Source organism: Hemicordylus capensis, chromosome 3, assembly GCF_027244095.1.
Source record: "Hemicordylus capensis ecotype Gifberg chromosome 3, rHemCap1.1.pri, whole genome shotgun sequence".
Lineage (NCBI taxonomy): Eukaryota > Metazoa > Chordata > Lepidosauria > Squamata > Cordylidae > Hemicordylus > Hemicordylus capensis.
Window position 1 is genome coordinate 311,012,226 of NC_069659.1, and position 72,089 is coordinate 311,084,314.

General features: G+C 44.2%; 2 long non-coding RNA genes across 2 annotated transcripts; both read left to right on the forward strand.

Moving 5' to 3' along the window:
* Window positions 1–9,806: 9,806 nt before the first annotated feature.
* Window positions 9,807–25,762, forward strand: LOC128348781 (uncharacterized). Its single transcript, XR_008318328.1, has 3 exons — window positions 9,807–10,548; window positions 15,667–15,828; window positions 25,303–25,762. It is a non-coding gene; the product is annotated as an uncharacterized LOC128348781 (long non-coding RNA).
* Window positions 25,763–29,605: 3,843 nt separating this feature from the next.
* On the forward strand, window positions 29,606–57,546 carry LOC128348780 (uncharacterized). The gene is made up of 4 exons (XR_008318327.1): window positions 29,606–29,765; window positions 30,853–31,568; window positions 42,040–42,608; window positions 55,712–57,546. It is a non-coding gene; the product is annotated as an uncharacterized LOC128348780 (long non-coding RNA).
* The last annotated feature ends 14,543 nt before the right edge of the window (window positions 57,547–72,089 follow it).

Below are 72,089 nucleotides of genomic sequence, written 5' to 3' on the forward strand. Positions count from 1 at the left end.
GGGCTCCATATTGTCTCTGATGTTGTTTAACATCTACGTGAAGCCACTGAGAAAGATCATCAGGAGATTTGGTGCTTCTGAATCCAAACCTCTTCCTGGTGTCCCAGGTTTAGGTGGTAGCCAGAGGTACTTTGTGCCCAGACCCAAGGAGACACGGATACATGGTACTTTTAGTGAAATTGGCCACTTTTGTGAGATTTAATTCATGCTGTGCACGCAAGGCACTTGGCTGTGATTGGTGCTCCACCCACAACAGTGTGATCTGTCAAGCCTCAAGGAATCTGCCCCAACTCCTTGAAGCCAAAAGCTTACCTAAGATGCTGCACCGATTTAAACTGTACCTGCCAGACCCGTGACCAGAGTGACCATAAAATTACCACACTAGCTAATAGGAGAACAGATATAGCCTGAGGCAGGCGAAAAAAGGTACAAATCAGCTGCCAATTAGGTGTGGACCCAAAAAATTTCTGCCTGCCCCAATAGGTAATCAGCCAAGCCCAGTCTATATCTGAGGGATGGGAGGGAGGGTGCTCTGTCGAGAGACGGACTGAGCTGGCACAGGTGTGCTGCCAGCTTGCCTGCCCCGGCCCCACCCATGAGTCACACAGCACCCAATGGGAACTGGCTCCCGGTGTCACGTGCACTTCCTAGGTGGGGGCTGGAACAAACATGCTGTGCCACCTAGAAGGGTGGCGAGTGACTAGCTTGTGCTCAGACCCAAGGAGACACGGACACATGATACTTTTGGTGAAATTGGCCACTTTTATTGAGATTAAATTCGTGCTGTGCGCGCAAGGCACTCAGCTGTGATTGGTGCTCCACCCACAACAGTGCAGTCCCTAGCAAGTCGGCCAGGACCATGGCTGCCCCAGCCTACATGCCCGTGGCACTAGCACTTTGGTTCCAGGAGGCTCCACCGCTATAAAGTGGAGGCACCCTTCTTCACCAACCAAAGGTCAGGTCTCTGGCATCAACGCCACCTCTCCAATGCTGTCCATTCTGGAAGGATGTCATTTGCAGAGAGGTAGGAGTTGAGCCACATCCCCGATCTGTCAAGCCTCAAGTGATCTGTCCCTCCTCCTTGAAGCCAAAAGCTTACTTAAGGTGCTGCACCAATTTCCAGCTGTTTACTGCTACACTGTACCTGCCATGGTGGGCATTAGCCTAGCTTAACGCCCCACACATCCCACAAGCCCTGCAAAACCACCACCAATCCCAGTCACAAGTCATAGATAAACAGTCTCATGCCCATGGCCAACAAGTGTACTCCGTCACCTCGGTAGTGGGTGGACTGAGAAAACATGGTCATCGTGCAGTATACAACTGCCTCCCCTAGTGGCCAAGAAGTGTGCCATTGCCACATTAACCTCCTGTCTAGCCCTGTCAACTTTGTTCTGCCTGGGTGCTCCCCTCCACACCCTGCGTTGTGTGAAGTTGGACCAGATTATGATCACCCCAGGGCACCAGGATAGAAAAACCTCCAGATCCTGCATGGTCTGCTGTGAAAGTGAAATGCCCGACTGGCTAACTAGGTCGTTCCCCTCAAAATGTAGTAATAGGATATCTGGTGCCGGATTCTCCTCCAGGAATTCCCGCAGCATCAAAAACAGCTGGGCCCTTTTGGCCACCACTATGGGGAACAGCTTGAAGAACGTGAGATCCCTCGTGACTCCCCTCTCAGCCCAATCGTGTGGCCAGTGCTCAGTGCACCACTGTCCCCTTGGGTACAGACCGAAGCCAAGACCCCCAGCCGCATCCGACTGTACTTGGAAATTGGCTTCTAGCAGCTGCAGGGAGCGCCAGAATGAGACCCCATTGAATGAGCCCAGGAAGCTCTGCCAGAGCCTCATGTCCTCCTCCATGGCTGCAATTACCCTGATTAAAAAATGTGGTTGCCTGCACCTGACTGTGGCGTCGCAGAGACACTTCAGGAAGGGGCAGCCTGGGGCCACCGTCCAACAGGTGAAGTTGAGATGGCCAATCAAGGACTGCAGCTGGCGCAGGGAAATCTTCCTGGCCCATTCGCAAACCCTCAAGAGTTCCCTCAGGGCTTGGAGCTTGTTGGCAGGAAGGTGTGAGAGCTGGCCCTATGTGTCCAGCTCTATGCCCAAGAAAGTGAGCCTGGTGGACGGCCCCTCAGTCTTGTCCTTTGCCAAGGGCACTCCCCAGCTCATGACAGAGAGCCACAAATGTGTACAGCAGTCGAGCACACTGGGTAGAGCCCGCTTTTCTTCTGAAAAGAATGTCATCCAGGAAATGAGCTGTGGAGCCAAGATGCTCCTTGTGGCACAGCACCCATTCTAGCATTGTGCTGAAGGACTAGCAGGCTGCACAGGAGACAGAGCATCCCACTGGTAAGGCCCTATCGATGTAATAGTTCCCCTTAAATGTGAAGCCTAACAGGTCAAAGACATCCGGGTGCACAGGCATTAGCCGAAAAGCAGACTCGATGTCGCATTTGGCCAGGAGGGCCCCAGGCAGGCGCGTAACAATGATAGGGCAAGGGGAGACAGTTGTCTGGGGGCCCCACTGCCTGGAGGGGCACCCCAGAGGCACCTCATGTGACTCCCCATTGCCCCCTGCCCAGCCCCATAGCCTCTCAGCCACTTGCCCTCTTCGCCGTCTCTCCAGCTTGTTCTCCTGGCCCGCAATAGAAGCAGCAGGCAAGCTGCAAAGAGCTCCTTTTCTCCCGCCTCTCAGCTGATCGGTGGGTGGGCGGGGCTTCCACGGAGGCCTCCGTGTAGGCCGCAGTGAAGCCTGAACTCGAGTAGGGCCCAAGCCAGCCAGGAAGGAGGAGGCAGCCAGAGTGTTCTCTGCAGCAGAAGACCCCCTGCTGCACTGCTTAACCCAGACCAGCATTTGCCAGGTAGAGTGTGAACTCCTTTTTGTGGTTACCTTTCCCGCCCCCCCCCCCCCATATATAGGGATCTGCTTGCCATAGGGCTTGGATAGGGGGGGGGGAGGGACTGAGAAGTCTCTGAATATTTATTTTGAAACAGCTTGGAAAATTTGCTGACTTAAAAAAAACTATCTAAAAAGTCCTGTAAGTGGCTTGTTTCATGGCAGAAAATTGCAAAAACTTCTGGAACAGTATTTTATTAATTTTATTTATTCATTCATTCATTTATAAATGCACTTATGTTCAAGTTGTTTTGCAACCCAGAAGGTCTGAGTGAGAACTGTGAAGCATGTCTTGTGCTTTTATTTTATTTTATTTTTCTTGTGTGTGAACTGCTCCCCAATAACTTGCAGGGACTTCAGGGTCAATCTGGCCAACATGTGAATGCAGCACCTCCATTCCAGAGGAGATGTGTCTTAAAGGGCTTTAAAAGCCTCCTGTGAAAAACCTCCTGCAATCAAACTTGACTGAATTTGTTCAGAATTCTGAGAAAACAAACATAGGTTCACCCTGCATGGTTGAAAGTCTCCTTTGCTAATCTGCAGCGAGGGGCCCATTTTAATAATTCATCTTTCTAGTGTGTTCTAGGCATTAAAAGTAATACAAATGTATAGTACTCAATGTATATCACTATATATTGTGACGTGTGTGTGTGTATTCAGTGAAATGTATTTGCAGGCAGCATACTTATTTTGGAATATCAGACTTAAATCCTTGGGGGCCTGGGGTGTGCGGAGGCCCTGGACTTTGGGGGGGGGGGGCGGGCCCATTTTAAAATCTTGTCTCTGGGCCCACTCCAACCTTGCTATGCCCCTGGCCCCAGGTCCACACACACGGACCATAGCTACTGCCTCGTCAAAGGAGGTATAAAGGACCGAGCAAAGTTTGGCCAGTATGCCATCTTTTATGGAGCTGCCCTTAGGGTATGATAGATGGTGCATGAACCTGTACTCCCCTGACACCTTCTTGGGTACCACACCTAAAAGGGAAGACCCTCAAAGCCGGCAGGGGGAGCTCGGCAAATGGCCCAAGCACCCGACCCAACACTACATCTTCTGTGATTTTCTTGGCTACTATGTGCTCCAACCCCTCGACTGATTTTAGATTGCGTGCAAAGCTATGTGTACATGGAAACTGGCATGGTATCCTAAAACCCTCCGAAAAACCAGTCTCCAGGTACCGTGCATGCTCCCTATCCAAGTAATCGTACAGCAGCAACTGGAGTGGGCTGGGGCCCTTTTCCCTCACCACCTCTATAGGTGTTCGTGGGCCCCTCCCCCCCTCGAGGGTGTTGGTGGCCACCTCCCCCTCTAAAACCTTTCATCAAGGGGCAGTTGAAGCCAGCGTGCCGGTCTCCACAAAAGCCACAATCGTGCCTCTATTTGCATGGGAAATGTGTGCACTTTCTGCTCCTATTGAACTCCCAGCAAACCAGGGGACCTTGAACGCCCTGGGCAAATGCAGCTGAGGCCACCGACGCTGCTGGTGTCTTGGAGATTAAGTGGCCACTGTCTGCGCGCTCCCCCACGATGGGCCTCAACAGTGTCATGATCTGGAGCCAGAGCTCCTGATGCTGCTTCTCTCATGACAGAGCTGTGTTATTTGCAGCCCATTCTCGGAAGGCCTTGTCATACTGCTCCCAGGCATTGCCCGCAAAATCCATGAAGGCCCTGTGTATGATGTCAAAATATTTAATGAGCACATTGCCCTTTTTTGGGTACTTTTGGGTGACCATTCCCATGTAGACAGTGAACTCGGAAACCCAGTTGGCCCAGTTATGCTCAATGGGCTTCCTCTTGGTTCTTTCCTCTTCCTTCTCCTGCACCCCTTCCTTGTCCACAGGCTAAGGCTCTTTGAAGATCATCTGAAAGATGTATATGTATTCACCCTTCCAAATGTGATCTTTTATCGCTGGCAACAGATGGTGCCCTAGCGGGATGGACTCATTGTCCACGCTGCTACTGGAGCTTGCCTGTGCAGCCGGCTTGGGTGGTGGTGGTGTTTGCTCCCATCCAGCCCCCCCTTGCCATACCTGATTACAGGTGGCATGTGGTGATGCCCAGTTCATCGGGCCTGGATACCACCCACAAGGCCCGAAAGGAGGGCTGTAAGGTAAACCCCATAGCCACACGCCCTGGGAAGACTCACCTGTGCCCAACCCATCACCGCTGGATTCCTCGCCATAGCCTCCCGGCACGAGTTCCGGTCACAGCACCTCGCTGCCTCCTGGACTAGGGGCTGGTGCCCTGGCCACTTCGAGTGCTGTTAAGCCATCAGCAAAACCTTGCATCAATTCAACCTTCTTTGCTGCCCTGGTCAGTCTCTGGGGGTGTGCTGGAACCCCAGATGGGCTGCCCCCCGCCCCATCCCCCTTAGGGGCCGTACGTTGCTTTTCCAGGGCCTCTAGGCACATGGGCCCAACTCAATGTTCCTCTCATTTTCTGATGAAGAGTCCACGGGGATGAGCACCTGGGGGGCTGGACTGGCTTCCCTCCCTTTTTAATCAGTGCCTTCTTGGAGCCCATGATCAAATGCTTTCCAGGAAAAAAGGTGGGGTATGTTGGGTCTAATTCCCTGCCTTCCCATGGGCACCCACCTGGGTAGGGGAGAGTGTGAGGGAGCCGAATCCCAGTTCCCCCTCTTGATGCCAAGGACTGGGCCGTCCTGCAGTCTGTAAAGGCTTTGCACCACCTATAGCCCTGTCCCCTCTTGCCTGCTCATTCCCCTCCTTCCCATGCTGCTAAGGCCCCCCTGCCCCAGCCCCCCCCCACCTTCTGAACTCCAAACCTGTGGCCAGGTTAACCCCCAACCTGTGCTCCACGGAGAAGATTCCCGGTGGATGCCAGCGCTGTAACCACATGGATGGATCCCCCCCATTCCTGGAGAGGGTGGTAGGCCTCATGGTCCTATCTCCATGCAGCTGCCACAATAAGAGGGGGGGCAGCAGGCTGAGCATAAATGCTCAGCTGCCTTGAAGCCTCCCTGGCAGGTGGGCTGAACAGCCTGGAGCCCACTCCTACAGCCCCTGGCGGAGCCCTATGCTTGAAGGCCCCGCTACAGGCCTATTGCTGAGTGGCCACAGCAGCCCAAAACAGTGGCCATCGCCACAACCACGGGGGAGGGGTGCCATGGGCCAAGCTTAAAGCTCACCTGCCTGCCGCCTGACTGGCCCGGAGGCCTCCTTGGCGGGTGGGCTTAAGAGCCCGGATCTCGCCCCTACAGCCCCCAGTGTTTTGCAGGCCCCGCTGCAGGCCTATCGCTGTGCAGCGGCCTAAATTGGCAGCTGCGGCTGCAACAAAGGAGGGAGGGGTGCCACGGGCCAAGCTTAAAAGTTCACCCACCTGCCGCCTGATCGGCCTCCTCAGCGGGTGGGCTTAAGAGCCCACAGCCCGCCACTACAGGCCCCAGTGCAGCCTGCTCCAATAGGCCCTAGCCACATGCCTAGGATCTTGCTGGCACATCCGCTCTCTGCTCTTTCAAGAGATGGACTGAGCCAGCGCAGGCTGCTGGCTCGCCTGCCCCGGCCCCACCCAGGAGGCACGCGGCTGCCAATGGGAGCTGGATCCCATTGTCACGTGTTCCTCCTAGGTGGGGGCTGGAGCAAATGAGCTGTGCTGCCTAGAACGGCGGTGAGCGGCTAGCTTCTATCATTTGTATTTGGCCGATATACCAGCCGTGTCTGTTTCTTGAGATGAACGACCTCAGAACGGTGGTACATCTGTTGGTAAGCTCCAGGCTGGACTTCTGCAATGTACTTTATGTGGGGCTGCCTTTGTACATAGTCCGGAAAATCCAGTTGGTACAGAATGTGGCGGCCAGGTTGGTCTCTGGGTCATCTTGGAGAGACCATATTACTCCTGTGTTGAAAGACTTACACTGGCTGCCAGTATGTTTCTGGAGAAAATACAAGATGCTGGCCATTAGTTACAAAGCCCTAACCAGCTTAGGCCCTAGGTTTTTAAGAGATCATCTTCTTCGCCATGAGATCCATCGCCCACTGAGATCTTCTGGAGAGGTATGTCTATGGTTGCCTCCAGTAGCATGTCTGGGGGCTACTCAAAGACGGGCCTCATCCGTTGCTGCCCCTGGGCTTTGAAATGTGTTCCCTGTAGAAATAAGAACCTCCCCATCTCTGGCAACTTTTTAAAAGGCACTGAAGACATATTTGTTCACCCAGGCTTTTAATTAGATTTATAGTTTTAATATTTTTAATATCGGGTTTTAAATGATTTTAATGTTTATATGATTTTAATTGTAAACCACCCAGAGACACACGTTTTGGGCAGTATAGCAATATGTTGAATGAATGAATGAATGAATAAATAAATAAATCAGCAAGCTACAACAGAAGCCATTTAGAACTATATATTCAGTAACCTTTTAAACCCTGCAGAGTGCTCTCATTTCAAAACAGCCTCCCCAAGGAAAATAACTTGAGGTAGCCAAGCTGGTTGAGTTTTTGTTCTGAACTACTTGTGTTGACTTGCTCACTGGCACACTGACATTGCCAGGGTGGCCTAGCCATGAAGCGGGCCATTTCAGGCAGCAAACTATGGGCCAGTTCTCAAGGGTGACACAATTGTCCATTCAGCACTTCTCCCCATGGATGGCCTGCAGAGGAAGAAGGGTGAAACGGCACCACACTGCTTTTCCTCTTCCCTTTCTAACTGAAAAAGGAAGGAAGAAGGAAGGAATAGTGGGTGGGATTTAAATAGACCAAAAAAGGAGGGGAGAGGAAGGGGAGTGAAGATGGGGTGGCATTTGGTTTTCTGCTTGAGGCAACAATATGTCATGCATTATTGCTAGCACTGAAATTCTCAATAGTTTGCTCAATATACAGTTATTGTACTTTGTGCTGTTATTGTGAACCATCACAATAGCCCATTTTAATAAGCACTAGCATAAAACCAACCTCCATATAACACAGTCTCTAGGAACAGTTTGATCCTATCTGTAGGTGGCTATGGAGATGCATTTCACTGCAACATTTGACACACTGGAACCATGCTGGAGAAAAATAAGCACTTGTGAAGCCACTCTAGCAATTATAGCACTAGGTGCTAAGTTAGCTCTATTGTAGCATGCCAAATGCTACTGAAAATATAGCTGTGTGTAATGTATGGAAAGTTCTGATAATAACTGTTGAGTATATGGACAACCATGGATTAGGAGGACTTGGGTCTGCTGAAAATCTGTTCCAGTGCCAACACAGGAACCTGGAACCAGCATTTTCTCAGGTCCATCTAAAAAAGAAGGATAAAGTGGTAAGATACTATGTGTATGTGGCATCTTAATTCTATATACTTTACTTTGCGATGTGCCATTGAAATAAAAGAGATTCACTTCCCTCCATTTCGGATTTGGAGATATAATAACAGTTTTAGCAGACATCAGCAGCAAAGGGGGTGGGAGAGGAACAGAATCTTAGCTACAGTCTAGAAACCAGCATGCTATGTGTTTCGCTTTTTACCCAGACTCCCCCCCCCCCGCCACCCCCAAAGTACTCCCTTATTCTGTTTACTGTCAATGTAATCTGACTTTGATTGGTTTGGGGGGGAAACCATCCATCTTAGCTGGCTGTTTGTCAGATAGACAGAATAATCAAGGCAGCTCTTAACCTTCCCCACTACATCACACACACACACACACACACACACACACACACACACACACACACACTGGCTATGAAGAGGGAGGAATAATAAATGTAAGAAAGAGATCAAGGAAATTCATCTCACAAAATTATTAACTAGATTGCTCTGTAGCAAAGTAATTGAGTAAACTGATAATCTATAATAGGTTTAACACATATTAAATCACTAATAAGTTAATGCTGTAATATGGATACAGTCTACGCCTACAGAACCTGGGACTGAAGGTTGACTCAGTAGCACAATCTCTAACCGAAGCGTGTAACAGCATAACCAAGACTGACTCCTGGTAAACAGCAACACATAATACAAGAATGTGCTGTAACTTACTACAAGCATCCATTCATGTTCTCAAATTCAAGAAAAGGGTGTTCCCCAAACTGTAATATGTTGCTGCACTACTGGCTACTACTACGAATATTTATATACTGCTTTTCAAGAAAAGTTCCCAAAGCAGTTTACATGGAGAGAAAAATACGCATTCCTTTGTTGGGATAATAGCCCCAAATGTTTGACTGAAGAGAGGTAATATGTTAGTAGATAGCTAGGGATCTCTCTGTTGGAATGAGATACTCTTCAGAGCATGGAGAGGGGAACACTATTCCAGCTGGGGAGAGGAAGGGCAGGGGTGTGTGTGTGTGGAGAGAGACAGAGGGAGAGAATGCCATTTTATAAAAACAGTAAATGTAAGATCAAAAGTTGACCATTGCCTGAAGGCCAACAGGGATGGAGGCTGACTCTCTGGGTCTCTACTATGGGGTAAAAGATCTGCTGCTTTGTAGCACTGGCTCTCTGCCTCAACTTATATTTTCCCTAAAATAGTTGTAAGCAAAGTAAATATTACAGAAGCACCTTGTCTCCAACACTTTGTCATCCAAAGGAAACCAGACTTGGGTAGAATGGTCTCTGGAAGCTCTCACCATTCGGGAAGTGGGGGGGGGGTGTGTGCAACAATATTATCTGAACTGGATTTCTAAACATACACAAAGGATCTCCTGCAATTCTACCTCCTCCTTGCTGCTTCTATTTCTTTGCCTTGACCCCTTAGCCTTCTGTACTGAATATTTCAGCATATGGAAAGAATATTTCATATGTTGAGGAATGACTCCAAAGAGTAGCTAGTGGGTGTTCCCCCCAAAATACTTTCTGCTCTCCCTTTTGCTCCCCCATCTACCATACTGGAACTTTACAGCAACATGTCAGTCAATACAGTCACAGTATATTATGGTCCTACAGCTTGAATTAATTATTTTAAAAGGCCTTCGTTGTTTAAAGAAGCCTCATTCACTCACTCTGCTACCCCAGAAGAAGCAGCAGAAATCAGAGCAGCCAAGTAGGTAGAAGACTCCTCCAGCCTCCTAGGAGCCTTAGCTTCCTTCCTGGCCAGGAACTGGGCTGGATAAGATAATGTGTGCAGAGGGACGCAGAGTCCTCTCCCCTGCAGATTTCAGCTGGTCTGGTACTGAGATCTTTGCCCAGGCCAGTCTTTCCTGCCACATGATCTTAGACAGGGGGGAAAAAACTAGCCTGGAAAGCAGACTGGAAGGTTTGGTCTCATCCAAAAAGACAGTGAGGCGCTTCACATGATAAGAGTGAAGCACCAGATGGGGTTTGTGCAGCTGCTTGTTGCTGGGTGGCCGCATCAGCCATCCAGATGACTGGCTGCTCTGGTAGGGTGCTCCTGCGCCAGGCCGCAACTCTGTTTGTTGCTCCGGGGGAAGGTTTGCACTGCCTCATGGGGCCAGAGCCCCCCAAACTCCAGGAAGGCACCATGCAAGTATGCGGTGCCTTCCTGGGGTCCTCCTCCCCTCTCCTCTCTCCCCCCAACCTCAAGTGTGTCAGCTGCAGCTACAAGCAGATACTCCAGCATTCAACAAGACTTGCCCTCCATTGGCTGCCATTGGTATTGAAAAATGTTGTCAGAGTATCCTGATCTGAAGAAAGTTGTAGACGGATTTGCTTCTTGTTGCAACAGTTGTATTCAGTTTCATTAATCAGGTAAATAAACTAACAGTATTAATTACCTTAATTCTATAACTATTGAATGTATAGCAAAATCCTTGCTCCCCTAACCATGTTCTTTGCATGCCACCATCATGCAATACTCCCAAGCAGATCTGAGGCTCCTGGCATCTCTGAATCCTGAAAACACAATTTTGGATTCATGAAAGAGGCCCCTTTTTAAGATTGGCTGACATATCTCATTAACCACTTCTGAAATTTTCAAATAGGTGAACAGACCTTTTCTCTTGTCCACTAGATTCTGAGCTTCTTTTAACGATCTGTGAGAAGGGCTTGCCGGCGGGTGGTGGGGAAAATGGGTCTAACCTACCTTCCCCGCAGACAATCTCCTCCTTTCCCCTGGGCAGGCAGATCTCCTGCCCAGACAAGCAGCAGCTCTCTCTGCAGCTCTAGGAGTCAGGGTGCCGGGACGTGCTGCCCCCCACCCCCCGGCAGAGCTCCGATAATGCACCGTGCGAGTGTGCAGTGCATTATGGGAATCCCCCCCACCCCGAGTATGGCAGCCACGAGCACAAAAAATGAGATTAAGGGAGAGAGATTGACCTCATTTTGAAGGGTGGCTAAACAGGCTGGTTTGCCACCAAGTAGCCACCGGGATCAACCCAATCCCAGCAGTTTACACACATGTGCAGAACCGGGCTGGGTTCCCTTAGCCTGGTTTGGTATGCACATGTGAATAGCCTCATTTTCTATACCAGTTCATACCAGACCTTTTGAACATGACTGATCTGAACACAGATATGCCCTCTTCAGACATTGTTTTAGCCGCGCTCACAACACCAAAAGTGAGTAGGCAGTCCTGTCCTATCACTCATCCCCTTTAGCTAGCCAGTCATGGTTACAGCACCAGTTGTGTGAAGAGGGAAGTGCTGACACTTTTGTGAGCAGCAGCCTGGATCACCCAAGACTGCCGATTACATAAGTGTCAGTCATTACAGTTATGGCACCTCCCTCTTCACACAAATGGTGCTGTAACCATGAGTGGCCAGCTAGAGGGGATGAGTGATAATGCCAGGGCTGGACTTCCTACCCACTTTTGGAACTGTAAGCATGAGCGCTGCTAGAACAAATAATGTCTGAAGAAGGTTATTTCTTCAATAAATGTCTCCTGCATTTATTGAAAATCTTCTAATTACAGTAGCAATAAAGTGTGCACTAATCTCTGGTTTATTTTTAAATTTTTAAATTGTTTTAAGTCTTTGTATATGTTCTTAACTTGTTTAATGCTATTGTTAATTGCCCAGAGATGAAAGTTTGGGGTAGTGTACAAATTGAATGAATGAATGAATGAATGAATGAATGAATGAATAAAATAATACGGCAGCAATTTGCTTCAAGTTAAAAGAAAAGGCATTAAATCATATCTTCTTTTTTTAATCATTCTTGAGTTATGTAAAGGTCAGGGAGTAAAAGAAAAATTCCATATGGACTGAAAATATAAATAAAAGAAACTCCAAATGCCAAGTGAAATTTAAAAGGAACAATAGAGAAAAGAGAAACTAGGAAGGGGAGGGGTTTAGGAAGGTTGAACCAATTATCAATTAGGGAATAAATTCTTGAGTCATGTTACAAATCTGCTTGTCCTACCAAATCCAAGCAGGAATGTCTGTGCCAATTAGTGGTGCAATCTTTCCTGTGCTGGACATTCTTTTAGACCCACAATACTTGTGGAAGATGTTATAGGAAGTGGGCTATGGGCCTAAGAGCTGTAAATAAAGGATCAATTTTAGGAGCACATGTTCAGAGTTGTCCATGCCAGATTCGATTCACATTTCCAGTGACAAGTGAAAGAACAGTTGTCATCTGGAAGGGTAATTTTGCCAGCCTTTCAGCTTGGCATGTGTAATAAACAGACGCCGTGTAACCCTGCTGATGTGTGTGTGAGACATTCATAGACAAGAACCAGCAAAAGAGCAGATTCCTGTGAAATCCTCAGGAAGGCAGTTAAACATTTCACAGAGTATTTTGGGTTTTATTAAGGTTCATATTCCAGAGATGCACAAGAAAGAAGAAAATAGGATGTGGTTGGATATGAGATTTCTGAGAAACACGCCCCCCAAAAAACAACCCCCTAATTAAGCATGCATGCTCTTTGCCTAGCATCTAATTTGGTATGTGTGTGTGGGTGGGGGGAGCCATTGAAGAAAGATTAAGTTCTTCCCTTGATTTAGCTGTTTTGGCTTGCATGAAGCTCTTGAAGTATGATTTTTTTAGTACTGTGAATAAATATCCTTGTAATCTATGAGAATGTTGATACTGAATACATCTGTGCATTATAGACTCATATAACCTAGACGAAATCTTCCCAAGGTAGGTGTGTGTGCGTGTGTGTGTGTGTTAGGGATGTGCAAATCGATTTGGGTACAAAATGATTGTTACCTGAATCTAGCTGTTTCAGGAGATCTGTAAACAATACAAATCTCCCTGGTGCTCAAATGTCCAGATCTGGCTACAAAACAAATCACCCAGATTCAGCCCCCGCAAAATTCGGAGATTCAGACCTCCGTTTTGTGGTGATCTCTCTTGCTCTCCATTTTGTTTCCCTGAAGAAAGAGAAATGAAAATCCCACCCTCCAAGCTTCAGATTGGTGCCTTACAAGTGTGAATGATTGGCTGGCAAATCCCCCTTGGTTCCAGATTGGCTTGTTATCATGCAAATCTTGTGTTGCCAGGGGTAACTGTGACAGCATTGGCTATGGAAGAGGGACAAGGGTGGGAGGGAGGCAGATGGAGGGATTTTCAAATGTACTTAAGGAAGGCTACAGCCAGACACCATTCTGCCTCATAAGAGAAGAGAGAGAGCACCACCCGAATGGAGTTTTGGGGCCACTGAAACCCCCATTATTCCCTATGGGGGGAAACCTTGCACAAACTTTAAAAATTTGTTTTTTAAAAATCACCCCTTTGGCCAATATCTTTGCATTTTGGGTGGTAGCTTCCACCTGTTGGGCACTACCACCCACCCCACTCTTCTGCCCTCAGAACCCCTTTTTTGCCCCAAATTGATTCAGATTTGGATTCCGATTAATTGAGATCTGAATCGAATCCGGGAAATTTCCTTTTATTTCCTTTGTTAAGATGTTTACTAGCTGCTGCAATAGTTCTACAAGCAGAGAGGAACTGAGGGAACAATTTAGCATAGGCTCCAGTTGTCCCTATACCAGGGACAGTTCCTATCTTCTGGAATCTTTTCCTGGTAAATCTGTCCCTATTTCTGCCTTCTCGGGATGACTTGTTCAGTTTCATTCACAAGACTTGCCAGAGCAGACATTCTTCAAAATCCAGCTTCCATCCCAGAATTTCTAGAAATTAAATCTGCAGTGCACAGCATACAGCAAGTGGAATCCCATCTTCAGCAATGTGTAATAGCACGTGGGAAGGCTGGGCATTAATCCTTGCTATGAGAATTGGTTTTCATCTGCAAAATGTTGCAGGGGCTGGGTTGGGCTCATCTGCTTTGTAATCTGGAAAAGGGATTCTCAACATTGGGTCCCCAAGTGTTATTGGACTTCAGCTCCCATAATCTCCAGCCCCAGTGGCTTTTGGTTGAAAATTGTTGGAAGTGAAGGACTTTGCACTGTCTCTTGTCTCAAAGACAGTGGGGGACAGACTAGTGAGTCAGAGGTCTAGAGGGTCAAGACATTGGTCATCCCTTCTCTACTGCTCTGACACTATCCCTTTGGAATGTAGATTGCTACTCTTAGGGACACTTCCTTCCTTCCAGCCACTTCCTTCCTCTCTTATCCCCTTCTCATCCTGTTCCTTCTACCTTGCATCATGCAAGCTCCTCTCCCTGCACCATGTGTGCAGAGATGCAGAATCCATCTGCATCCTGCTAGCTAGCTAGATTAGAGATCCTAACTCCTCACTTTCCTGTCTAGAATGGAGTTCTCTAATATATATTTATTTGAAACTATGAACTGGCTCCAAGTTACTTTACTCTCAGCATACACGCATGCCTAACTAAATTCCGCAGTGTTGTTCCTCTGTGCACTCTGCTATAATGAAAAAGGGTTTCTCCTACCAGAGAGAATTCCCAACAGGAATTATGGGAGCTGACATCCAATAACATCTGGGGACCCAACATTGAGAATCCCTGTATGCTCTTTATGACCTGTTTGTCGTTTGTGGCATGCTTTTCAGGAATTGTACACATCACCTTCCAGTTTGCTGAGCCATGCCTCCTAAACATTCACAGGCACATCTCTACTGTTATTGGTGAAGTGTTGGAGAGTATGATTCAGATCTAATTAGATTTGTTAGACCAAATTAACAGTTGCACATTCATTTATAGGAACTGAGTATGGAATTTTAGGGGTAGATTCATTTCTCCAAACTAATCTGAGCTCTGCAAGACTCAAATTATACCTGACAGGTTAACCTACATAACAGAAAAATGGGTGTTGCAATCCAGCTACTTCTTGTGAGCAGGAGAGCTTTCATGTCCACTCTCCATAAAGAGTTTATCATTCACTTCAATGGAGGGGACAGCAATCTATGCAGAGAAGAATACATGAGCAGAAGTTGTTCTTCCACTGAAGTAAATTGAGAAGCTGGCCCATGAGGATCTCACTGTGAACTTCCAGAGCTGTAGAAGCACAAAGGTTTGGATCCAAAGAAGGTTGAATTCACACAGAAGGAGTTCACTCATTAGCACCTGCTCTGCTAATTGTTGTGCAAGCAATAGTTTGCCCATTGCTAAGCAAGTCCTAATGGCTCAAATGCAAACAGTTTCCCATTGCAAATCAACCTTTTCAGTGGGGAACTCCTTATGCATCTGTTACTGGAGCTTGCTTTGTATGTGCTATAAGGGTTTAAAAATACAAAGATATAGAGTGCAAAAGAATAAATAGCACAAGATGTTCTACAGGTGGAATGTCTGGATTTAACTTCCCTTTACTAGAGCAACATTTTTTTCACAATGTGGAAATGAGTCACACACACACACACACACACGTTGTGAGCCAACCTTCCAAACACTGATCATGAAAGTCCAGATCATGAAGATGATCTAATTTTAGAAAAATTAAGTAATACTTGGCTGTGTGCTATATATCAAGTATGTTTTTGTGTTGTGCTGAAATCCTACTGCAGGCTTGACCACAACATCTATATTATTAATTCTCCAAGATGGGCCATGCGTGGGGACATGGTAGAAAGGAGGCAATTGGCTGACAGAGTTTGCAAGCAGAAGCACCTGATTGGGCAGCGGGGATTCCATACACAGATAAGGAGGAGGAGCCTGTGATGGTTAAGGTCAGTTGAAATGCAATTGTTACTGGTCAGAAGATGTTCTTGCTTGTAGAGGAGAGGAATCTCTCTATATAAAAGGATAGCAGGCAGGGGTCTGCAAAAAGACGGGTCGTGAGGGAAGAAGGAGCCCCTTCAGGAGAAGGAGGCTGCCGTTGTGTGAATTAAATGAGGAAAGACAGAAGGAAGGGCAAGGGACGGGCCTGAGCCTGTCAGCAGCCTGAGGGGAATGAGCGGCCATGGCAGCACTAGCAGCAAGGAAGGGCCCAGTCAATCACTGCTGCTGTTTAGGGCTAACGAGGTCATTGTCAGAGGGAGGGAGGCCGGCAAGGGATGGGTCCGGGCCTGTCAGCTTCCTGAGGGGAATGAGCAGCCATGATGGTGGCAGCAGTGAGGAACGGCCCGGTCAACCACTGCTGCTGCTCCTGAGGGGAGCAGCAGAGCGGGGCTCGGGTGAGGGTGGGGAGGTCTCTGGGGATGGGGGCTGCAGCCTGACCAATAGGCAGCAGCAATGCTGCAGCCAGGACCAAGAAGGGTGAGTACTAACGTGCAGATGCTCTAGAGCGTGCAAGAGTTCCAGCATTGAAGTGGAGAGAAATAATGGCAGTGGTCAGGATGCAGAGGTGGAGGGCCGGCAGGTGAAGCCCCTCTGGCCGGAAAAGGTGGGTGGACAGCAGGCAAAGCCCCACTGGCCAGGAAGAGGAGGCAGTGGCGGGGAGAAATAATGGTGGCGGGAGGTGGGCAGACAGTGGGCAAAGCCCTACCAGCCGGGAGGAGGAGGTGGGAGGCGGTGGGATGGCCTGGCCCTGGCCCGCACAATGGGGAGAGCTGCGGGGGGAGAGAGCTGCGCGGGGAGAAAGTGAACAAGCGAGCTGCGGGGGGAGAGCAAGCAAGCTGCGGGGGAGAGTGGGGGAGCGAGCGTGAGCACTGCTGGGGGAGCAAGCACAAGTAAGCGCACTGTGGGGAGAGCGAGCAAGAGCGCTGCGGGGGGAGCGAGAGAGAGCGCTGCGGGGGAGCAAGAGAAAGCGCTGCGGGGGGAGCGAGCACAAGTGAGCGCACTGTGAGGAGAGCGAGTGAGAGCAAGTGCACTGCAGGGGAGCAAGCGAGAGCAAGAGCGCTGCAGAGGGAGCAAGCACAAGCGCTGCAGGGGGGAGCAAGTGTGAGCGAGACTGCTAGGCGGGGGAGCGAGCACAAGCGAGAGTGCTGCTGGGAGGAGCGAGCAAGAGTGCTGCTGGGGGGGAGTGAGAGCGAGTGAGAGCACTGCCAGGGGCGAGCAAGAGCACTGCAGGGGGGAGCAAGAGCACTGCCGAGGGGGAGAGCACGAGCACACACACACGTGCTGCGGGGAGGAGTGAGCGAGTGAGAGCGCTGCAGGGAGAGCCACAGGCTTAGTGCACAACTGCACATATGTTCTGTGCGGGGTCATCCAGTTTTTATTAAAGAGCTTAGGTTTTCAATACCACTACTTAGCCTTGCTAGAATGACATTGTATGACCCTAACCAAGATATGAATATGTCTCTCTGCCTTTAAAGGGGGGGGGGATTCACAATTGTCAAAAGAGCTTTGGCCATTTCAGTACTGAAAACCATCACTTAACTAGCCCTACTAGAAATGTCCCATCCTGGTTGCCCGCAAGGCGAGGCGAGGCAAGGTGAGGCTGGTCTGCAGGACCTCGGAGAGCTCTGAAGGAGCAAATTGATCCAACAGCAAAGGTAGACTGAGCTCTTAAATGCCTCTGGGTTCAGGCTAACTTCCTGGGCACCGCCTCCCTCTCTGGAGAGTGGAAGCTTGAAAGGGGAAGTATTCTGGAGTCTGACACTCCTCTTCCACTCTCTCTGTTCAAGCATAGCTTGTTGTTAATACTGGCGTGCAGATACTGGGTAGTGCAACAGCGTGGGAGAGGCCAGCTCTCAGGGGACTCAGGTTTCAACAGTGCCATTTCCAGAAGCTCAGACTTTGGAGAATGTTTTTTCAGGGGACTGTACTTCTTTGCTCTTTCAGACTCTGGCCCAATGTCAAAGCCTAGGGCAGTAGTTCCCAACTTGGGTTCCTTCAGAGGTTGCTGAACTACAGCTTCCAGTATCCCCAGCAACAATTTTGTGCCTGGGGATGCTGGGAGTTGTAGTTTGGCAGCCTCTGAAGAAACCCAGGTTGGGAACCACTGGCCTAGGGCTAGATCTAATGCTGGTCCTGCAACCTCAGGATCTGACCCAAAATCACTACTCCAGGTGAGGGGTCAAGAGCGTCTGAGGTAAGAAAGGTACATGATAGCACCAATAGCCAATGTAGTGGGATTCTTTACTTTCATTCTTTTTTGTACATTTGCAAGGAAAAGCAAATAATATTTCCTAGTGCACTAGTCATACTCCCTGGATTTTCCATCCTATTCCAAGTAACTCAAGCACTGGTTTTCAGGAAACAATGATACAGACCCACTGAGCAACCACTATAAGTTACAGAGACATTCTATTACTGCTTTATATCTTTTAAAAAAGAAAGTACAGTACAATAGGATAAACAACCTGGACACATATTAGTTATTATATACCACTTTAGGGGAAAAATTAAAAATCAAAACCCAGCAACATATAGTTTTCACAAGCAATGGATAGGAAATACAGCAAATTCCAAGGATTCCATAGTTCTAGAATTTCGATGCTTGGTGACTTTATACTGGGCAATATGCCAAAGTATTACACAGGCATTTCCAAAAGGGAAGATTTCACCAGTTGAGAGCAACAAGGCAAACATCCAAATCTCCCTCTCTCACACACACTCACACACACACCCCAAATAGTAACTGAGTACCCCGTTACAAAACACAATTATTTCTAGGAACCTATTTCTAGACCTATCAGCATAAAGAATCCAAAGGGGCAACTTGCCTCTGATGCAGTCTGTCTTTTTCAATGGGGAGCCATGGTCACTAGTGCTTGATTGGCATGGACCAAGCTACATATACATCATAAAACTGCACAAATATTATCCATTTAAATGGGGTCTGCACAGGAAACATGTCTGGTACAATTTGCTCACAATAATCAATAACTCCATCAATCAAGACCCAGTGTGATGTAGAGGATAGAGAAAGGACTTTGATCAGGGAGACCTGGGTATCTGAGCCATAAAGTTTTTCAGTGATCTTGGCGAGTTACTGTAACTCAGGTGAGCCTTATTGGTGGTTGTAAAGATATTATGGAAGAATTGGTCATGGAGGCTCTCCTGACTGCTTTAAAAGCAGGGTAGGATGGAAATATTGTTATAATGATTTTTTAAAAGTATGATTTGTGGCACTAAAAATAAGTTTGAACTTAATGTCTTCATTGTAATCACTACCTTTGCATCTTTTTCTATATATTTGGACACAGACTTTTGTCATTGTTTTTTTCCTTTTTGTCTTTTATTTAGTTCTGCAATGTTATTTTTCTAAGTAAAAGCTGAGATCCTGCTGAGATCCTGCCAACCTATAACTAGGAATGTCCAAGTTTTTTGTTTTTTTTTTAAATCCACCCTCACAATGTCCTAGAAGTTGAGGTCATTCACACAATCAAAAACTGTGTCCTCCCCGGATTTGGAAGCTGTGTGTGCTCCCAATCTTTGGTTGTGTGGAAGCAAGGTAGGAGGAAACCCTGGGTAGAAGTGATTGTATGGAAGCAAGGTAGGAGGGAAAGCTACCCAGGGTTTCTAGCTGGGGGTGTACACAAAACCAGAAAACCCAGTTTGGTTCAAGTAGAACCATACTCAAACCATACATGGTCCGGTTCAGTTCTATGCACACTAGAGCCAGGTCCAGTCTGGGTCATTTTTTTTCTTGTGTGGGGCATGTGTTACCCACAATGTCCCAGACCAATGCCACATTCAAGGCATCATGAGGAAAAAATGGCTGCCTGAAGAAAGAGTTCTGTTCCCTTTTGCTCTTAAATAATTCCTGAAAGAAAAAGGGAAAACCCACTGCTCAGCCTTGCTACCAAGTCAACCTTCTTATTCATCAAATCAATGAGGGTTCTGAATGGCATACATGTTCTTCATTCAGTCTGGGGCTTTCTTTGTTTTGGAATAAATGAATTTTTTCCATTTGTTCCAAAGGGAAAGCACACGACTACATAACAGGTGTCACAATTTTAGGTTTCCAGACACCACTAGCAATCTTGTTTAACTTCTTGGTTTTGGACTACAGCTCCCATCATCCCTGGCCACAATAGCGGAAGGCTGGGAGTGTTGGTTGCTGTCCAGCAGTAAGTTACCTAAGGCTACTAGTCAGACCATTGGTCCAGCTAGTTCAGTACTGCCAACTCAGACTTGCAGCAGCTCTCCCAGGTTTCAGACAGGCATCTTTTCTCACCCTACCTGGAGATGCCAGCGGCTGAACCTGGGACCTTCTACATCCAAAGAAGATGCTCTACCACTGAGCAACAGTCCTATCCCCATTAGACTATAAACCTGAGAAACTCTCTTAAAAGTAATAATCACTAAAGAAAAGCTCTACCTATTTGTGAGTAATCCATAGACTAGTTCTCACAAACAGGAGATGCTAAAATGAGTCTGGATTGCACTACTGCAAACGGCATATGGGGCTTAATTGCGGAATATCTGGCTTCTAAAATATTATGAATTGCTAGAAAACAAGAAACAGAACCCCTAAAAGGTGAGGCAGATCAAGAAGTGGGGCTTTGCAGATAGGACACAACTTGATTCTCAATGGCTGGGGTCACCAAGGGCTGTCAGTAGGTCTAGCTGCCATACCATGGTGTCCTCAAGGGCACCTTTACTTTCTCCCTTTTAAGTGAAGAAGAACAGCCCTGCCGGATCAGGCCCAAGGCCCCTCTAGTCCAGCATCCTGTTTCACACAGTGGCCCACCAGATGCCACTGGAAGCCTACAGCAGGAGTTGGGGGCATGCCCTCTCTCCTGCTGTTACTCCCCTGCAGGGTGGATTTGATTTAAATCAAACTGATTTAAATCACTAGCAGGGTGGATAAAAATCAATGATTTTTTTAAAAAAATAAAAAAAATCCAATTTAAATAAAAAAAAATCCGATTTTTTTTATTTTTTAAAAAAATTCATTGATTTTTATCCACCCTGCTAGTGATTTAAATCGTGATTTAAATCAGTTTGATTTAAATCAAATCCACCCTGCTCCCCTGCAACTGGTACTCAGAGGCTCATCTGACCATGATCCATGACCATATGATCCAACCATATGACAGAGGAGCAGTGGCGTAGGGAGAGCACAGGTGGCCCTTTTTCAGGCCTGCATAGGGGACAGCTGGAACATAACCCTAGCCATCTCTCCAGTCCCTGGAGACAGAACCAAGGAAACACCAGCCTTAGTCATCCTGACCTTGGCCATTCTCTGAAGCACTAGGATCCCCAGACTGACCAGCCTCTCCTGAGTCCTACCTTCCCAGGAAAGCATTTTCAGGTCTTGGGTGGTGGTGGAAACAGGGGAGAGGGAATGTTGTCCAGCAGCATCTATGCTCCAGTGATGTTGCGAGTGGGAAAGAATAGCGTGTGCACAATTACAGCTCCTCCCCTTAAGAGAAGCAAAGCACTGCATTTGCAGACATTGTTGTGGCAAGAAAAACATCTATCCTGCTCCCCATCAGGCAGCTGCACCATGGTCTGCAGTCCCTAGGGGGCACAAGTCCAAAGCCAGGACTGGGAGAAGCAGGAGCTTACCAGGGTGAAGCCAGACAGGCAGTCAGAAGGCAAGAGGGTCAGACAGAAACCTGGAGCACAACAAGGATCAGAACCAAGTAGTCCCTGGAAACCAGAGGGTCAGACAGGAGCCAAAAGTCAGGAACAGGCCAGGAGTCACAACACAGGTCAGGCACTACAGCAGGCAATGTACATCATATCAGGGACCCTTTATACTGAGGCAATGAGTACTGTACTCTTGACAACAAGTCTCGTATACTTCTGCCTGTAGAAGACCCAATGGCAGGGCTCCATGGGTGAGTCAGCAAAGAGCCTGAAAGCAGGAAGAAGCTGCAATGTGAAGGATCACCACAGGAGGTAGTACTGAGCGCAGAATCCAATACCAGGAGACCTGACACCCCACTGATAAGGACCCATTGGGGTGTGATCACAATGTTTCTTTTCTGCAGAGGCTACAGAAATACCTGTACAGCACATCTTTTTCAAGATACAAGCTCTCTGTCCACACCTATCGTGGCCATTTTGCTAGTATGTACAACTATGCATTTATTTCAATGGGATTAATGCACAAGAAATTACACAGTGTTACACTGCAGATGAGTTATTTTACATTTTTAGAGTAACCATTCCACCCAGTCTCAAAGGCACATAGCGGATGACAATTCTTTAAAACCCAGCACTCTGAAAATGACTCTGAAAATCAGATATATGAATATTCATTCTATATACAAGTTTATATATAATTACATATTAATGTACTACTTGAATTTTTCATTGCGTCATCAGTTTGAAAATGCTTCACTGCTTATAATCCAGATGCCCCAAACATATGTCTTTGATTTACCTGAGAGAACAAAGCATCTTCTCTGGAGTCTAAACACATGAATAGTTAGTCAAAGCTCCCAACACAGTAACAGAATATGCAAATATGTAAAGGAACATTTGAAAAACTGGAAGAGACAGACCCAAATGTGTACTTGAAACTCAGTGTTCCACACGACTTAGCTAATGTTTGGTGCACACATATAGTTCAAGTCCACCTGATGATTATATAAAACTGAAATTGGAAGATTTATACATCTATCTCTCTCGAAATGGGAGTTTCAAAATGTATTCAAAATGGTTATTTCCACATCACCCAGAAAAGTGACACATGTTACACATGTAGGTCAAAGGCACTGAATGCTAAAAAATAAAATTAAAAATGCTGAAAGTGATGCATTTGTGTAGGTCTCCTTTTAAACAGGTGACAAAAGTATGCCCCCAAATGGTTAAGATAGTCCCACTTAATCTGAAGCACTGGAAACTGGTACACCAGTAAACCATGGACATTCTGCTCTAGGAAAGAATGAAAGATTGATGGTGGGTTTTTTTAAATCTATGCATCAAAAATAAGAATAGGTAATTGACCTCATGTGCCACCTTAAGTGGGGCACTGGGGAAATGCTTAACTAACAAGCAGAAGGTTGCTGGTTCGAATGCCTGCTGGCACTATATCAGGCAGCAGAGATATAGGAAGATGCTGAAAAGCATCATCTAATACTGTGCAGGAGGAGGCAATGGTAAACCCCTCCTGTATTCTACAAAGAAAACCACAGGGCTCTGTGGGAGCCAGGAGTTGAAAGCGACTTGACGGCACACTTTACCTTTAATTGACCTCATAATAGAAGGCACAAACCAGTACAGAGCACACTAGTACAGAGGAATCACAACCAATCAGAACAAACCTTGGGGTGGTGTCCAGTACTAGCATCCAAGAACTCTGCTTGCAGAATGCAAGCTGCATTCACTAACACACATACAGTATATACACCAGGCCCAAGGTTCCATCACACTCTAGTGCAGGCCTGCTCAACTTTGCCCCCTCCTAGTTGTTTTTGGACTACAACTCCCATAATTCCCAGACACAGTGGCCAATAGCCAGGGATTATGGGAGGTGTAGACTAATATCACAGGAGGGCCAAAATTGAGTAGCCCTGCTCTAGTGTAACCTAGAAATTGAGATAAAGAAGAGATTGTGCAGATTTAAAAACAAACAAAAGCAGGAAAATGGGAGCAGGTAGAGACACTATTGCAATGAGGGCAAAGCCTGTTTTCCAGCACTGTCCATGGAAAGCCCAATGCCAGAATGACCGAAAAGCTGAGGATGATGGGATTGTAGTCCAATAACAGCTGGATAACTTCAGGCTGGCCTCCCCTGCACAAGTATCTTTCAAACAAGCCAGGTATATTAGAAGATGCCTTAACTTTTTCACAAAGTGAAAGCATTACAGCTAACTTTGCTTTACTATAAAGAAGGATGTTCATCCCTTCATAGATACTGAATATGTGAGTCCCCCTCTTTAACTACTCCTATGCAAGGACTTGAGGTAAACTAGTCTGAATTCTAGAATGGCACTATGAAGTGAATCTAGCCCACAAACCCTGCTTGATGCATTGCACTTTTCCTCCATTGAGAGGATCTTTCCATAAAAGCATGCACACAATCACATAAGCACAATGCAAGTGTTTGTTTCATAAGCACACAGATTGGGCAACTGTTGCACACATCAGTGGTTGTGTGCTTGTGTCTAGAGATGGGGAAACCCATCCCTCTCGATTCAGGACAAGTCCAGGCTTTCTGAGCATTTTCAAAGAAGTCTCTGAAAGCTTGTGTAACTCCTCCCCCAATAGGGTATAGTACCTGGTTCAGGCTGGTGGGTGTGGTCAAGTAGCTACTCTGCTGTGTTTAGACCCAGAGGGAGATAATGGATGTCTGATGCATGAGACCCTAAAGACCCTAAACGGCTTAGGACCGGGTTGCGTGGGAGAGTGCCTTCTTATGCATGATCCCCACTGCACATTAAGGTCATTGAGAGGTGTCCGTCTCAGGATGCCACCAGCTCATCTGGTGGTGACTCTGGAACGGGCCTTCTCTGTAGTTGCTCCTGGGCTATGGAATGCGCTCCCTATAGATGGCTGTAGTTTAACATCTTTACCAGCCTTTAAAAGAGCCCTTGAATAAGACACCTTTTTTTAGCCGGGCTTTTAGTAATCTCTGAATGCTTTAAATTGTTTTAACAGTTCATTTTATTCTATTTTTGTTGTTTATTTTTGTAAATATTTTGTAAATATTATTTTTGTAAATGCATAGTCAACTTGTGGAATTCTCTGCCACAAGATGTAGTGATAGCCAACAACCTGGATGCTTTTAAGAGGGGTTTGGATAACTTCATGGAGGAGAGGTCTATCAACGGCTACTAGTCTGGGGGCTATAGGCCACCTCCAGCCTCCAAGGCAGGATGCCTCTGAGTACCAGTTGCAGGAGAGTTACAGCAGGAGAGGGGGCATGCCCTCAACTCCTGCTGTAGGCTTCCACTGGCATCTGGTGGGCCACTGTGTGAAACAGGATGCTGGACTGGATGGACCTTTGGCCTGATCCAGCAGGGCTGTTCTTATGTTCTTAAATCGCCTAGAGCCTTTGGAGGCAGGCGGTATATAAATAAAATAAAAAATAAAAATAATAAAAATGAGACAGAAGTTGAACCAGCCCTAACCTCTAACACAGGTGAACAGATGTGTATTTAATTATAAAGGTAAAGTGTGCCATCGAGTCGGTGTCAACTCCTGGCAACCACAGAGCCCTATGGTTGTCTTTAGTAGAATACAGGAGGGGTTTACCATTGCTATCTCCTGCGCAGTATGAGATGATGCCTTTCTGCATCTTCCTGTACAGTATCACTGCTGCCCAATATAGGCGATTCCCATAGTCTGGGAAACATAATTATAGGGGGCATAGTTTTGTTTGGCTGTTATTATATGCATATATTATTTAATTACAGGGCTGTAATTCTTGAGTTTGTCTTGTGGGCCTTCATGGAAAGCTACAAGTAAAGTGCTTGAAAACAGAAGCGCTGGATCAAGCCAGTAGTTCAAGTTGGACAGTTGTTTTACTTTCCTTCTTCCCAAAGTAGATTGGATAACTTGAACACTGGACTTTTTAAAGACAAAAGCGGGGAGTGGAAAAGACATGTGAGAGAACTGTTAAGTTAAATATTTCTGTTAATAAATATTTGCATAAATATACTTAGCACTTGTTTTACCTTTAATGCTCTCTGGCAAATACCATTGCTGCTTGGACCCTTCAGAATCCAAATGTTACACTTGGACTTTCCCCAAGAATTATTTCCAAGCTCAGGAGAAACCAGATCCATCTGAGCCTTACAAAAACCCTCCACCAGACACAACCTTCGTTGCCAGTGGTTTCCCTCCAGGCTCAAGGAGGCATGAGGAATTAAAGCTACCTTTCCCAGGATTCCTAGAAGTGAGTGATGATTTCTGCACATGCTCAGAAGTCTCCGTTGTATTGCTGGAAATAGTGGGAACTTAAAATTAGAACTTCTGCTCTCTTCAGCCTTCTCTAACATGGGTTTAGAAACAGGGAAGAAGGAATGGGGCCAGAGCTCAGGTGCAGAGCATCTTCTTTGCATGCAGAAGGTCCCAGGTTCAATCTCTGGCATCTCCAGGTAGGTCTGGGAAAGACTCCTGCCTGAAACTCTGGAGAACCACTGCCAACGTTGGCCCTCCAGCTGTTTTTGAACTACAACTTCCATCATCTCCAACCACAGTGGGCAAAAATCACAGATGATGGTAATCCAACATCCACGGGAGGGGGAAAGTTGGGCAGCCCTGGTGTAGTCAGTACTGAGCTAGTGGGACTAATTGTCTGACTAAGTATAAGGAAGCTTCCTATATTCCTGTGGAAACTGGCAGCAGGGAAAGGTGAAGACAGCTGGCACAATCCAAACTAATTACAAGCCTAGCCAACATACAAGGGAAGTTTGGCTCAGCTCGTAAGTGGCCTGGCTTTCCAAACTGGAGGCGTCTCGCTCTCTCTTGCTCTCTCGCTCTCGCTCTCTCTCTCTCTCTCTCTCTCTCTCTCACACACACACACACACCTGTGGTATTCGGTAACACTGTAATTGTAATAAAAGAAACTCTCAGCCATCATCATCACCCTTAATATTTATGTAGCACTTAAGAGAGGTCAAAGTGCCACTCAGTAATCTTTATAACCTCCTGTTGTAGAAATATTAGTGCAGCGTCCAGCCAAGCAGTGAAGAGACTTCAGCAATGTGTAATCACAGAAGGGGTTGCACACAAGATAGGAAGAACATAGAAAGCTGACATATACTAAGTTGGGCCATTGGTCCATCTAGCTCAGTACTGTCTACCCAGACTGGCAGACTGGCTTCTCCAAGGTTGCAGGCAGGTATCTCTCTCAGCCCCATCTTGGAGATGCCAGGGAGGGAATTTGAAACCTTCTGCTTTCCCAGAGCAGCTCAGTTCCTTGAGGGGTATCTTATAGTGCTCACATGTAGTCTTCTATGGGGCATAGCTATAATTGAGCAAAGGGGATCAAAGAACCCAAGGCCCCCAGCTCCTGAGGGCCCCCCAGCTGTGCCCCTCCTGATTTTCTTCATTATCTCCCTCACTCCAAGGGGCCACCGGAGAGAGGGGTAAACACAAGCCCCCCTCTCCCCTAGCAATGCCCCTGAGTCTCCCATTCATATGCAACCAGGGTGGACCCTGCTTATCTAAGGAGACAAGTCATGCTTGCTACCACAAGACCAGCTCTCATAGGAACATAGGAAGCTACCATATACTGAGCCCGACCAGTGGTCCATCTAGCTCAGTATTGTCTATACAGACTGGCAGTGGCTTCTCCAAGGTTGCAGGCAGGAGTCTCTCTCAGCCCTATCTTGGAGATGCCAGGGAGGGAACTTAGAACCTTCTGCTCTTCCCAGAGCAGCTCCATCCCCCGAGGGGAATATCTTACAGTGCTCACACATCAAGTCTCCCATTCATATGCAACAGGGCAGACCCTGCTTAGCTATGGGGACAAGTCATGCTTGCTACCACAAGACCAGCTCTCCTCTCTCTGGTATGAAAATAAGGGCATTCCAAGCATGACCCCATGTTCATCTGTGACGTGCTGAAGGGTATGCCACTCTAAACAATAAGAAGCATGAGAGGAGAAACCATTTCATTTTAACTGATTCTGAGGATCAGGAATGGCTCCAGAGAAGTATAATGTTGTGGTCAAAACGGATCTACTTCCCTCACATGGATTGATGGGGGGGAAGCAAAGCCATCCCACCTTCTTTTATGAGCACACTCTGCCACTACTGGAAATTATAAATCAACAGGAAGGCCATTGTGTGTTTGTATACACAATCATAGAGCCATTCCCAGACCTTGACTGTTGGTCTGTTATGGTTTCTGTCACGCTGTGTACAGCTGGAGAGGAGGGACCTTTGTACAGTTTTGTGCTTGTTCAACACCTACGCAAGACAAGATTATTAAACAATTTGGTGTTTATTGAGGCAAACACACTTTAATGTGTGCTCCCTCCTGCCAATATGAGGCTTGCGAGTACTGATGGAATAAAAAACATGACTGGTTTTGAAACAAGTGACTGAAGAGGAACATTTATATATGTATTTATTAATCATAAATGTTTAGCTCCTACCTTTTCATTTTGTAGGAAAACACTCAAGGCTCACGCCTGTTCATCAGATGTGAAAGATATGAAACCGCTTGACACAGAAATGTTAGTTCACATTTCAAAATAGCACATTTTACAAGGGCAAAGCACAGATTTACAAATCACTCCACAAAAGTTACTAGCCCATAAACAGTTTACTAGCCCATCTGCCAGGCATATCTGTGAAAGGTATTTGTGGCCTGTCAACAGCCCTGATTTTCCAACACTTCACGGATGAAAATAGCGACACTCGATTCTGACATCATGGATCGCTGCCCAAATGTAATCCCCCCCCCCTAACATATCTTAGAGCAAAGGTGGGCATTAGATAACTCAAGAGCTACTGGTAGCTCCCAGGCTTATCTCTCCAGGACTTTGGGATTGCTTTTTCCTCCTCCTTCCAGCCAATACTGCAAATCTGATTGGCTGTCTGAGTGGGGGCCATTTTTAATCTCTCTTCAGGTGCTCAGGGTTGCTTTTACTTTGTCTTCCATTCCATTTCTCTCCAGTTTCTTTCCCAAAAAAACCAGTTTCTCTTGCAGCAAAATTTTGCAGCAAAAAACATTTCTGCCGCAAATTTTTCTGGAAATTCCGACATTTTGTTGTTAAACTCTCTTATTCCATCTATGTAAGTTTTTATACAATCTGCCATTTTGTGACTGGCTCCATCTCTCAAAGCCACCATTTTGTAACTATCTCCCCTAATTGCTATTTTGTAGTGGTAGATCCAAGGCTCTGGGGAAAAGAAAAGAAAAAACCAGAAGCCAGAAAAAACCAGAAAAAAACTCCCAGAAGCTGTAAGTTGGCCTAGACCTGTCTTCGAGCCCTGCTTGACCTCACTTTGTAAATCAAATATAAAAACAGGAGGCTTCATCGTGAAATTAATGATTAACTTGTCTCACGGATTTCAATAGTAATGAATAATTTAGACTGGACTCTGCCCAGCATTTCCAATTGTGCAGAGAGGTGTATGTGCATAGGATCCACTAGTAATTAGTGGTCGTGTTAGATCATTTATTAGATTGCAATTTCAGGTTTCAAGTTTTGTAGGGAAAACAAAGGAACATCTTTGGCCCTTATCAGAGGAAAATTGAGAATGTGAACATATGTAAGTGGTAGTGGGGATTGAGAGTGTGGCAGCAGGCTCTGCCCTGATCCGCATGTGTTTCTCACAATGGAGAGAAATGGCAGTTAGCCCGCCTAAGAACCCCTCCCCTAAAATGAGTGCTCCGCTAACTGCATTTTACTGATTGTGTGCCACTGTGCTGTGGCTCCATGCCACAGCGACACATGAGTAGACCCCTGACCTGGAGGCTACAACAAGCCTCCTGGCCTCAAGGGTCTCCCCTGAATGTGCATAGGGCCACACACGTAACAATGATCGGGCAAGGGGAGACAGTTGTCTAGGGGCCCCACTGCCTGGAGGAACCCCCCAGAGGCACCTCACGTGACTCCCCATTGCCCCCTGCCCAGCCCCAAGGCCCTTAACCACTTGCCCTGTTCGCCGTCTCTCCTGCTTGTTCTCCTGGCCCGCAATGGAAGCAGCAGACAAGCTGCAAAGAGCTCCTTTTCTCCCGCTTCTCAGCTGATTGGCGGGTGGGCAGGGCTTCGGAGGCCTCCGTGTAGGCCTCTGTGAAGCCTGAACTCGATTAGGGCCCAAGCAAGCCAGGAAGGAGGAGGCAGCCAGAGTGGCCACCACTGTTCTCTGCAGCAGAAGACCCCTTGCTGCCCTGCCCAACCCAGCCCAGCATTTGCCAGGTAGAGTGTGAACTCCTTTTTGTGGTTACCTTTCCCGCCCCCGCCCCCCATATATAGGGATCTGCTTGCCATAGGGCTTGGATATGGGGGGTGGGACTGAGAAGTCTCTGAATATTTATTTTTAAACAGCTTGGAAAATTTGCTGGCTTAAAAAAAACTATCTAAAAAGTCCTATAAGTGGCTTGTTTCATGGCAGAAAATTACAAAAACTTCTGGAAGAAACAGTATTATATTTATTTTATTCATTCATTTATAAATGCACTTATGTTCAAGTTGTTTTGCAACCCAGAAGGTCTGAGTGAGAACTGTGAAGCATGTGTGGTGCTTTTATTTTATTTTTCTTGTGTGTGAACTGCTCCCCAATAACTCGCAGGGACTTCAGGGTAAATCTGGCCATGTGAATGCAGCACCTCCATTCCAGAGGAGAGGTGTGTTAAAGGGCTTTAAAAGCCTCCTGTGAAAAACCTCCTGGAATCAAACTTGACTGAATTTGTTCAGAATTCTGAGAAAACAAACATAGGCTCACACTGCATGGTTGAAAGTCTCATTTGCTAATCTGCAACGAGGGGGCTATTTTAATAATTTGTCTTTCTAGTGTGTTCTAGGCATTAAAAGTAGCACAGATATATAGTACTCAATGTATATCACTATATATTGTGACGTGTGCGTGTGTGTATTCAGTGAAATGTATTTCCAGGCAGCATACTTATTTTGAAATATCAGACTTATTTGGGGACCTGGGGTGTGCGGAGGCCCTGGACTTTGAGTGGGGGGGGGGCATTTTAAAATCTCATCTCTGGGCCCACTCCAACCTTGCTACGCCCCTGCATAGGGCATCCTAGAACTTCTGGGTGCCAGGCACCCCCCCCCGATCCCCACCGCCCCTACCGGCTCCATGACGGAGCTGGTAGTTGTGTGGGTGGTCAATCCAGCCGCCCAGGGCAAGCTCCCTGCTCGTTTGCAGGCAGAGCCCAGTAAGGATCTACACACTGATCATGTGTAGAGCCTCCTGGATTCAAATCCCTGCTCAGACATTAAAATGCCTGGGACCCTAGATCATTCTGTCTTAATTGAACCTACCTTACAGGGTTTTGAGGATAAAATGCTGGGGACCCTGTGTACTGTTCTGCAGGAAGGAGGGGTGAAAAGGTAAGTTTTCACATTTGATAAATAAAAAGACCCCTGCTGGATCAGACCAAAAGTCTATCTAGGCCAGTTTTCTAGAGTGGCCAACCAGATGCTCCAGAAAACCCACAAGAAGGAGATGAAGGCAACAGTCCTCTTCTGCTGTTGCTCTCCAGCAATTGGTTTTACATGCTATACTGCCTTTGAATATTGAAGTCCATATAGCCGTCATGACTAATAGCCATTGACTGGTCTAATCTCCTTTAAAAGTATCTAACTTCTAAACCATCACTTCATCTTATGGCAGGAAATTCCATAAAATCAGTTGTGTGTTGTGTAAAAACATACTGCCCATACTGGGGCAGCCCAGCTTGGGTTAGGCTGGTCATGAGAAGCTGCGGGATCCCCACAGATCCTGACGCTTCCCACCTGCCTAACCCTCCTAAGCAACATGGCTGTTAACTGAGGTTAAAGATGTGCTCCCTTAATGTGGCTTCCATGTATCGTTTGTCTCCTCGGGCTGAGTTCATCCCGAGAAGACACAGAGACAGGGGCATAAAGAGTCCGTCTGATGGGGAAATCCTAAACATGGAGCACGCGCCCACGACCGAGCCTTGGATCATCTGCAGGGAAGGTAAGCTCTTTGGAGCCTTCCCCAACCACCCACTCTCAGCAATGGTGAGAATCGCCTCGCTTTCTTTTGTCTCTCTTGAATCTACTGCCAATCAATTTAATTAGATAACCCTGAATTCTAATATGATGAGAACAGGAAAAAGTTGTTCATCATCTCACATACCAAACAACATTCCATGTGCATTTTATGCACCGTGAGCACTGCTGCATCTTCCAAGTGCAATTTTGTCCATTTCCATGTGATCACATGTAATCATACTACTCCCTCATTCAGTTTCAGCATTTGCACAAGTGCACTCTAGCACAACTTGCATTTGGAAGATGAAGCAGCACCCATGGTGTGCATTGCAAAACATCTGTGGGACATTGTGTGATATGTGAGCCACTATCATCATTATCATCCCTTTCTCCTCCTTCTCCTCTTCCTCTAATGTCACTCTGGGTAGGTCCTGAGTTATGAGGCTCAGGTTCTTGTCAAATCTCTTTTTCAGCATTGTCAGTCATATTTTTTCATTTTTCAGCATTTTCAACTTTTTCAGCATTGTCAGTCATATTTTTTCATTTTTTCAGCTTGTCAGTCATATCCAGTCCTTCTTAATCTGCGCTCTGCATACAATCTAGCCCAAATTAAGTACTCTTAAATTCCACTCATTTCAACAGAAAAGAATTAAGTGTATGCCCAGCTGTTCCTATTGAAATCAATAGGGCACTGAATAGCTTTTCAGTATTTACCCATATAGTAGACCTGACCAGCTCTAAGGAGCAACAATTACTACATGAAGAATTAAGTCACTTGAAAGAGTTTACCGTAATACATATTCCACTATTGATATTCAAACTGCATCAAGGAAATTGGTTCTGATTGTTTCATTTTGAATATCTGACCTTGGAATCCACCTCAAGGCAGATTTTGAATGTTAAATTCATTTGAGGCCTACTTTGATGTGCTACAGAATTATTACTTAGCCTATCCTCTGTGCATCTTGCTAATTGGCCGTCTTGCATGCTCTGTTTGGAAAGTCAAAGTTATCTTTAGCCTTCTTATTCTGCCTAAAGAAGTCAGTAAAGCATGGAGGCTTGTCCCCCCCCCCCCACTCTCTCTCTCTCTCTCTCTCTCTCACACACACACACACACACTCAGTAAAAATGCTACTATAAGAAATATATTAGGTGTTGGTGTTGCTGTTATAATAACATGAATAATAATTATTATTACTATTATTATTATCTATTATACAAGTACATGATCAAGATCAAGATCCTTAGTTGTTTATAGAATAGCAGGGTTCTCTTTCTTTTTGCCTATGTTATTCTATAAACAGGTTTATATATTGATTGTGTTGTACAATAATGTGTAGGGTAATGTGACACTTCTCTAAGCTGAGCCATCTGGTGTAAGCAAATCCAGATTAAATACATTTTGTATTTATCGCTAGATTTGTTGTCTCAAATTCCAGTAACTTCATTTTGGGATAGACCTATAAAGCCCTAAACAGCTCAGGCCCAGAATATTTACTATGAGCTACACATCACACATTGGGATCATCTGCAGAGATTCGTCTGCAGTTCCCACCAGCTTGTCTGGTGACTACACAGGGACGGGCCATCCCTGTTGCCACCCTGAACTCTGCAGTGCACTACCTGCTGAAAGAAGAGCCTCCTCATCTCTCACAACTTTTAGAAGTCTCTAAAGAAACGTTTATTCACCCAAGCTTTTTAGGCTTGTTGTTTTTTTATTGTTTCAAGGTTTTAATTTCTGTTTTAGTTTGTTTTAAGTTGCTGTAAACACCATCCTGGGATGGAAGTTCGGGGTGGTGTATACATAAATAAACAAATAAATAAATATTCTTCATGATTAAAATGGATGCCCAGCAGAGAAGCCCATGCACTGAATCGGTCACGTTATGTATACATGAGAGGATATACCTGTAAGAGCAAACAAAACAATTGGAGAGCAATTCACCTCCATCAGGAATTCAACAGCAAAACTTGGAAGGATTCTGGAATGGATTCTGTATGGTTGCCCACTGTTTTCCAACTCATGGTGACCTATATGAACATCTTCCTATTTTATCGACATAACAACCCTGTGAGGTAATTATGCTGAAAGGTAACAAGTGGTCCAAGGTCACCCAGTGACTTCATAGCTGAACAGGGATCCAAATCTAACACTGAAGCCCTTACAGATGTTCAAAATGGACTAGTCTGGATGATACAAGCACCGACTCATCATGTGAGCGAGGAGCATGTCCATGCCCATCTCTGTCCACTCCGATCCAGTCTTCCCACTGTCACTTCATGACATGGAGCCAGGGCATCCAAACTGACCCTCAACATACAAAATAAATACAAAATAGTATTTAATCCCTGTGTTGACTGTTCAGTTTAAATTAACTGCCCCTACATGTGATTATGTATCACTGGGACAGTGTACCTGTGGGGACAGTGTACCTGGAGGGCAGATGTGTGTGCATGAGGGGTTCAATGTGTTGTCATCCCTCAGTGTGATTCAGAGGATCCAATTGATATATCATCCGAATCAGCCCACTGAGTTTAATGAATGCGCATAGGGGGGTAAAAGCAGAAGCTGTCCACAGTTGTTATAATGCATGAGCATAGGTTGTGAGCAGAGTCTGCCATTGCAGTGCAATACCACTCACACACACCCTACACACACACTCATTATATCCAGTTTCAATTGTCCATAAAATATTTTAGTCATCATGCCACACAGGTTCACTCCTTAGGCCGCAGAGTTAACTGAAAAGTACCCACAGCAATGGTTTTAAACCAGAGTTTCTTAACCTTGGGCCCCCAGGTGTTGTTGGACTACAACTCCCAGCATCCTCAGCCACAAAGGCCATGTCTGGGGATGATGGGAGTTGTAGTCCAACAACATCTGGGGGCCCAAGGTTAAGAAACCCTGTTTTAAACTACAAGATTGCAGATCTTTGTTAACTCTGTATGTGGAGGGGGCATTCTAGCCACAGGAGAACTTCAGTTATGGAAGAAGCATGCCTAGCGAGACTGGGGGATCTCCTGCCTTCGAAGTGGTCAAGGAAAAGTCAATCTGACATCTGTTGGAGATGCTTTAGGTATGGGATATTTTGTCTTAAGACATGGATTTGGGCTAGACAGCCAACTGGCTGGCCTCCAACACTGATTCCACCAGTCTGGGTGGCATCTATTTAAAAAATGTGCATGAACAATACAGCTGGAGAAGCACATTCTGATTCTGTATTATCAGTGTTAGAACTGTTTATACATTCCAACACTGCCAGTGGTTTTGGATTGTGGCTGGTATCATTAAGCCATATATGTTCCATTTGAAGTTATTTACAGAAGATTGCTTCATGCAAATTAATCACCCTTCATACATTTAAACCAATCTTTTGTACACATCCCATGGTAGTTAAAGAGCTATAAAAGAGCAGATTTCTCCTGCTCTTTCAGTGCTGGATTATGTATAGGGTTTCATTGTGAGTACAAAACCAGACAAGGACCGCCCTTCTAGATTCATGTGAAATTTGTTTAAACTAATAGGCAGCAGATACAGGTTAAATATTAGAGTGGGGAACACCACCAGTGTGGCATTTTGATCAGTGTTTAGGTAGAAATGAAAAGACCTGGGTTCAAATTTTCACTTAGTCATGAAGTTTATGGAATAATCTTGGGCAAGTCACTTTCTCTCAGCCTAACCTACAAGACTGCTGTGAGGATAAAATAGGTGGAAGGGGGACCTTGTAGGATGCCCTGAGTTTCTTGGACAAAATTAGAGATATAATAATAACTGCTAGTAGTAGTAGTAGTAGTAGTAGTAGTAATAAATTATATCAAAACCCTACCCACGCAAGGAGATGGGTGTTTTATTGAGTTGGAGAACCCTCAGAGCAGGTTTTCATGGGAGTGGTACAGGGGCATGAAAGTGAAGGGAGAATTCAGAGATACCATGCAACCTTCCTCCCATTCACAGACACAAGCAGAGGCAGGGCTTGGACATAAGCTAATATATATGAAAAATGCCTACCTCACAAGGTTGTTGTGTGGATAAACATAACTATGTACACCGCTCTGGGCTCTTTGAAGGAAGAGTGTGATAAATAAGAACATAAGAACAGTCTTGCTGGATCAGGCCCATCACATGCAGAAGTAAGACACTGCTACTTGACATTTACTGAAATGCATTTCTCTCTCACTACGATTACTCTTGAAATTTGATTTGTAAGTGCAGGTACTGCATCCTGTTCTCATAATACTCCAGAATCACAGCTTTTCATAAGTAAACTGTTCTCTTGCCAAGGAAGAATCCCTCTTATTTTAGACACTGTGGTCTAAGCCAAGATTTCACACTGTGCTAAAAGCATTACAACATCTACCAAAAGCGCAAAATATATATTTAAAATGGCCAGGCCATGCACAGAATAGTTGTGGTTTCTGAACCCTTGCCAAGTCCAATCGGAGGCACCTCTCCTCCCCCACTCTCCTCTCCCCACTGAAACTAAAGCACAAGCTGGGAAAGATATATATAAAATGACCTGCAGTCTACTATATCAAAGCTAGCAGATTTCTCCAATTGCTTTTATGCACTGAAGCACACTAAAATCTGGATACGCCCTTTATATTTCACTTACCGTTAATCTTCCATTATCCTGTTTCAGGCTAAAATACCTTACGCTGCCATTGTACTTTGACTGTTCAACAGCACTGGCTTAGGGGCAATTTTAGGGGGTTGGTGGGAGGGACGAAGCCTTTTGGGACCCGGGCTGGAACAGGCAAACATGTCTCGCTCTTGCATTTAAACAAAAAACTAAATTGCCTTTAAAAGGAACTACAGAGGCAGAGAAAGAAGATGCATTAGATTCAGTCCTGGTGTCAGTAAACATAAAGCCCTCTTGATGATAAACCAGAAATTGTTTAATTCATATTTTGATGCTCTGGCAGAGGGTGGGATTATGGGCTAGTTTTCCATTTCACAGCCAAGTTCTCATGATGGGTGTGCAAATACAGATCCCATTTTATTACTTAGTTACTCTCTTGAGTTTCCACTGGACTTAAGCCCATCACAGTGGCTATCCAAAAGGTGGTGAATGTTGAAATGTGCATGTGAAGGCTGATTATCCAAAACACATTTTGTGAATGTTTGAACACTCAGAGATTGTTGATTGCACTTAAATAGGATTTTAAATATTCATTGGTGTCTGATTCAAAAGCAAGACAGATAGACAGAGAGCTGGTTTGCATGAGAGATCCACTGGTATACAGTAAAGCACCAAAAGCATACCCATTGGGACATCTCCACAGACATCCCAATGTCCTTCTGTCATTTCTGTTTATTGTATGGAGGCCTTTTTCACCTGAATGACCTCTTTGCACACTCAGGCCCCAATAACGACAGGACATGTATAATTTGGAACTTTATTCATTAAATTTGCAAATAACCTGCAATGATGAACATACTAGAGTGCAGGTACCACCCATGTGGGTCAGCCTCATAAGGAGGACAGCCCACAACAGGGTGACAGACTGGGTGTTGTTTCAGCCCGGCTCCAGGTCCGGACATCATCACAACCCGAGGTTTTATCCCCACGGAGGGGAGGCCAGCCTGCCCCACCCTACTCAGGCTTCAAAACACTGAGTCGTGGGCCCAGCCAGCCTCCAAATAGGGGCAGATCCCAGCCCAACAGCCACAAAACCTGCAAGGGCTGTTCCTCGGCTTCCCACTCGCCTTAATTGGTCCCCCAGTCAAACACCAATGTGAGACAACCTATCCCAATCTGCACTCACCTGCAAAGTGACCAAACATCCTAGACAATGAAACCCTACCAGGAGAATCAGTGAGAAGAAGACAAAAAAAGGCCACCTCCAAAGCCAATCGGGTGTGACCCAAAAAATTCCTACTTGGCCCCCAAAAGGAGACTGGATAACTCTCACTGAAATGAGATAGGCGGGCGGGCGCCTCGCCCAAGAGCAACTGAAAATGAGTGAAGGGAGCCAGCCGCTTATGTAGCCACTCCCCTACTCCAATTGGCCAGCCAACATCGCATGCTGGGGGAACAAAATGTCAGTCCCGTGCCCATTAATGGGGCCTGGCGCACAACTCCATCCCCCACCTTATCGTGAAGTGCAGGAGCAGGGATCAGTTATACCTGTGCTCCGAATACTTTTTAAAATATGTATTTGAAGCATATGTTTACGAGCCATTTGGATGAACAGCCCTCCATGCAATAAAGAGGCACTCCAGGAGAGCATCAGGGCATCCACAAAGGACCCAAAAGGTGCACTTTCAGCTCATCCGTTTTCTAATCATGTGCTGGCAGATGTCTCATCAGAACTAGTCCAAGATAGACAGATGTGTTTTTGACTGAATTACAGCTCCAGGTATATGATTGCAACCCAAATCTTTAGTTCAGTTCAGATATATCTAGGCTAATCCACATTCACATGGAAATATCTGCATTTATTTATCTAATTGTGTACTTTCACAGATTAAATTTAATCTGGTTTGAAGTTGTGTTCTGATTTAAGAAAAGAAAATATTGAATTTGAATTAGATTGTATTTATTACTGCATTCATATCAGAAGTTGCTTTAGGGAATTGTGCAGCCATGGGTGGAAGTTCCACTGTCCAATAAGATTAAACCTACCCTCTCCTTGATTTAGACTTTTATCTCTCTGACCTGACGCCACAGTACATTAAGTCATAGTATGAAACAAGGCAGATGGGAAAACAGGCCAAGCTACATATTACATTTTAAATATTTTAAAACATCATGTTTAGGGCTGGATGACTCTCCTTCTAAATAAAATGAAACCATGGAGGGGTGGGTGCTATCTAGGCTGGGACCACAGCACACAGAGGGCTGGGTCTCATGACCATTCAGACCAACATTTAGTCAATAAGGTAACTTTAGATCCTAGATTATACATCTCAATTGAATGTCAACTACATAAATATCAGTTGGTTGCAGCACCCATCCACAGCCACTGTAAAATCCTGAGTTCACACAACATGATCCATAAGAGGACACAGGGGAAGGATTTGGGCTTCCCATTTAACTAACATTGGAATGATCATGAGAACCAGCCCAGAGAGTAGGAAATATATCCTCTCCCCTCATGCCATTTTTCCAGCCAAAATCCACCGCCCATCGCCCACCCCCGCCACTAGCTACTATTTGCCCCAAAGCTATTGTATTTGCAGCAAATGGTAGCTTTGGGATAAAATAGCACTTGGGGGGCAATTGTCTTTGGGAAAATGGCATGAGGGGAAAATGTTAACCACACCTCACACCATAATCCTGTTCCAGATCAGGATCACCTACTGCTGCATTTTGTTTACAATGAAAGCTGGACAGTCCTTAGCACAATAATGCATAACACATTTGACATAATATGCAGTTTCACCCTGCAAGACAGGGATTTCCCCCCCACACACACACCTTGTACAGTATATAAGCTACAGAATGCTCTCTCTGAAGAGGCCCCCCAGTTCACTTTGTTGCTTGCTTTTAGCAAATAGTGTAGACATGACTTTTTAAGCAGGGTTCGGGAGTGCAATAGCTGAAGTCCTGTTGCTTGGATTATTATTTTACTTACTTACTTACTTTATTTATTTATTTATTTATTACTAATATTAACCATTTGATGATGTCAGCCATGCTTTTTTCTTTCTTTCTAGTAATTATATACTACCCCATATAAAATCTCGGGGCAGTTTACAATCTTGAGGGTTGTTCAATTGAAAGGTGGGATGTAAATGTTCAAACAAATAAATGAGCTGATCCAGATGCTTGTGGGCACTAGTTGCTTCTCAAGTATTACACCCATGCTGAAGCAGCTTCACTGATTTCCAGGCTCTTTCCAAGCTAGATTCCAGGTCCTGGTTTTGACCTTTAAAGCCCTACATGGTTTGGGGTCAGAATACCTGTTGGACTGCATTCACCATACAAATCTGTCAGGGCCCATTGTTCCTCTTCTTAAGCCCTACTCGTGGCCCCACTATTGACTGAGATTCAGTTGGCAGAGTCAAGAGACAGGGCCTTCTGAGTTGTGGCCCCTCAGCTCTGAAATGCCCTCCCCGAAGAGTTTTGCCATGCTCCATCCCTTAAGGTTCTAAAAATAGAAGCAACTTTGATGCAAAATACTCTAGCTGGATCAGGTAGTGTGCATGCAGATTCAATACAATACTCATACAAATGTGCATCTGCACGATGATGCAATACAAATATGACATCTCACAGAGCCCCAAGACACACTGGATCAGTGTTCCTCACTGTAAGGCCCAGGGGACAGTGGCAACCCACATCAACTCTAAGCGTAGCTCCCTGAATAATTTTTTATTGTGCCTCTGTGAAGCTTCGGCCAAAGTAGACTACTCTGCATAGTCTCCCTGACACCATGCAGATGTGACTATTCTCACAGTACAGAGTACTTTGCCCAGTACAGGGGGGCTCCATTTAGGGAAAGCCCCTGCACCACTTTCGAAGTAGAGATGTATCCATTATATATATATATATTTGTGTGTGTGTGTGTGTGTGTGTGTGTATATATATCTCTGTGTGTGTGTGTGTATATATATGTATCTGTGTAAACCGCTTTGGAAACTTTAGTTGAAAAGCAGTATATAAATATTTGTTGTATTGTATTGTATTGTATTATGTGCATGGATCGTATTTTGCAATTCAATTTGAGCTTAAATAGAATAGCAAGATACTCAGATCAATTCATCGAAACAGTGGCCATTGCCGGCTGTTTGGACAATTCAATTCAATCAATCAATCCGAGTGATTTGAGTAATTTGTCCAAAGGGAACAATGGGGAATTTGAATCACCCCATTGTTTTCCATGGGTAGGTCCTACCGGCACCCAAATGGTTTGGGTGGTAGGGCATGATGGGTGCGACCTACCACCCAACCCACAAAAGAAATGGGCAAGCGAGCAATTTTTTTAAAAAAAACTGTTAAACCTTTTTTAAAAAAAACCCCAATCCCATAGGATCCTATAGAGGTTTGGGGAAAAGGTTAAACATTTTATTAAAATGCCCATTTCTTTTATGGGTTGGGTCATGTGGTAGGTAGCACCCATCATGCCATACCATCCAACCCACTTTGATGTCCCTAGGACCTACCCATGGGAAACAATGGGATGATTTGAGTTCCTCATTGTTCTCTATGGCCAAAACAAGCAGAGTGCACACGGAACATCACATTTTCCCAAACACACAGTCCAAACATAGCCAAAAAAGAATCACTGACCCAGAATCCACTGCCCTTCTCTCCTGAGGCATACATGGCTCTCTGGCTCTCTGCCTCTGTTTGCAGCCCCTTAAATACATTTTGAAAATCCCTCCTTTGGCCTTCCCCCTCCCTGCTTCCTCCCCACAACCAGTGGGGGCACAGTTGCCCTGGACAACACAATTTGAATGATAACATCAACCAAGAAGCAAGGAGATCTCCAGCCAGTTAGAAGCCAGTGCCAGTAAACCAATCAGCTCAGCAAGGGGAAAGAAAAAGCCCTCCAAAATGGTGCTCACTACTTGAATAACTCAAATAGATGTGAGCTCTAATCTGGGCTGATTTGATTCAAACTTGAATTAGGCCCTTTGTTTTAGGGGTGATTTGATTTGAGTTCAAAAACCTCAAATCATCCCAATTCAAGCTCGAATTGGTTCAACTTAAATCAATTTGCACATCTCTACTTGGAAGGCATGCAGAGTGCTGGGAGGTATAGCCCATCCCAGGGCTTTTCTCCCAGAGCTTTTAGAAGAGGGCTCCGTCTATCTCAAAGGTCCCTCCCACAATCGAGAAAACCTCAGTACTCTGAGGAGGTCAGCACAGTGGGAAATGGCACGCACACTGAAGGCTTTTTGCCAAAGTGGCCCCAACTTGAAAAAAAGTGAAGATCACTGCACTAGGTGGTGTGGACGAGGCTGAATCTTCCCATCAACACTGTAATTAATTACAATCGTAATTGTAAACCCCTGCTAATTGAGCAAAGAGGCACCTTTTAAAGTGGTGATTCTCTTAAGATATAGCCGGGGGAGAGCAACTGGCCCTATCCAGCCGCAGCACAGCATCCCTCCCATGGCTGTTGCTGGTATCTGCCTTATGTTTCTTTTTAGATTGTTAGCCCTTTGGGGAAAGGGAGCCTTCTTATTTATGTATATATTTTTAATTTTTCTATGTAAACCGCTTTGAGAATTTTGTTGAAGAGCAGCATATAAATATCCGCCGTCGCCGTCACCGTCATCATAATGAGGATGGTAATGAAGTAGCATTCTCAGTCACTGTACTCAGCTGTTTCTGAAGGTAAATTTATCTGGATCAGGGTCAGACTACTTGCTGCTACAACCTAACCCAACTGTGACTCTTCTAGAATCTGCTTGCATTTGACCAGTTAAGGAGGATGTAAACAGATCTGGGTATCATAAGAAATTAACTCAGCTTTTATACTCAAATCAAGGCTTTAGGAATAGTTAATCCAAAATTCCCCACTACTTTTTTTTTTTCATTTAAAGCTCTATTGAATGAAGCTGAGGAGGGAGAAAGTGAAGCCAACACAGCAGCAGGAAGCCTTTGTGGGAAAGACTGAAACAAGATCAGCGGTTTCCCTAAGGACCAAAAAATAGCTGCAGCCAACCAGCACAGAGCAGGACCTGAAAAGAAGTTGCAGGCAGCTTGAAATGTGTTAAAACACTAGTAGCGATGCTGTTGGAAGCTCTGCTTTACTAAATAGGTCAAAGAAAGAGGGTGTGAACCATCTCTCTTTCCTGTATACATACTTGTCTTGCAAAAAGAAGAAGAAGAAGAAGATATCTCAGAAGGAAACCCTTGTGAGCAAAAGCATACTGCATTTTAGAAAGGACAGGGAACCCAGAATTTCTACCATGAATGAGAATCCTATCCTCAGGAATTACAGAGAGACCAATCCCTTCTTCACAAGTTTTAAACCAAGTGATTTTCCTCAAGAGCACCTATATTTCTCGTAATTATGAGGTTTTAAAAAATGACACACTTTTTTTGGAAACTGAATCTTGAATATCTTTGGGGGAATGTTGCCTTCCCATTGAACATCACCTAAGCACAGGTATGGACCAAAATCCTAAATGATACTTTGAAGACAATAATTATGTTTGAGACCTATTTTCCAAACTGCCTACTTGACAATGAATGCACAGTTTCTGCTGCTGGGTGAGAACAGTGTTAGGGCTGATTCATACATGCATGTACATCATTCAATGGCCACATTCAGTGATAATAATGATAAAGCATGGAATGACATTAAAAGAATGTAACAGAGTGGGCTTTGGGCTTATGTGCTCCTTCCCTTCCCGACTTCTTTGCATGTGAAGGGAAGAAATGTAAAGCTTCCAGTCACAATGGCTGCATTTGCATGTAATGTGGAATCCACTTCCCCCTCCTGCTCTCCTGTCCGAATTCAGAGGCCACAGAGAGCTCCCTCTTGCAGTCAGCGAGACTGCAGAGAGGAAGGGGAACTGGCTGCCAGGGCTTCCTTCTTTACTAATAGCAGCCAGAGTGAGGGAGGAGATTCATCCCTCAACTCTGGTTGGAAAAGCAGCCCGACTACAGTGCTGCATTCAGACATAACACTGGCACCACAGAACAGGAGGTCTAGAGGAACTCACTACAAACCAAAGGTATAAATCAGAGTCTAGGGAGAGAAACTGCGGGTCCATTTTTTGTCATAACTGTCGTTGCCCACATTTGGACGTACACAAATTGAAGCTAGAGGTCCCTTAACTTCCATTTTGGTGTTATGTGTGAATGTTGCCAGTTTGTAACAAACCCTGGATTCCCTTTTCATCCAAAACTATAGTTTCCACAACCTTAATTAGTTAAGAAGCCCACACCAGAATATCAGACTATCCTAATTTGTTAACTAGGGTTTGTATAAATCACTGTTTCTGATATTTGGGCAGGAACAGGAAACTGTGGTTTATAACAAACTGCAAGGACGTGGAAGGGAAGAAAGGAGCACACAAGTGTCATGCATGCCACAGCACATTCTTATAATGACAAACCATGGGTGATTGTAGCCATTATGTTATCACTTAGTGTGCCACAGCTGAATGTGTGAATTGCTTTCAGTGAAACATATCATATCTGAGATTATGTGAAGCAATATGGAAACTCAATTTATTCAGTATGCTTTCTAATAGCTGTAGCACATAAGCAAGGTATAATTCAGTTATTAAATACAAAACGAACCTATCTGTATGAAGTCACTTCTAGAATGGCTTCAAAGGTTACACAAAGCAGGGATGCTGTATATAACACTGGAGGTGGAAATTTGCAGAACTCACTGTGGGAAGATGTACAAACAATACAGTACCTACATTAGTTCTCTGTGTAAACTGCCATGAGCCATTTTTTGAAGAGTGGTATAGAAATCGAATTAATAATAATAATAATAATAATAATAATAATAATAATTAATATGAAATGTATACATCCCAGCTATGAAGAATATGTTGATTTTCCCTATTTTGAGTAGCATCTTAAACCACCCTTAGAATGGGGGTGGGTGGGTGATAAACATTTATGTGCATGTTTTATTAATATATGTTTATTAGATTTATAAAGCAATATATAAAATATATTTTAAAACTAAACAAAAATAAGATGCTTTACTATATTTTTAAATATACAATATATTAAAAAATATTGTATACCATTATTATCCAAAAATGAAAAGAAAGTACAGAAGATAAAGTTTTTAAAAACAGCTTATATTATTCTTGCTCTATATATTTTCATTTAGGAGGAACTGAATCATATATGTTACATTTTACCTCTGTTTAATTCTATCCCAACAAGATCAGCAGTTGCCAAATTTCTGGCAATTTCCTGACAAAAAAGTCTGAATTGTCTGCCTAGAACAAGCCAATGTTATAAGCATAATATTCATAGCAGGTTTTTCTGAGTCACTCTCCCGACCTCTGACTTACATTGAGGGACTTGGAATTAGTTGGAAATGATGTAGTACTTTATCTAATCCTTTAACTTATTTACTTGGGTGTTATACACACACACACACACACACACACACACACACACACTTCTTTGTACACTACTTTGATGCATTCAGTTTCTCTGTTCTCACTGCTATTTCAAATTAACAAAGGTGACCAAAAGACAACCCTCTCCAACTCACCTCATAAGAGTAAGCATTTTGTCTATTAAATAAATGTGAACAAAGTTTGCTAGAAAGGTCTCTGGCAGGGATGCATATGACATCTCATTGCCAAGAAATTAATAAAACAAAATTGCCACTAATTACAGTTTTTAACATAAGGGAATTAGAAGGCTGACTGTGAAACTCCAGTAACTTGGAAGCAATCCTACAATATCTGCAGGCTCATATAGGTTAACCAATCTACTTGCAGTATGTAACAGGAAGCACTGCCCTTAAAGTTTCCCTACCAAGGCTAAGAGAGGCTGTGAGGGCTGTAGTAAACCACTAGCCTCAGAGGCAAGATGCCTCTTAATATTAGTTGAAAGGGAGTAACAGCAGGAGAGAGGGTATGCCTTCACCTCTTGCCTGTGGGCTTCCCAGAGGCATCTGGTGGACCACTGTGTGAAACAGGATGCTGGACTAGATAAACCTTGGGCCTGATCCAGCAGGGCTGCTCTTATATTCTAAGATCTTCTGTCCAGATCAGCCAAGAGGTAGGGATGTGCAAACCAGCTCGAGGTCAAGACAGTTTGCCATTGTACGGGTCCAGTTTGAGGCCTTGCCCTCAAGTTGAACCAGGCCTAGTCCTGCTTGAGGTCAAGCTGAACACCCCAGGCAAGCTCGCAGCCGGTTTGGCGTGGCCCACACCTCACAGAGGCCATTTGCGCATGCGCAGTCGCCATTTTTTAAAAAAAGAAAATTTTTTTAATGGCCACCAAAATAATGGCCACCGTGCATGCTCAAATGGCCTCTGTGAGGCCATGGGCCATGCTAGGCCTCGCAAGAGGCCATGTGCATATGCGCAGCAGCTGCCATTTGGGCCACCACACCATTTTAGGAAGGCCTAAAAGGCCCAAACGGGGCATTTTGAAGGCCAGTGGGGGTAGGTGGAACCTCCGCACACACACACACACGCACGCATACCGCCAACTCAAGGAGCACATTTAAGGTAAAACATTTTTTTAAAGAAAACTTTTTAACGTTCACAAATCCCCTGGACAGAACCAAACCGACAGGGGTTCGAGGGGTGCCAGACCAAACTGGCCCGGTTGGGTTGTGCAGCTTTCTAACTGCAGCTTTCTAATTGTTTAAAAGACCTGTGTGGAGCTTCAGCCAGAACCAAATACTCCGCTCAGTCCTTTTGGCACCATTCAGAGGTGACTATTCCCATTATGCCATGCTGCACTTTGCCCAGTGCAGGTGGGGCTTCTTAAAGGGAAATGGAGCCTCCTGGATTCACAGTGCCATCTTGGAAGGCACACGTGGAGCACTGCGATGTATAGTCCTTCCCAGCACTTTTTCCATGGAGCTTTATGGGGAAAGCATTGGAAAGGAATGTGCTTCCCAGCACTCAGCATGCACTCTCCAAGATGGTGTTGGAAGATTCCTTTTCTCTTCAACGGCAAAGTGCAGCACTGCACAGAGGTCAGTGTCATGGGAAATGGCTCTCACACTGAAGGTTTTTTGCCAAAATGGCCATCACTTCAAAAACTGGCGATCACTTCACTAAGCCATCACAGATCAAATGTCACTGATATGATTTTTATATAAGTGCAAACAGATTGCTTTTCAAAGGAATCATTTCACACATTCAGCTGTGATTCATTATGTGCTGGGTAATCAAGTTGTGAGAAATTAGTGTTGGGCATGTATGTGTGATCAAAGCCTTGGGATAAGATTTCAGCTACCATGAAACAAGTGCTTGTTTATGATACAGAATCAAAACAGTTTTAATGGATCAGGTTATACAATATACAATTCCTCCCTCACTCATGATGTATTTCCAGTAAAACTCAGAGGGCATGATCCAGACAAAGCTAGTACTGACTAAGCACCATTGAAATTAATGTGATATGATTAACTTAGGAGTTAAGAATCATTAATTTTGGTGAGACTTAGCTATTGAACTTAGTCTGGATCCTGCCTACAGTGCTGAAAAGTCCTTTAAAGCCTATGGAGTGCGTAACCACAAGCTTTTTTATTGTAACCATTCACTTCTGTTTACATTTTCACAAGGTTCTTTTAACTCTCCAGAGAGTTTCTCGTGAATCCATAATGACACCAATCAGATAATTCAGTATCCTGAAACTAAAATACAGAAAGCAGGCCACTTCTTGCATTTTTCCAGCTCCATCAGCTGCTCCCTGGCGGATTGTAAGCCTAGGAAAAATAAAGGCAAAACATGAATACATTTACAAAGAAGATAGCACACACATACAGAGATTCTCTGACCATTATTATTCTGTCTGCATTGTACAAGCCAACTCTGTTCACAGAGCAGGTTCTCTGGTTGGCCTGTCATTTGCTTTGATAGCACCGTGTTCTTGTTCCCATTGGCGCGATTTAGCACGCTTACTTATTCACAGTACAAGAGAACCATGTGGCCATGAGCTAGGTGTTAAAGTTATGACCCACTGTGGAAAAAGTTAGATTTCTTTCTTTCTTTTTTTTAAAGGATCAAATTTAGAAAAAAATTGAAAACAGCTGGGAAAGCTTTCTTCCAAGTAGCTGCAGGATGAAAAAATAAAAGATCAAAGGGAAAGGAGAGAAATAGCATTCAGATGAAATAAGTGTACATTGGGTGAAAAATACATTTCTAGATATGATTTAGGAGATCTTTAAACATCACAGTCACCAATTAATTACCTGAACCTTTAAAGGGTCTACTATTATAGTAGCTTTGACTAGCTATGACCTTGCCCACAAAAACGTCTGAGGCATTACTGCAATGAAAATTTTAATTCCAAACAATGGCTACTTCATATTAATATCTCTGCCAGATTCTACAGAAAGACTCTGCCTCTTCCTAAAATGCTTTGGAAGAAGAAACTCAGCTGAATGTTTAGTGGGTGCTTAGATGCACTAGAGATAACCCTATGTTGTCAGGGCCAAACTAGACATTTAGGGGATGTTAGTTAAACATGGCTTGCCCTGCTCACTTCTAAAGCACAGGCAGGGGAGTCTACTAGGCATACCAAATGGAGTGCACAGAAGAGAGAAGTGAAGCCCACCCCTTCCCTCCCTCACCTTGCTCTGCTCCACTGCTTTTAAGCAGTTATCCCTAGCCCATTTTTAATAGCAGAAGTGAGCGAGGCAAGGGAGAAAACTCTTTAATGCCCCCAAACATCATGAGGTAAGGCAGGGGATTGACAGGCTTCCTCTCTACAAACTCTTCTGCAGGACACACACACACACACAGGACATGCACACACCTATGCACGTGTACACACACAATCATTAGGGCTGTGTGAGCTTGGCTCAATCTGGGCTTGATGGGGAAGGGGGTGAGCCACTGCCCCCCCCCGCGGCCACTACTGCCTCTGGCAGTACTTATAAATGCCTATTGATTATCTCCCGCCCCCTCTAGCTTTAGGACAGCCCCGCTGCCCCTTTACCGGCAAAGGGGAGTCCTCACTGGATCCTTCAGTAGAGCTCCAAGCTGGTCAAAATGGCTTGGTTCGAACTCGAACTGGGTCCAGTTCGACCAGGACCAAAACTGAACTGGACCAGGTTGGCTTGAATCCAGTCCAGATTCGAGCCTAACTGGCAAACCTGGTTTTGTGCACACCCCTGACACACACATACACAGGTCAAGCACATGCTTAACAAATATATGGTTAACCAAAATGCCTAGTTTGGTCCTCCTCCTCCTCCTCCTCCTCCTCCTCCTCCTGACAAGATTGTTTCATGAAAATACACTTCCTTACAAAACTGTATTGATTATTTATTTTATTATTATATTTGTCCACCTCCCCAAACCTCCATCCCTAGGTGGTTTATTACAGGATAAAACAAATTAAAACAGAAATGAAAATTTTTAAAAAAATTAGAATTACAAGTCTAGTTAAAAACCTTAGGTGAAAAAAATGCGTCTTTAGAGACTTTTAAAAACTTGTCAGAGATTGCGAGGCTGCATGCAAGTACAATTTCCTAGTTATAACTACTGAATGAGGCCTATGTATATGGTTTATAACGTCTGAATGTGGTCATAGTGGGATCAGAAACCACAGTCTATTCTCCTCAGTTGGGGTTTGGCCTCCTCACAAGTTCAACAGGCCTTTCCATCGATTCCGTGAAATAACTTTTCATCATAAATATGGTGAATACTCAGGTTAAAAAAAACAACTTGTCTTTTATGTAATTCTGAGGGATAGGTAGAATCCTTACAACCAAGAACTGAGGAGAACATGGACAGGAGATGATGGAATTGCTGGTGCTAAATGATGTTGAGGCCATTGTCTCCTATTGCAGAGGCAGTCACAGCTTCAGTTTGGCATTCATTTTTATTATCTTTTTCTCCCCAAAAGTTTCAACTTGTGTCATCAGTCCTGCTCCGTATGCCCCGATTCCTTAAGCCATGCTGACCTATTTTGATTTCCACCTGACTTGGTAGTCAACCACCAATGAGTGGCCATAAGTAGCAACATTCATAAAAACATAAGAACAGCCCGGCTGGATCAGGCCCAAGGCCCATCCAGTCCAGAATCCTTTTTCACACAGTGGCTCACCAGGTGCCTCTGAGAAGTCCACAGTCAAGAGTTGAGGGCATGCCCTCTCTCTTCTGCTGTTGCTCCACTGCAACTGGTATTTAGATGTATCTTGCTGCTGAGGCTGGAGGTGGTCTACGGCCATCAAACTAGCAGCCATTGATAGACCTGCCTTCCACGGATTTGTCTAAACCCCCTTTAAAGCCATCCAAGCTAGCGGCTATCACCACATCCTGTGGCAGAGAATTCCAAATATTAATTGTGCTGTGTGAAAAGGTTGTTGATCCTAAATGTTGTGAGAGAAGGAGAAACATTTCTCTCTGTCTACTCTCTCTACCCCATGCATAATTTTATAGATTTTTTCCATGCTCCAGGCCCCTGATCATCCTTGTTGCCCTCTTCTGCACCATTGTAGAACTCTGCGAGCAGCCAAGACCCAGCTAATTAAGTCATGCCCGGGCTTGGCTACCCATAAGAACTTCCTGGAGGCATGCAGCTCCTGCCGGCACCTTGGCAGCAAACCTACCTAGGGAGCCCGCCTTGGAAACGAGGCTAAGGAAGCAGGCCTCCCTTAACCATGATTCCCTGTTTGTGTGCCAGCACTGGCCATCGCTGGGGGGAGCCCCATAATGCACCATGCACTCATTCAGTACCTTGTGGGATTTCCAGGGGCCAGGACAATGCGTCCCGGCCCCCATGCCTCCACGCTCCTTGAGGCAGCGGCAGACCATCCGGGCGCGTGATCGTCTTCGGGGAAGATGGGCTTCTATAGCCTTTCCCACTGCCCACCCGGTCATGAGAACACCCTCTACATGTCCTTCTTAAGATACAATGGCCAAAACTGTACACAGTACGCCTTGGAACCATTGCAGGCCTAAAACAGATCAATTTTGGATTGAGCTCAAACTCTGGATGGATCTGGATCCAACCTGAAGTGGGAGGTAGACTCCAAAATTATTATGTCCCACTGTCAATAATTCATCCCATCACTACTTTAAAACTGATGTGTGGGCTCTACAAAGATACTTTTTGGTATCTACTCTGTTGGGCTAATGGTAGCAAATTCCTTTGCTTATTCAAAATACTTTCAACACACACTTGAAGTTTTTCCAGTTACCTCAGACTATGTGAAAACTGCTTCCCACTTGGACATAATAGTCATAGCCTGTTTTGTGGAATTGCTTACGTAATGGTGAGCTGTGCACCCTGATGTTCTGTTATGTGCAGCTGACTCAACATCTTTGTGAATACCCACACTCATCACAGGAGCATCACAACTCCTCAGAGGCCAGTAGCAATTTGTGCTTCAGAAGTGGTTCGGTAGGGTGATGATTCAGAAAGTGAATCACTTTGTTAAGAGCCTCTATATTTGCTCCTCTCTACCCTACTCCCCCAGCATACTCACTGTGCTAAAACATCCCGCTCCCTAATAACAGCTCTCTCCTTCAATATGCTATTAACACTACACGGTCTATTCTCACAGCAAGACAGTGGGCTGATATGATGAATTCAAAGTACAAATTTGTCTCACTTGTTACAGCTAATTCTACAAAATCAGTTCTAGCCTACTTTCCTTAAGGAAAGTAAGCTTATTAGATCACCTGGCATTCTGTGTGTGTGTCTCTGTGCCCCCCCCCCACCATTAACTTCACAATGCCTGGACCAATATGAACCAAATTCACTACAGTTGTAGGGACACATAGGGACACCTCAACGGTGTTGTGTGTGATGATGTCATCCACCCCAATTCAAGATGGCAGATGCATGAATGTTTGAGGTGCAAGTGGGCTAACTTGTGAACCACCTAACCAATTTGAACCAAATTTGTTAAAGGTGTAGGAACACATTGGGACACCTCAATGGTATAATTTGTAATGATGTCATCCACCCCAATTCAAGATGGCAGATGTGTGAACATTTGAGTTGTGAGTGGACTAACTTGTAGACCATCTAACCGATGTGAACCAAATTTGGTAGAGTTGTAGTGAGTGACACATAGGGACACCTCAACTGCATAGTTTGTGATGATGTCATCCAGCCCAGTTCAAGATAGTGGATACATAAATCTTTGAGGCACAGATGGGCTAACTTGTGAATCATTTAACCAATTTGAACAAAATTTGCTACAGCTTTAGGGACACATAGGGACACCTTAATGGCGTAGTCTGTGATGCCATTAAGGTAAATGTGCAATCCATCACAATTCAGTATAGAGGACCCATAAACGTTTGAGGCTCAAGTGGGCTAACTTGTGAACCACTTAGCTAATGTGAACCAAATTTGGTACAATTGTAGTGAGTGTTACATGGGAATACCTCAGTGGTGTAGTTTGTAATGATGTCATCCACCCTGCTTCAAGATAGCAGACACATGAACATTTGAAATACAAGTGGACTAACTTGTGAACTGCCTAAACGACTTGAACAAAACTTGCTACAGCTGTAGAGACACATAAGGAAACCACAACAGCGTGGGTTGTGATGATGTCATCCACCTCAATTCGAGATGGTGACTGTGTGAACATTTAAGGCTGAAGTGGGTTAACTTGTGAGGATGGTAATTATCAATTAAGGTTTTATAGGGGGGGGCGGGAAGTATGCAGATTATTTCTCACCAGAACAACTTCTGTTTCCTTGGAACCTGTTCAGTATAATATATTAGAGTTTATTTTTTACATATTGGGAAATACACATGGCTAGCATACTGTACTGTGGTGTAGTGGTTAGAGTGTGAGAGTTCAGCTATAGAGACCCACATTCAACAACATATTCAACCATGAAGCTCATTGGGTGATGGGCCTTTGAGGATAAAAAGAGTGACCATGTATGTGCTATCCTGAGCTCCTTAGAAGCAAGGTAAGATGCAACACCATTTCCTACCTTTTGCCTGCTTTGATGTACCAAAGGTTCTCTTCATCAAGGAAAATCATATTCAGGGTAGATCCATATTCATCACAGTTAATGGTGGTGTTGATAATGACTTCTTTGGAATATGTTTCACAGCATATGTATTGTAGCATCAGGGCATCATAGGAACATCTAGATTTAACAGAGGTTGTAATCCTTTCTCATTTATCTCCTAGACAGAGCATAGCATCAGTGGCCAGCATGATGGGCAGTCCTCTGTTGATGGTAGGGACCAATGTAAACAACAGAAGGAGTTCTGCTCTGCTGCCCAGAAGCACTTTTAAGTCATCCCACAGCAGCCTTTTGCTAAACCATCAGAGATGCCTTTTAAGTTGTGCAGCAGGTCTGCCATTGACAGACAGCTGCCCATCATGTTGGCCACTGTCTGTTTTAAATGTACAAATATGTATGTAATATGATGAAAAAAATATATGTTGTAGAGATGAGTTTGGAAAGATAGCCATGTTAGACTGTTACAGAACACACACACACACACACACCACCCTTGTGTAGCGCCTTAGAGACATACAGGTTTATTGGAGAATAAATCTTTTCTGGCTCTAGCCCTCAACCTCTTCATGTGTTTGATTCAAATCTCCACCCAGCCACAAATTTATCAAGTTGCTACCTCTTAGCTTTTTCTGTGCAGCGATTTTTGTTTTCAACCAGAGCCAGATAATGTATGATATTACCATATGTTTGTATCTGTGGCTCTTTGCATCTCACACAACTTTGTTGTTAGTTACAATATTAGTTACAGAAAGAGCTCTGTGTGGAACTACTGAAAATTGACCTAGTTTAAAAGAAAGATTTTGAGCACAGATTATGCACAGTCTTAAGACAGGAACTATGTTTGTTGATATGAAAATCCCACCTATGACAGTGCATTACATCTCCCACAACACAAGAAATTAACTTGAACAGCAACCCATCTCCTCATCTTCGAATCATAACTCAAAATATATTAGTATACCCAAAAGATTATTAGGCATTCACTGAGGCTGTTCTTACATTCAGCCAAAACTGAGCTAAGAAAAACAGCGGTGGCAAACCTGCCAAAGAGTCCAGCCTCTTAAATGGGATTAAGGGAGCAAATGCTCCCTTAGCCTCAGATTTATTTTTTAAAAAAAATAATCTGCCAGCACTAGGGGGATACCCACAATGCACCGCACACTCATGTGGTGTCTGCGGACGAAGTAGGTTTTACAGCCTTCCTCCCCATGCACCCCAAGCGCTTTCTCACTGATCATGAGAAAGAGCACACTGTCTCTGATATCTGTTGGAAAGATTTATTATTTACTTCATCTATCACATTTCACTTATTTGCTTGGTTTATCGTAGTTCCTCTCATGGCATGAAAACAGAAAAATGGACTATAAGGCACAAGATCTCATATTATACTATAATTAATTGACACTTTGCAGATTGTTTTAGACTTTGGGTCTCATTAAAATCAATAGTCATATTCCAATTGCATGTAATGTAACTAGATTGCACACTTTTTCTTACAAGCTTCCATAATGACCCCATGAGATAGCTAATACTTTCCATTTACAGAAAGGCCAGCTGATGAGCCTACAGCCTCCATAGTTCAGAAAAGTGAATAGCAATGTGATGGCTCTTTGAAATGCACACAGAGACTTTTCAATAGGAAAGGTTTGTATGTGAAGTGTCTTGCCTCATGGATCTAAACATTTTCCCAATGCCAACATAAGTCACTGAAAGGAGGTAGGGTATGGTGATATGCTACAAATTATTAGAGCCATGTGGGTGAATAGGTTCTAACAGAGTTTCCTTTCTCCAGATCACAGCATTTCAAGTGGTAATCACTGTGTCTGGGTAAAGTAGGTCTGATACTAATGAGGCATTTGAACCGCAAGTCTCCCTAGCTCTCTTATATATTTTCAGACAAAATGTGTGGAAAAAACAGAAACAAACATTGGCATTTCTCAGTGACTGTAAAGGAAGACATTAGGTAACATCCAACAGTATTTCTGCAAACAGAAGTTGTTTCATTCATACAAAGTGGGGTGGCAATTTTCAGTTTACACCCTTCCCCTTGCTTCCCCCTTGCTTTCCCCCCCCCAATCTGTTTCTGTGGGTCTCTCAACCCTTAGGGATATTGGGGGGGGGGCTGCACAGGCACTGCAGATGGGCTATTTTTGTGGGGGTCAAAATGGCACCCCCTTTCACAAGCAGAATCTCCAAGGTAGGACAAGATTTTTTTAATTTTTTTATAGGACAAGATTTTTTTATTGAACCAACAAACTACCAAAGCATACAGTACATTGCCAAAGCACAATTATATACAAAGTAGTTGTTTGTACATCATATATCGACAAAGATTTACACACAAGGATTTGGAGACCCACAGGGTTATAAAGTATATGCAAGCAGTACTGTAACTCGGGGATGGGGGATTACAAGGCACATCAGGTAATCGGGGGGGGGGGGGGTTACGTCCAACGTCCATTTCCATAATTTGTCCCATTGCTGTTTAGAAGAGATACACTTGATATTGACAATATTGACAAAAACAATGGGATGAAGTATTCAGCAGATTCACTTCCCTTCTTTTTGAGTTTTCCTACTCCACGTAGCCACATTTAAATACAGTACTCCATCCTACAGACTTTTAAAACCACTTTTATGTTTCTTCTTATTTTATTTTTATTTATTTCTTTAATACATTTATATACCACCCCAAACCAAAATCTTGGGGCGGTTCACAATCATAAAACAACAATACAAATAAATAAAACATTTAAATCAATTAAAAGTCCAAAAAGCTAGAGATGGGGAGAGTCTTATGTCAGCGGGAAGCACATTCCAAAGTCCTGTCCCTTATGTCTGTATTCTTATGTCTATATTCAACTGTGATCTCCAGTTGTCTCATCCTTGACATGTAACATGCAGTACCTTTGGATAATGCTGCACCAATTATTCTGCTAGACCATCAGGAAAACATGAGTGTAAGCAAGAAATAATAAATTCCTTCCATAAGAATGATTAAATCATAGCCTATGGTGGAGTTTTCCCCTCACACTTTCAAAGCGTGGTTTTGTTTTGTTTTGTGGACTGTAATCCTTTGAGTGTTTGCGAGTACAGAATTGTGTGCATAATTGCTACAAATTAGTTAAACCCAATTACAGGGGCATGAGCTTGTGAATATAACATCTGTTTCTTAGGGAAGAAAACTCTCTACAGTTTTAATGTCTTCTGAAATTTGCATGGTCTGAAGGTTCATGAAGCAGTAGCCTTGCTGAGGAGGCCCAGGTGGATTCCACCTGGAAAGACCTAAGCATGCCACTTTGAGTTCTATCGTGGGGGAAATGTTGGAATAGAAATGCAATGCATTTGGAGAAGCAGCAATAACTACAGGGCTGTAGTTAGGGGGCCCATGTTCGCCCCTCTCCCCAGCGTCCCCTTGGAATGAGGAAGATAATGAAGAAAAGTGGGAGGGGTGGAGCTGGGAGGCCCTCAGGAGCTCAGGGGCCCAGGTTCTTGGAACCAATTCGCTCAATTATAGCTACACCCCTGAATACCTATTTTCTTTACACAAGCTGCACTTGGAGAAATGACAATCATGTTTTTTCTTTAGACAGGAGGCTCCAGTGACGTGGCTGCCATGCCCATCCCAACAGCCAGAGAAGCCAAGAAGTACCCATGCTCCATCTCTGTGCGTCCCCCCTCCACTACACACCTGGAAGGCTCACTATGTATAAAGGGACCCGCTTGGAAGTGGAAGCCTCACCAAGCCTATGGCGATACTGAGCCTGTGAGCCATAGAACTGTTATGATCATCCTTCTTTGCCAAAAACACTTTCTGAATGCAGTTGCAGAGAACAAACATTTATTTAGCTAGCAAAGGTATTCCAGATAATCACTGTAATTTTCTGTTAAAGCTTCCATTTCAATTTGCATTTAAAGCGCTTTATAATTTTGCCACTTGAGTTTCTTGATGGTGCAACACTAACAATCAAGAGAGACATTTATCTCTAAACACCAGCATCCACAATGCTGTGATTTATATATACAGATAATACACATCGTGGAGAGTTGGTGCTTCAGTCATGGATCGGGCAGGGGGAGGGGGAGACGGTGACGGCATATTTCAGCCCAGACAAAATATATGACACCTTAAAAGTTGAAAATCACAAGCAGGTAAACTGAAGGACCCTTCAAATAGATACATTCTTTAGTATAACATGAAATTTCTAATATTTTTCAATAATTGCAGAATTTATTTTATTTTGTACGTTCTTCTTTAGGGAAAAAGCAATATTTATAGTAGCAGAGGAACATAATTTACACAATTCTAATTCCTATTACTATTAGGAAAATTAATGCAAATAAATGAAACAAAATAGCTCATTGGGTTTAAGATTCCCATGCCAGTGACTTAAGTTGTAGTGGCCAAAGTAGCATCTTGCCACTGAACTCGAGGGCAGGAGAGCTGGTCTTGTGGAAGCAAGCATGAATTGGACCCTTTGCAAAGCAAGGTCTGTCTTGGTTTGCATTTGGATGGAAGACTACATGTGAGCACTGCATTTGGATGGAAGACTACATATTCCCCTTAGGGAATGGGGCCATAGCTCAATGGAAGACGGCCCCAGCTTCACTTCCTGGTATCTCCGGGTACGGCTAAATGCCTACCTCTAGCCTTGGAGAGTTGCTGCCAGTCAGTGTAGACCAGGGTTGTTCAACTTCGGCCCTTCTGCAGATATTGTCCTACAACGCCCATCATCCCTAGCTATTGGCCACTGTGGCTGGGTATTATGGGAGTTGTAGTCCAAAAACAGCTGGGGGGGCCTAAGTTGAGCAGGACTAGTGTAGATAATACTAAGCTAGATGGACCAATGGTCAGAGTAGCTTCCTATGGCTTTTCAGTAGAGCAGAGGTGACCTTTTCTGCACACTTTGTGGGAAACCCATATCCATTCGTTATGATCTCTGTGGCCTTGATGAGGGCCTAAAGCAGGGTTGCCACATGTCCAGGATTGGCCTGTACAGTACAGGAATCAGGCATTCTGTCCAGGAGGTAGGGAAAGTGTCATCCTGAATATGAAATGTCCAGGAATTTGAACGGGAAGATTGCTGCAACAAATTCTATTCATTTTTTCTGGTGCATCCCTCCAGGCATTGAAGTCACATTTTGTCAGTACTTCAAGAGTCCCTTATTCTGACCCTTTGTCTGGCACCAGCACTGCTGATTCGTTAGGTTGGCTATCTATGTATGACTCTTCCCCCTATGTATGACTCAATTCTTTCCCCCATTTCTGGGTTGTCCCTAGAGCTAGAAAGGGTGGCAGTGGACCTCTGGGTTTAGCTATGGAGTATATATAGAGAGAGCCCCCTTTTCTATAGTCCAATGGTACATAAACAATAATCATGTTATAAACTATTATTAAACTTAATAAATACTTAATTTCTTTCATTTCTCAGCTGCACTTGTGTTACTATTATTTTTATTTTGCATATTTGAGTGTTTATTGAGGTGAAATGCCCCTAACCCTTCCTGTGCAAAAAAAAAAAAAAAAAAAAAAGCACAAAACAGTCACCAAGCTCCAGTGTTGAGCACTCTTTCCAACTACAAGGTCAAAGAAGTGGGGTTCTAACATTTGCTCCAACCACCCACTTTTGAAGGTTGTGCCCAGGAATTCTCTCCAATGAATGTGGCAACCCTAGCCTAAAGAGGGAGATTTTTCATCTTGCAACCATACCAATAAACGAGTCTGTCAACACACTATTATTTCACAGCACTTTATATGGCTCCATAGAATTTCAAAATGTCTCAGCGAGGTCCGATAGGATGGATTCTTTTCCAGTGTGTGACACTGTATATCCAGCTTCAGGATGCTCCTGGAGCATCCAAGTGTTTACTGGGACATGTAGTTTCCAAGATGCTTTATGTCCATATTAAATTCTCAGGCTCTCTGGAAAGCCACATTTCCAAGGGTCCCTGGTGCCATTTCTGCCATTCCTGTGTTAAAGGTGCCAGTAGGCCTGTGAAAAATATTGGCTCCCAATACTCAGAGTTGAATACTTTGCACCACCCTCCTGGCACCATGTGGAGGCAATGATCACCTCCATACAATGTAGCATGTTACCTAGCCTCAGTGGTAGTCCTTTAACAGAATGAAGCCCTGCTGAGCCCTAGTGCCATTTGGAAAGTGTGAAGGGAACCTTGGAAAGCAGAGTCCCTATGCAGCTCTATGGGGTATCTAGGTATTCAAAACTGAGGCTCTGTACAGGCCAAGGGGCCACAAAGAAAGCAAGAACTGTAGGGACCACAGAGGGCCTTCCATTGCTGCCCCAAGGCAAATGATAAGAAGGCAGATGAAGTAGCAGGGAGTAGGACTTATTCTGAGCTGGGACCAAATGTTGGAGTTTGGAATCAACTCATAATGAAACTGGGAGATAGGCAAACACATTTGCCATTGCAAACCTGTCATTCTCGGATTTCAGTGCCATCACTTACTGCCAAACAACATAAGAACAGCCCTGCGGGATCAGGCCCAAGGCCCATCCAGTCCAACATCCTGTTTCACACAGTGACCCACCAGATGCCTCTGAGAAGCCCACAGGCAAGAGGTAGGGGCATGCCTCCTCTCTTGCTCTTGCTCCCCTGCAACTGGGATTTGGAGACATCTTGCTTTGGTAAGTGAACTCTTAAACATAGGTCACTTTCCAAGTACAAAAGCCACCTACTAGTCATCAGTTACTGAATTAAGGCCACCTCAACATGGACAACCAACCATCAGAGAAAAAAAGCCATGGAAGCCACCTAATGGTGCAGTGGGGAAATGACTTGCCTAGCGAGCAAGAGGTTGTTGGTTCGAATCCCCGCTGGTATGTTTCCCAGACTATGGAGTTTGGAGGTATCTTTGGAGGCAGCAATATAGGAAGATGCTGAAAGGCATCATCTCATACTGCATGGGAGGAGGCAACAGTAAACCCTTCCTGTATTCTGCCAAAGAAAACCACATGGCTCTGTGGTTGCCAGGAGTCGACACTGACTCGACAGCACACCTTTACCCTTAGTCATCCAGGAGCCAGCCTATCTCAACATGGGGGAATTCACTAATAGAATGGCATAGAAACCACCTCAGCAAGAATAATGCCTAGGTGCACTCATCAGCCTGAGAAGAAACCATCCAATGGGCATCACCTAGAAGCCCCAGCGTGGGAGTCAGCTGTTCAAGGGAGAAGCATAAGAGGTAGAGTTCAAGGGGTTTGGAAGTAGAGAGGCAGGATCAGTGCCCATTGGATGAGGAAGAGGCATGAGTGTAGGCCATTCAGAGGAAGGTGGCATGCTAGGTGGCATAAGATGAAGGGCATATTAGTTAGCTAGACATCCCTATTAGCTCTGGAGTCTGGAAAAGCAAGTTTGGTCCAGGATAGGCTTGCAGCAGTAAAGGGGGCAGTAAGAGGGGAATCTTAGAAAATGATCTACACCCCCTTTCAAGAACTGTCATGTAGGGACTAACCTGGTTATCCCAAGCCTGTATGTGGCATGTCTTTTTGCTCAAATAAGGAACAAACTAGGGATGTGCAAAACGTTTTGGGCACAGAACGATCTGTGCCCGAAACGACCAATTTCGGGAGATTCGGAGCCGAACCGAATCACCCATGATGAGACCCGATAATTTTCGGACCCGAAACGAATCACCCCTGTTTCGGGTCCGAATTTTTCGGGTGTTTCGGGTCTCCTTTTTGTGCCCTAGAAAAGTGCCAGCCTTGTCTTCTTCTTCCCCCTCCATTTTCAGTTTGACGTCTCTTTGAATTTCCCGCCTTTTTGCCTCCATTGATTTCAATGCAGAAATTGCTTTCCTTTTACTTTAATTGAAAAGGACCTGGGGCCAAAAGAGTGGGGTGGGGTGGGGTGGTAGTGCCTAATGGGTGGAGGTTACCACCCCAATTGCAGAGGGATTGGGCAAAGGGCTGATTTTTGGTGGGTTTCTGAAGTTTTAGTGTCTTTGGGGCAGATAGAGGGCATAACGTGGGATCTGGTACAAAAGAGTGGTGTGGTGTGGTAGTGCCTAATGGGTGGAGGCTACCACCCCAATTGCCACCCCCACTCTTTTGGCCCCAGGACCCGTTTTTCTTACCTGAATCGTTTCGGATTCGGGTAAATCCGAATCCGAACCAAATCGGGGGTGATTCGGGTGAGCAAAATTCGGGCACAGATCAGAACAGGGGTGTTTTGGTTTGGGTCCGAACCGAAACACCGAAAATACCGAATTGGACATCCCTAGAACAAACAATAACTTTCCATGGGTATCTATGCCTACTTTGAGGACATAATCCACAAACCCCTACAATAGAGAGCTTCCTTCTGGGACTTAGGCCTCTGTATTCATTCTGGCACCTACTGAGCAGGAAATTGCACTATTGAAACTGGTGCAAAATGTGGCAGCCAGGTAAGTCTCCAGATAATCTCAAAGAAACCATATTACTTCAATATTAAAAGAACTACATTGGCTACCAATATGTTTCTGGGCAAAATACAAAGTCCTGGTTAGACTAAGGATGAATATGCCACAATGTATTCTCAAATGATTCTCATGGTGCATATGTGAGGTGGGAAATTCCAAAAAATCTGCTGGACTTCCAATTATTCTTAAAATGTTCTCCAAGTAAATCTCATGTTGTGGCTTCATTTTCAAAGGAAAGGTTAATCTGCACCTTTTTACAAATCAGGCACCAGCAATTATGTGTTTAGCACTAGGAATTAGTGTCTCTCATCAGGGGAAGTAGAGTCATGCCTTCTCTGAAAAAGACAGTTTGTTTTAAGGAATGGGAGTAAGAAGAGGTTTTTTTAATTAACCAATTTGATTTTTGATTAATCTGAACAAGGGATTGGCACAAGGTCGCCTGGTTAGCTTAGTGGTTGAGAAGCTGAAGGGGGAAAGGGCAGGATTTAAATTCCAGAAGATAGGCTCTCAAGCTTGGGTCCCCAGCTGTGGCTCCCATATTACCCTGTTGCAATAGACAATGCGGTGATGGAATCCAGCCACAGCTGGGCACCCACAGGGAAATAATAGAATTTTAGAGTTGTAAGGTACCAAACTGTATAAATCTGAGCATGGCCACATCACCATCTTCAGAACAGTGGGGAAAGAACCCATGTCCAATTCTCCTTCTCAACCACCAAGCTAACCAGGTGACCTTGTGCCAATCTCATGCTCAGATTATTCAAAAATCAAATTGATTAATTTAAAAAAAATTACTTCCACACCTTAAAACAAACTGTCCTTTTAAAAGAAGGCATGACTCTTGCATAACACTAAAACTAGGGGTGATCTCATGAAACTGATTGCCAATAAATTTAGGACTGACAAAAGGAAGTACTTTTATACACAAAGCACAATCATCCTAAGGAATTCTATGCCACAAGATGTGGTGACAGCCAACAGCCTGGGTGGCTTTAAGCGGGGTTTAGATAAATTCGTGGAGGACAGGTCTATCAATGGCTACTAGTCTGAGGGCTATAGGCCACCTCCAGCCTCAGTGGCAAGACGCTTCTAAATACCAGTCACAGGGAAGTAACAGTCGGAGAGAATGCATGCCATCACCTCTTGCTTGTGGGCTTCCCAGAGGCATCTGGTGAAGCCATTGTGTGAAAAAGGATACTGGACTAGATAGGGCTTGGGCCTGATCCAGCAGGGCTTTTCTTATGTTCTACCTCCCCTGCTGAGAGACATTAATTCTTGGTGCTAAGTTGTTAATTGCAGGTAATAATCAGCTTCCATTCATATGTAAAAGAAGACAACTTTAACCTTTCACAGAACCATCTTTGTGCCCTGAAGCATAGGATTTTATGAATTCAAATGTTGGCTGTCTGAGAATATCTCTGGTTGAGAATTTACTGATGCAGTTTTATTCTTTAAACAGATATTTCCAGTTTCAGGCGCAGAATATTTAAAACAAAAATGAATTGTAGAATATTCTTTTCCAAGTCTAGTTGTAACCTCTAAATTCCTAAACAGCTTAGGCCCAGGGTATTGCCTTCTGCGTGATGAGCCCTGCCACCTTTTGAGGTCCATCATCTGGGGAGGTCCATATGTACTTGTCACTGGCTCATCTACTGGCTACTCAGGGACGGGCCTTCTTTGTTGCCACCATAAGGCCTCCCTATCTCTGACAGCTTTTAAAAGGGCTCTTATGATTCATTTATTCATCCAGCCCTTTAATTAGACTTATAGAATTTGTCATTGTTTTTAAATTGTTTTAATGTTTTAATTGTTCTTTTAATCTGTGTTGTTTTATTGTAAACCACCTAAAGACATGAGTTTTGGGTGGTATATAAATGTGCTAGCTAAATAAATAATGGAATCAAAGAACTGTAAGGCTCCATACTAAAACCTAACCTGGATAACCATGATAATTTATCTAATTGCAGTTATCTTTAAAAAGTTGCTTCCAATCTTTCTCCTCATTCAAATACTATATTAGACTGCTTCTTTTCAGAGAAGAAGAAAACTGCCTCTTATTTTTCTGAATCTCAAATTCATAAAACATTAATTACACTTATCCTGAGCTCTTGGGGTATAATGGGCCATAACTCTCAATAAATACGCAAATTGGCCAAATTCTTTCAACCTTTCGACACAGATTATGCATTATATGGTTCTTTATCTTATCATATACTCTCTGTGTGTGCTTCAACATTCATTCCCAAAAAGCTTTTATCACAGAAACCTTTAGCTTTACTTTGTTCTTCTTGCTTCCTTTTCAAGAAAAAATGAGATTTAAGTCTCTTTCCAAATGCATGGCCAGTAGGGATGTGCACAAAACCTGTTTTGCGGGTTCGGTTTTGGTTCTGGTCAAAATGGACCCGGTCCGGTTCGACCGCCAGACTGGTTGGAACCAGTTCATGCATCAGTTCGGTGGTCTACTGGTAAAGGGGAATCTGGTGATGATTTCCCTTTACCAATAAAGTGGAAAGGGGACTTCCCTAAGCCTAGAGGGGGTGGGAGGGAAGTCAGTTAGTACTTACAAGTACTAATGATGAAAGTGGCACACATGTGGAGGCCATTGTAGTCACAAATTGCATGGTCTCGCAAATGGCCTCTGCGCATGCATGGGGGTCACTAAAATGGCCTCCACACATGTGCGTAGGCCAGAGAATGCCGGGGGGGCAGGAGGGAAGCCGCTGCCATCCCCCCCCCAAGAGGGTTCTCCAGGCTCTCCCCTATGGCCACCGCCATTGATAATACTTGCAAGTACTAACTGACTCCACTCGCACCCCCTCTAGGCTTAGGGACCCCCCCCCGCCCCTTTACTGAGAAAGGGGAATCCTCAACGGATTCCCCTTTACCAGTAGATCATCGAACTGGGCAAAACCGGTTCAATTCAAACTGGGGCTGGTTCAGTTCAAACTCAGACCAGCACCCCGCTTTGGGAGGCTGGTCCAGTTCAAATTCAGACCACCTGAACTCAGACCACCTGTCGAGACCAGCAAGCACACACATCTCTAATGGTCAGGATACCGAGTTATCACAGGGCATCCGAACATCATTCATTTGAAGGAGGGAACATTTTCCAGTGATAATGTTTTATCATTACTTCAGGAATAACAGATAAATACCACACACCTATTTACTCAACCAATTTATCTTAGGATAATTACTCTAAAATTCATTCCAGTTTAACTCAGTATGATTTTAATGTTCACAAATGGATTCTTCCACTTCAAAAATCAAAGAAATGACATGACTCTGGGCCAGTCACTTCTCTCTCAGCCTAACCTACTTCACAGGGTTGTTGTGAGGAGCAACTCAAATATGTAGTACACCGCTCTGGGCTCCTTGAAGGAAGAGCAGGATAAAAATGTAAAAATAAATAAATAAATAAATAAATGATATGTATTCTCATATATGATATGGAAAATCTGATAAGTGAAAAACAAAACCAATTTTATGTTGTTTTGAATTACAATATGTGCATTTTCCAAGATGACTCCACATCAGAAATCAAATGTATAACATATACCTAAATTCTTGCACATTTTTGTCACTACCATGTGTGGGCGGTGGCGGGGGGGCATTATCAGTAATTTCAGTTAGCATTCTAAACGATATAAATCTTTATCTATACATTTAGCAGTTTTTATCTGAAGATTAAGAAAACTCTGATTCACACTTGCATCAAGATGTTTTGTCAGATACTATACTCTCATGAGAAATTGTTAAGCTATAATGAGACTTTTTATGTAAAAATGAACTCACACAGCCCTTTAGACAGGTTCATTATGGAATCTCAGTAATCTCCCACGCATCCCTCTCCATAGCTTCATTGTGCAGCCTAGGTCAGCATTCAAGATAGAGCCTGAACAGAAACAGAATTGCAGCTGTTTGCCCTTAGATGTACCACCTAGATGGTTTTTAATCAGCATGGATGGAAATTTCATCTCCCACTCTTTTACACCCCACCCCGATACAAGGCACTCAACCATAATGCTGCTGACTAGTAGGTAATTTTAAATTTGCATATAATTAAATTAATTAGAGTATGCAAATGAGCAATGGTATTTGTTCCCCGGTATTTGTTCCCCGCTGAGAGTGGCAAGTGACTCTATATGCAGCAAGAAACTGGTAAAGGAGCACAGGGGGGGGGGGGAACCGCAAATGAAAATATCTCACCTTACCCACAATTGCCATATTCATTAAAGCTATTTTTGTTAGTTTGGGATTTCAGTTTCATCATATTCTAAGCACTGCTTCAGTGATCACTTCCTTCCCTAAAGGCAACTAATGCAGCATTCCAAATAGTTGCAGGCAAACATTATGTTGAAAATCTAAGTAACAGCCGCCCAAAATTGTTTCAGAACAATCCACATAGGGGAGGGACGCACACTGATGACAGATTGCCCTGTGGAATGGATCCTACTGTTTACTAAGATTCCACAGGGAATCCGAGGCCACTAACTGTGAGTTAATGATTTATTCTCGCTACCCCAAAGGAATTGTATACTCTATATTCACTAATATAAGTAAAATTCAACATCGCAGCAAAAGATATCTGGTAACTTAAAAAACAAAAAGTCAAAGTAGGGAGAAAGGAAATTAGACTTTATGAACACAGTTATATAGGAAGTGGAAAATAACTCAAGATTACATCATTTGGCACAGCAATGAAATAATAATTTATATCATAGGAACATAGGAAGCTGCCTTATATTGAATTAGACCATGGGTCCACCTACCTCATTATTGTCTACACTGGCTGGAAGCAGCTCTCCAAGGTTACTGGCAGAAGAAACTCGCAGTCCTACCTGGAGATGCCAGGGACTGTCTATCCTGTTTCCCATCTAAATGTAAACCAAAGCAGACCCTGCTTACCAAAGGAAAATTCATGCTTTCTACTAGAAGCCCTCCTCCCTAATAATGAGTATGAACAGATCCTTCTGCTTCATTCTTATTTTTATCATAACTATTGCACAAAACATCTGGACATGCACTTGACAATAGGGTGTGTAACCTTTCTGACCTTCTACCAGGTGCATTCAAGGGGAAAGCAAGAGGATTCTTCTTGGGGATTATCTTCCTTGGAGGCCTTCAGGAGAGCCTTAAAGACCCATCTTTTTAGCCTGGCTCTTAATGATATTTAGTTTAATTTTAATGATTTTTTTAAAATGGTTTAAACATTTTTATTATTTTTAATTGTTTTATTATGTGTTTTTGATAGGGTGGTATATAAATTGAATGAATGGATGGATTTGGCCTGTTTTTAAAGGTAAACTACTAAAAGGCTACCTTTTCCCTTGTCCCCGCCCTGTTGTTAGATTCCCCTTTACAAGTATACAAGTTGAGCCCCTCGAGCCAGCTCGAGAACCAGACTGAAGCAGGACAGGGTTCAATCAAGCCCAAGCTCAAGCCACCTGGGCAGCTCCAATCCAGTCCAAATTTGAGCTGAACTGGGCATTCCAGTTCCATGCACAACTCTAATAGTAGCTACTTGGAACTGGGACTGCTGTAGGGGTGGAGAGCCAGTCTTGCGGTATCAAACATGAATTGTCTGCATGTGAACACTAGCTGCTCTAAGATATTCTCCTTAGGGGATGGGGCTGTAGCTTGCCCCATGCTCTGTAGGCACTACATGCTCTGTAGGCAGAGCAGGGGCTTGTCTGCAGAAGGTCCCAGGTTCAATTTTGAGCATCTCCAGATGGGGCTAGGATGAAATACCTCCTGCATGGAACTCTGAAACCTTGGAGAACAGCTTCCAATCATTGTAGAAAGTGGTGAGCTAGACAGACCAATAGTCTGACTCAGTATAAATCAGTTTCCTGTGTTCCTAGTGATTAAAGCCCTCCACCACTGTAAGCCCCAATCTGCCACAGGGTCTACATGGCTTGTATTCTCATTTATAAAGCAAATATGCAGGCTAAAATCACATAACAGGTGTATAATCTAATTTACCTCTACCATGGTGATGCTTGTCCATACAGTCTGGACAAGTTGTAGACCAAGTACCCACAGCCACTGGGTAACATTAGTAGTAAGATCTGCTGTGCCATGAAGGTTGCTTTAAAGCAGTAACTATGTGGAAAATGGAAATCTATTTTCACCAATAGGTGAAATAGGTAATGGGGCCAAGAACTACTGGACAAACAAAAAATGATCCTGTTGGAGATCCTGTGACAACATATTCCTATTGAAGAATACATATATCAAGTCTTTTAGGGCAACAGAACTTTCCTAAAAGAAATGCATGCATCGATCTGGAGCAGAAAGGGATTATCCTAAATAAAATGAACATTGCATTTGGTATAGCATGTCATTCATATCATCGTAATTGAGCACATTGTTCCACTGATAAGTGCTAAATGCCGACTGAACCAAGGATAAATGCATTTAATTTTTATCTTTGTTGGAGAATTATCTCATTTCCCACTTTTAATAGCATGCAGGAGATATGGAAATAATTTTCTCCTTCCTGCTGAATTTGGCTTCAATCCTGCAGCTTTCATTTCAGAAGAGAGAATCTAAATTCTAAATAGATATTTTTGCTAAGAAGAAGCACTAATAAACATGTGCATCTAGAACTCCTAACAATATCTGCAAGTAAGAAAATGTTTTAACTTATATATGCATTCCAAAAGCACAACTGTAACTGCAAGCTTCAATAATCCAAAATGTTTGCAAAATTATCTGAGGATTATGAAATGGTAACTGAGATTAAGGTCAAATTGCTGAGGGGTGGGGGGAATGCAGGAGCATATTTAAAGTTGTAAAAAGCAAGCCAACTAATCTTAAGAAGCAGCCCAGAAGCACAGATCCTAATGCGAGCCATTTCTAAAAATGAGCAGCAAAATCTGACTGCATTATTTTGCACCTACAGAAATAGTCTTCTGCTAACCATATTTAAATTTCATTAATTTCTGGGCAGGAGATTTAAGCATGTGTTTTTAAGCAATGGAATTGAAGCGTAACATTAGCTAAATACTGTGGAATATTTTTGCAGAAACTTTAAGGACCACTGTAGTTTAGAAGAAGGTGAATCTATAGGAGAAACTTCTTTGATTTTCCAAATTATGTTCTATATAATCTGATGAGAAAGTTTCATGAGAAATCAGTAACTACTTGTATTTCTATCAGAAGAGACAATAGCCCTTTACAGGTGTACGTTCCAGGGATAATAAATGAGCAGGTGAAAAGTGTGTGAGTGTGTGTCAGATTCTGTCCCTTGTCTACCTTCATTAATCTGAATGTCCAAAGAGAGTCCATGGGCATAGAGTAAGGCCTGAGGCCCTCTAGATTTCTAGGGCTGCTGTAAGGAATGTTCTAAGGAAAAATCGCATCGAGCCTGGTGCTGAGATGTTACATTCCCCATGCACTCCAGAATGAATGCATAAAAAGAGCTAATGTGTCGAGCTGGAGTCTGTGTGGTCCAGGTAGGAAAGGAGATATTAATCTTCAGGGTTTTGATTCTTTCAAGTGCTTTTTGTGAACTGCTTCGGGTCTAATGAGAGAATAAAATAAATGAAATAAATTTACAGTTACCGTGATCAAAATAATGCAGTTAGCATGCTAATATTGGTTTCTGCATGTTTCGGTCTTTCTGAGTGCACAAATTTCAGCTGTAGGGGAAAGAAGTGTGCCTCTGTCATTGTTCCCCAAAAGTCAGCACACTTCTTATCAGGCCAGCCCTCTGAGAGGCTTTAGATAAGAATGAGAGTCTACCACAGCAATTAAGAGCATGAAATATGCAGGGTTGCCAGCATTCCATTTCCATAATGCAAGGGTTCTCAAAGTTGGGTCCCCAAATGTTGTTGGAATACAATTCTTCGCCAGGCACAATCACCAAATACTGTTCTGTATCCTAATCATAATAACCAAGTGAGAGGAATTAACTTGAACCACATTAAATTTTTAGGTTGTTTTATCCTTTATCTTAAAACTTCAGATCAACTTTAATAGCTGCCTGTATGTAGTTGTATTTCCAAATGAAATTCAAAGCGCTGGTTATTGGGTCCCAATAACAGCTAGGGTCCAGGGTACTTAAGAGAGCACCTTCTCTGTCATGAACCCTGCCACATATTAAGATCATCTGGAGAAGTCTGGTTATGGTTGCCACTGGCTCATTTGGTGGCGACTCGGGACCAGGCCTTTTCTGTAGCTGCTCCAGGGTTCTGGAATTCACTCCCTGCTGAAATAAGAGCATCTCCTTCTCGGCTTGCTTTTAGGAAGACATAACTGTTTTCCCAGGCTTTTAACTGAAATTTTAATTTTAATCTGTTTTTATCCACTGAGATTGTGTATACTTGTTTTACGAATTTTAACTGTTTTATGTTGTTTTTATATTGGTTATGTTTTAACTTTGTAAACTGCCTGGAGATGTCTATATCGGGCGGTATAGAAATATGGTTGATTGATTGATTGATTGATTGATTGATTGATTGAATAAATAAATGCTATTGTGCTAAGGCAGTCACCCACAGCTGTCTACATCAAGTGTGTCAAACTGCGGCCCTTCAGCTACTGTTGGCCTACAACTCCCACCATCCTTGGCTACTGGCCACTATGACTGGGGATGATGGAAGCTGTAGGCCAACAATAGATGGAGGTTTGACACCCCTAGTGTAAACCTTTTTTTGGTCACACACTTCACTGCTAACTACAATGGTCAGTTCAGAGACACAGTATGTCCTATTCTCCTTCCTCAATCTTTGCTCATTTCTTACCTCCAAAGAGGCAACACTGGAGAAGCTGGGAGAAGGATTTTGCTCAGCACTCCAGCTGTCTGTAACTTCAGGATCCCACATATGAAAAATAACACATGAAAATGTGGTCATTCCCAAGGCAAAGATAGACATAATTCCTCAATACTGGTATTCTGACCCAAGTTCCTTTGATCAAGGTCCAAAAGACAAGAGCCCCATTAAGTTGTACAAGTATACAGATCTATGTACACCCATACATGTTTTCGTGTGGATGATTGTACCTGCATTCATTTAAAGAGTGAACCTGGTTAGAAGCCCTCAAATGCATGGTACAGATAGGAAGTGCAGTACTGCACCCATGTTCAACATATTGTATGAATAATTGTATCGGAGGTAACTTGCCTAGGGAGCAAGATGTTGCTGGTGCGAATCCCCGCTGGTATGTTTCCCAGACTATGGGAAACACCTATATCGGGCAGCAGCGATATAAGGAGATGCTGAAAAGTATCATCTCATACTGCACGGGAGATGGCAATTGTAAACCCCTCCTGTTTTAGGAACATAGGAAGCTGCCATATACTGAGTCAGACCATTGGTCTATCTAACTCAGTATTGTCTTCACAGACTGGTAGCAGTTTCTCCAAGGTTGCAGGCAGGAATCTCTCTCAGCCCTATCTTGGAGAAGCCAGGGAGGGAACTTGAAACCTTCTGCTCTTCCCAGAGCGGCTCCATCCCCTAAGGGGAATATCTTCCAGTGCTCACACTTCTAGTTTCCCTTTCATATGCAACCAGGGTGGACACTGCTTAGCTAAGGGGACATCATGATTGCTGCTACAAAACCAGCTCTCCTATTCTACCAAAGACAACCACAGGGCTCTTTATTTGCCAGGAGTCATCACCAACTCGATGGCACAACTTTACTTTACTTTACACTGTACACTCGTCACACAGGTGTTCAACATAATATCTGGATAGGGCTTTGATCTTAGTCTTAAATATTAATCAAAGTAAAGCTGTGGTCCTCAAAATTATTCAGATTGCTAGAGAAGTACCTCCTAATCTTTCACCATATCACCTAGGGGAAGTTTGGTTTTACTGAAGTGCATGAGAAAACTGGAATGTGGCCTAACGAATATACAAAATAACATAAGATCTGAGAAGCTGCAAATCCTGCAATGCCTGAGAAGAGGGGCTGCAATATGGCTGGGTAAATAAGAGCCCCTGGAGATGGTTTCATGTTTTATAAAACTTCTCTTGAAGAATTCTCTTCATGGGTAGGTTTAAACAGGCACTGTTTCTCCAAGCCCAAAATAAGCTTGTGCCATTTTCTTCTATAAACATTCATTTCTGCAAGAATTTGGAAATTCTGTTGGTCTCTGAAAGTCAGGGAAAGGAGTTTTTGAAAAAGCTAATCTGCCCAGGCCGTCCTGAGCTCAGCTATTTGGGGTTCCGTGTTTTTGAAAACTACCACAGCTGCTGCTGAGAGGGCATATTTGCAAATGAAAGGGAATTCACAGTTCATTCAGATGACTCATTCCAAGTTTACTGGGTGGTTCACACGCCTGCCGGAACAGGAAGGCCCTTATTGTGCTCAACTGTTTTCCTGAATGCCTTTATGAACAACAGCAAAAGGAAATATTACAGTTTGGCAGGAGGCCATCAGCCTGTTCGGTACCATGGCGCTAAGCATGCAGAGCAGAATGCAGCCAAGGCAAACATATCCTCAGTGCTCCAGTTATTTTTGTCTGCATTTCAAATTAACTGCTGTCTTTCACAGAAAACCAAATCATTCTGCAAGTGAATTAAGGAAATGGTAACCTGGGGGTGGGGTAGGGGGGTTGCTCTTATCTTTATATCTTAATTATATTTATAAAATATAAAGATATATTTTACCTTTAGCAACCCCATAGGAGATTTCTTGACATAATCACCCACAGAAATATAGGATGGTTTAGGAAGAGATATTCACAGCAAACAACTTAGATTTAACTTACACACTATGAGGTCATTCATGTAATCAAGGAGGCTGTTCTCTCTTGGTTTCAATAGCCAAGACTGGCTTCGGCTGCCTGTAAGAACCGCTGGGATCCATGCAGATGCCGATGGTGTCACAGTGCCAAACCCAGTGCCAAAGCCCAGCTTTTAGTCCAGGTTAAGGGCACAAGCACACTCTTAATATGGCTGCTAGGACTGTGCATCAACACAGGCGGCTTGCAGCTCACACTGACACAGAGATGGGGGCCAGGAGTGCCTGTCTCCTGATGGAACTCCCCAGTGCACCACATGGTGTACAGTGCACTGTGAGATACCCGGAAGCCAGGACAAGTCCCGGCCTCGGAGCGATCCATCCTGCTTCATGCTGCACGGAGCACCACCAATCATGTGGGGAGCACGCTCCGTGTTCCCACCAAGCACAGCATGATTGTCTGGGGAGAAGGCAAGGTCTGAGAAGCCTTTCCGCCACCTGCCCACCTACCCATCTGACTGACCGCCCATTAGGTCATGTGAATGGCTCAAAAAACTGTGTTCTATGCAGGTTTGAGAGCTGTGTATACTCCCAATTTCCGGTTGCGTGGAAACAAGCTAGGAGGAAAACCTGGGTAGAAGTGATTGTGTGGAAGAAAGGTAGGAGGAAAAGTTGGTTAGCTTGTTTCCACACCACCTTGTTTCCACACAACCAAAAATTGGGATCACACACAGCTCCCAAACCTGGGGAAAACATAGTTTTTGAGTGTGTGAATGACCTCTACATCACTGAAGCGATAAACACTCATCATCAATCATCATCATCATCATCATCATCCTGTATTAAG